We start from the raw sequence: 72089 nt of genomic DNA on the forward strand, positions 1-72089 counted from the left end.
AGTGAAAGCATATATGAGAATAGCTTACTAGAGATAAGTGGGGGTGAAAATTCAGTTTAGTGGGTCAAAAGGTAGAAGGAAGCAACTCTTAGGCCTACTGAGCTTTCAAATAAAACTGAAGAAGGATCAGTAGAAAAGTTTTTAAACAGAAAACAAGTACCCAAAACAGAGAGAAAACATAAAAGGCCAGAAAATAGCCAGGGCGTGAGGATGAAAGTTCAAAGAAGTAGAAAACCAAAGCCAACCTAAGACTTGATCCTGATAAGTGCTGAGCGTCTGCAACCCGCAGTGGGCCCGGACTCTGCAAGTTTGTTTACACATAACACCTCTATTGCAATTTTCATGCCTGAGTGCAAATTTTAACAATACTTAAATTCTTCTTTACATTGCAAAAAACTCTTAAACTCTCCAATCACCATTAAGTTTTACTATATGTCATGTCAATTCAACATATAGCCTTTATATTCAATTCTTTACTATCTTATCCAGATTAAATAATTAAAACAAGAAACAAAACAAAACACAGAAAAACCCCACAAACCATACTGTCACTGGGAACCCACTGGAGGAACAGAATTGTTATTAGAGGACAAAAAGTGCAAGATCTTTCAGCATTGGTTCTGTCATTAAGCATTCATCAATAGCAAGTGATAATATCTATCTATATGTTTTTATCTTACATGAAACTGTCACAGCTCACTACATTGTTTCTGTAGCTGTGGCACATACTATTTGTCCTTCATCTTTATTTTTTCTTCCAGTTACATTAGGTATGCACTCTCTGAATCAGTCCACAGAACAAGTTACAGTTAATACTATGCTACAAAATACACCTCAAGCAAAGTTCTAAGCTTAACCTTGTTCTTTGCCTGGCTGATAATACATGTCGTTTTATTCAATGATAGAAATTAAAGAAATAGCATAAAAGGTAAAGCCAAATACTTAACTGTATTGTTGGGCACAGCTAGTGTACCTGTCTCTATTACTTGAAATAGTATGTTCCAAATAAAGATATTCTTTTGGTTATGATCACTTTTACAGTTTGGGAAATGCTAGTACCTACCTGCTGAAATCAAGGTCCTTCTCTTCATAACAACTTTATTTACAAAGGTTTTTCTTCTTGGTTTATTAAATATGAATTGACTTTGAAAGCCTGTGATTTTTTTTTGAATCCAAGAAAGGGAGAAAGAAACCTGAGCAGAGAAAGGAAGTGGTTCTCAACCAAAATTAATTAAGGTCATTTGTTCCATGGGGAAATAGAGTGACATTCTTCATTATCTTACCCCCAAAGTAGCTAATCTGAGTCACCACTGGGAACAAGTCTAAGCTATAAAATCTAAAAATCCGCTTTCAGTTTTATTTTTGTTTTTTATTTTATGACAGTGCTTTGCACAAGATAACAATAAGCAATTCTGTTTGCTAGAACTGCCCTGACTCCTTCCCAATTGCACTGACCTGAATCTACTGACACCATTGAAAAGATGATCGTAGTAGGTCAGCAGAACTCAGGGTCCCATCAGTAATACTGCTGCATGGCAACACATAGTTAATATCTATACTTTACTATAATAATCTAAACCTCACTATATCCACTCACAAAGTAGGATGATTTAACAGAACTAAAGTGAATACTTCTCATGTTCTTAGTCATGTTTTTTATAAAGAAAACATTGTTGATCAGGGAATTACCTATTATATACTAATTTACCTATCTTCTGAGCAATCAGTGATGAGCTTTCTTGGCTCTTGGTTTTGTATATTAAAAAGGCCATTTTTGCACTTATTAGACCTCTAGTGACAATAGGTATATGTAAGCACAAAAGGAGAATAAACTATTTTTTCTAACACACAGTGAAGATAAAGGTCATTATTGCCTTTGTGTTTTCTCAGACACGGATGTGCCCGAGTTGCTAAAATGTCAAGTTGAGTACTTGTTGTGGTTTAAACCCAACTGGTAACAAAGCACCACACAGCCGCTTGCTCACTCCTCCTCCCCAGCCACGGTGGGATGAAGAGAAAATATAAAGAAAGGCTCGTGGGTCAAGAAAAGGACAGGGAGGGATCACTCACCACTTATGGTCATGGGGAAAAGACAGGCTCCACTTGGGGAAGAAACAAAATCAATTTAATTTACTACAAATCAAAACAAAACAAGGATATTAAGAAGTAAAACCAAACCTTAGAACACCTTCCCCCCACCCCTCCCTCCTTCCCGCCTCAAGCCCACTCTCGGCTCTCTCTGCCTCCTCCCCACAGCGGCGCAGGGGAACAGGGGATGGGGGTTGGGGTCAGCTCCCCACACCTTGTCTCTGCCGCTCCTTCCTTCCTCTTCAGGGGGAGGAGGACTCCTCACCCGTCCCCTGCTCCACTTTGGGGTCCCTCCCACGGGAGACAGTCCTTCACCAACTTCTCCAACATGAGTCTTTCCCATGGGCTGCAGTTCATGAACTTCTCCAGCGTGGGACCTTTCCACAGGCCACAGATCATCAGTCACAGGCTGCTCCAGCATGGGCTTTCCCATGGAGTCATGGCCGTCTTGGGGGGCATCCCACTGCTCTGGCATAGGGTCCTCCCCAGGCTGCAGGTGGGCATCTGCTCCCCCGCTCCCCTCCATGGGCTGGGGGGGACAGCCTGCTGTCCCACCACGGGCTGCAGGGGCATCCCCTCCTCCGGCGCACCTCCTCCCCTCCTTCCTCACTGACCTCGGTACCTGCAGAGGGGTTCCTCTCACATTCCATTCCCCCACTCACTGCAGGTTCCCCTTCTTAAATCTGTTGTCCCAGAGGCACTACCACTGTCACTGATGGGCTCGGCCTGGGCCAGAGGTGGGTCCAGCTTGGAAGCTTCTAGGAGCTTCTCACAGGAGCCAGCCCTGCGGCCCCCGCCCCTGCTACCAAAAAACCCGCAGCACACAAACACATAACAGTACTGAATCAGATCTCAAAGGAATCAAACTTCTAAAAATATTTTGTGTTTTCAGAACACCATTAAAGAATATTCTGAGTTAGAATAAAGCTGAAGATGATTTACAGTCAGAGGGAAAAAATTGATTTAGCTAGGTACTACAGAAGGCTTGGTAGCTGGCCTATCAAAGGACCTTTGAGATGCATGAAGGATGATACAGCTCATAGCAAGGCAGTGAAGAGAACATGGAAGGTAGAAATCAATGTATAAAGTTGAAGACCTGCTGCTTATTTTAACTGATTACAGTATAGGAGACAGAAGTTGAGGAACATATAGATCTGCTTCTCAGCTCAGCAGCTCAGTGTCAGAATTTCTCATGTACCCTTGCTCAGTAGCTATGATAGGAGAAAAGATATCCCCTTGTAACAGATTGTAATGCTAAAATATATTCAGCTTTATAAAGTGCTGGTAAAATGTGGTACATCTAGGCTTTTTATACAAGTTTGTGTTCGGATACAAATATCAAGTGCTTTGTAATGTCAGACCTGAAGCCATAATTTAATTCTTCAAGTATTTCATGCTGTAAAACATAGCATTACTTAAAAATAAAAGTAATATTTTTTCAATGGACAAGAGAATGAACTTTGTGTGGCTCCCCAACTATAGTTCTCACTTTCTGTAGAATCTCATTGGGTGAAAAAGTGTACAAGAAAATAACTTAATGGTATTTGTACAGACATTTACAATGTTAATTTGATTTTTCTTATACATTTAATATGTACATGTGAATTATCAAGCAGTGTTTAATTTGATCAGGGAGTAGCAGCGGCTTTTATGTTGGCCCAGTGAGATCCATTCAGAGCTTTATATCCCTCAATAAAGTTTCTCTGAGTGTTATATTCCTCTTGTACTAAATATGTACAGTACATAAGCCCATCACCACAGCATAAGGCAACATGTAGTCCATGGCAGCACAGTAGTACAGCAGTACACAAGGAGTACATAGGAATACAATTCTTGCAAACTAGTCCTCACTGGGGTTATGGCTTTTTATTCCCAAGCTTGCAGAGATGGGCATGGGCTGACTGCACATAGGAAAATATGTGCAGTCATATACATTCTGCATACATACTTATGCAACCAAACATATATCTCTTGTATGCTACCGTGTATATTTTCATTAGCCTTCTATAGTGCTCTAATTTGTCAAAAGTTGAGTCATAATTTGGCATAATTTAAGCCAACTCTGTTAATTATCTGAGGTTGAATATTTTATGTCACAAAACTTGACAGCTACTACTTTCCTGACTGGCACAGCAAAACCACTCTGCTATAATCAGAGTGTGCTTTCCTGACAATATCTGAGGTGATAGCCCACACTCCATTGGAATAATTATGTTGCACCATTATTTGAGAATACAATCTCAAACTGCCACATCAAATACAATACAAATCAGTGTTATACCCCAATTAATTTCATAGTGAATTGTTATAACCCAATTAGTCTCCCACTCAGTTCCAGTGAAAGCATTAAGCCTCCCTCCACAATCTTCTACTGATTGCAGATGGGAATAGGAGAGTGTTTTCATTTTCCCTATTTATAATTCTCCTTCTTCCTCCCAGACCCTCACACCCCTCACTGCACACATCACCTTGACACACATGGACCATTCCCATCATTGGAACTTTGTTTGTTGTGCTACTGGAGTGAAGAGGGCAGTAAACAAAACCTGAAAGACCAGTTCATGCTTACCTCACCTCTAGGCATTTGTGCTGAAATGAAAAATATTTCCAAACAAGAACATGCTGTGATGCAGTATAAGGACAAAACAATCTTTTGGGGGCCCTCTATGCGCAGCTTGTGATGACGTCTCTAGAAACTCTGCATAGAAATGGCTGCAGAAGTGAAAATATTTTTATCTTGTACAGCTGTCCTGGTTTCGGCTGGGATAGAGTTAATTTTCTTTCTAGTAGCTGGTGTAGTGTTATGACCTGGATTAGTATGAGAAGAATGTTGATAACACACTGATATTTTCAGTTGTTGCTACATAGTGTCTATACTAAGTCAAGGATTTTTCAGCTTCTCATGCCCAGCCAGCAAGAAGGCTGGAGGGGCACAAGAAGTTGGGAGGGGCCGCAGCCAGGGCAGCTGACCCAAACTGGCCAAAGGAATATTCCATGCCCAGTATATAAGCTGGGGGCAATTGGCCTGGGGGGATTGCTGCTTGGGAACTAGCTGGGCATTGGTCGGCGAGTGGTGAGCAATTGCATTGCGCATCACTTGTTTTGTATATTCCAATCTTTTTAGTATTATTGTGATGTTATTATTGTTATTATTATAATTATTAGTTTCTTCCTTTCTGTTCTATTAAACTGTTCTTATCTCAACCCATGAGTTTTACCTTTTTGCTTCTGATTCTCTCCCCCATCCCACTGGGTGGGGGGGAAGTGAGCGAGCAGCTGCATGGTGCCTAGTTGCTGGCTGGGGTTAAACCATGACAGCAGCATAAAACTTGCATATTTTTCTAAAAAAGCACAATTTTAATTCTCAACCTAGAGTGATCTCTTTCACAAAATCTTTATTTAAAAAAAAATAACCAAACAGTTATTTTCTTCATTTCTTCTTTAGATGAGTACCTATTTAGAAAATTAAAAAAAAATATCAGAGAATGTCTGGAGTATGTCTAGAGAATATGTATTCCCAACTTTAGACAATGTCCACCCACTTTGTCCCTTCTAGGTGGCTCACTAAAAAGTCAAATATAAATGAAAAAAAAATAGTTCTATAACAGTAGAAGTTTTACTATTTAGGACTTTTGCTGGCAAAGACTGTTATGACCAACCACTTTTAAAAATCTAAGATTCAAGAATTATCCTTTTTTATGCTAAAAAACAGCATGCCTGATTTTTCTAACATGCTTCTTTTAGGAAAAAACACTTGGGATATAAATAGACTTGAGGTCTTCTCAAAGCTTGTTAACCTTCTTTGTCCCCTTTCTCCACCAAAAAATAATTAAATGGTAATATCATTATCATTTACAGTTTAATGAGATTGCTTAAATAATACAATATCACATAGTTACATGTGACAAAACTTGGACCACAATGGTACTGATTTTATGAGGAGACTGTTAGACATGATGTCATGGTTGTCAATCCAAGGAATCCTAATTGCTGGTTAAGCAATTGACATTTCTCTAGGGTCCCTTTCATTGTCGTTATGAGGAACCAACATAAACACAGCTGTGTAGAGTAGACATGTGCTGCTGTATGCACAACAGTCTGATGGTGCTGGATGGCAGAAAAAATGCTGAAATGTCTGAAAATAATCCAGGCATCCTATACACCATAAACAACTTCCCAGTATGTCTTGAAAGCCATAAGTCATGACTTGCATATATCCAATTTCTGATTTCTGGGGTAAATTACACTGCAACGTACTTAGAAATGAACACCTCAGGCTTATATTTTTTATTATTTCAGGATTTAGCAATTTATCTATTTAATAATGTGGGTGGATAATAATCTATCAGCAAGACACATACACCGAAGAGAGAGAAATTTAAAGGAGTAAAACATAACAAGAAACAAATATCCCACCACAAGAAGGGCAGAGGAGAAAGATGAGAAAAGACAAATGTGTATTAGTGTTTTTTCACTCTGTTCAAAAGTGAAAACAACATCTAATTCTTCATGATCAATTTCTGATTACTGTTTTCCTATCTGAACTAAAAGATTATCTCCAGTTAACAGATTATCTCCACAACAGATTATTCTTTCTTCATTTCGAAGATATGAAATTCCATGGCTCAAATATCATCTTTAAATTATTGTAAATCCATTTGAATATATGTATGGTGTATAATATCACCTAACACCTGTTTTTTTACTGGGTGTTTGCTGATATTCAGTTCTTGTAAGGAGGTATTAAAATAAAAATCTAAGAGAACACATACACACAAAGTCAAAACTTCAGAAAACACTATCCAAAAATTGCAAGCACTGAACTTGCAGTTCAGTTAGACTTGCAGTATTTTAAATAGTGGTTACTGCTGGATGTCCAAGCACATTAGCTTTAAAACCACAATTTCTGCCAAGTGAATGAGGAAAGAGGACAGCAGTACACAGACGATGGCATTTTCATTTTTTCTTATGATTCTACAGGGAGGTTCAGAATAGAATAGTTCTGGATGATCTTGAGTGCTCTAAACCTGCATGGTACCAGGTGATAACAGAAAAATAGATATTTTAAGTATTTTACTAATAAAACTACAGGAAATTGCTTAGCAAATGTCTTAATTGAAACTACATGTTTTTCACCCATTCTTTAAATTAATATGTCAAATATGTTGTCACTGTAATACATCCTGGTGATCACTTTTCAAAAACACATTCCATGTTCCTTACAGAGAGTTCAGAGGCTTTTTGAGGGAAAAAGGTCCACCAAAACTAAGTACTCCCCCCCCCCCCCCCGCCGACCCCAGCCACTTAAAATGTGATATGCAGATACAAATAATTCTCTGTTCACTGCCGGGAGGATTTGTGCAGCAAAGTGGCTGCAGTGGCTCTCTCCCACTAGGATAATCAGATTTTCTGTTCCAGTATAAAGGTGAAAGGAAAGGACTAATATGTCTGGAACTCAGACCTTTACAGAGCTCTTTTGGGTGGTATTTTCTTCCTATCAACACTGTATGATGTAGATGATAAGAAATCTGCACCACTTTGCAGTTCTTTGCTCCCTCTACACATTTTGGCAGAAGAAGGGAGCAGATAGATCTTTGTCTCCTAATCTCTTGGTTTCAAAAATGAGGATAAGTGATAGACTACAAAAAAAATGACCTAATATTCATGTAAATTCCATAACAAGTACTTACTGATTAATATATATTAAGGCTGTTACACCAAATGGAGAGCAGAGGGAAACAATTCATTGGACAATTGCTTCAGCTTCAGCCCTCTTAACCTGAAAGCTAATAAAAAAAGTAGAGCTGAAAGAAGAATTCTGAGAGCACACACACCCTTCTTACTGTTATATGATTTTGAAATTATTATTTTTCCACAGTTTTTGTCAGGATTTGAAGTAAATTTATTTACCACTTCCAATTCAAAATCTGAAAGACCTAAACTCCTTGTTCTCTACACAAATATCATATTATATATTCTTCTTAAACTAAGCCATTATTTTTCAGCTCGGTAAGAATTAAGGTAATTTATTAATATATATGAAAAAATATACATGCTATATAGGATTTTATTCAGGAAAATGTCTATTCATCAAGACGTGAAAAGATATACTTTAAGTTAAGCATATGTTCAATAGTTTTAGCTAAATGATTTAAGATCACTCTTACATGCCTTGCTGTAATAAAAGAGTCCATGGAAGCTATTAAGAGAGATTAACAATCTCTTTTTACTGCATATGCCTAACAATATATACAGCACATTTTCTTTAACCCAGTTTATATATCAGCAGAAGATCCATAAATGGCTTCTGAGGATTTTGGAGAAATCATGATATTGCTTCGATTGCCTATATCAATATTATACTGCTAGGAGGACTTCTTTTATATAACACATTTGTCACAATATTTAGTAATTACCAGTAAGAAATCAATTTTTTCTCATTACATACTGTAGCATAAACTGTTAATTGATAATGATTTATGATTTACTATTTTTGGCTTTAAGCAGATTCCAGATGAGGATATTTGTATGTTGTAAATCAAGATGAAACAGCCTTAATCAGAACTGCCCTCTAGAGTAAATGATATAATTAAGAGGAAAGCACAGCCTGGGAAGACAAAGAAAATTCTGGAATAAATTAACATCAGGGAAAAGGACATCAGGGAAAATCAGTGCTAAGTACAGATGTATGTTCACTGTCAACAGGGAACAGATACTTGTGATATTGTTTGTCTGATGTCTCAGTCCATTCACCATATCAATCTAAGAAAACACATGGAAGCTGTAGGAAATGTCAGTCTAAGCTGTTTGACGTGCATCCCAAGCTTACGTCTTAAAAATTCCCAAGTTTTTACCAGCTTGCATGTGCTTTTAAAACATTCCATTGTTTTCATTCCCTCTTCACTCTCCAAAGCCATCTCAGTCATGCCAGGGTTGCAGACTATTTAAGTATATCCCAAAACATATCTGTACACTCAGTTTCATGCATTTTGTCAGTGTGTAGTTTCAAACTGGATCTGTTTGTTTACCTAAGGAATGATTCATTTAATCTATCCTTGAATTGCACCCACCATGTAAACATTTATGTCTAAGCTGGTCACTTTTTTCTTTTAAAGGCATGAGTCTTCAGACCTTTTTTGGGGAGGAAATCTTAGTTTCAATGAGTTATACTCTAAACTTGCTTAAGCATTTCCTCCAATGAAATAAAGAATATCCCAACAACTAGCCCAGAGGCAAAGGTACTCTGCAGATAAGCACAGTGATCAGGTGAATTGTGCTTCCAATGGCTGTATCACTTGCTGAAAATTAATTTCAATAGGTTCTAAGTAGTAAGGTCTGAAGATACCACTGTGTTCATTTTAAAAAGTGCCCAGAATTCTCTGTCATCCAGTAAAAAGCAATTGGTATTTGCAGTCAATTTTGTGATATATACAGGTATTACTTTAGGGGCAGTATTGATATTACAGCTGTTCAAGGTATGATAGAAAAGACAAGTGGAAAAGAATTACTGTGACATGAGATCCACTGCCAGACCAGTATAAAACTGTCCTGGAATTTACATCTTCTGATTCATCATCCTTTTAGTATTCCCCAGTGAATATGTTTTCAGTATTTCCCTTGGTAGAAAAATCCAGCTGAGACAACCAGGAGGCAACATTGACAGATAGATGGCATAGTTACCATGAGGGTAAAAACTACTCAGTATAGACAAAACTTAGATTAAGATTTTAGATACTAATTTCCCAGAAAGCTAGGAGTTACTTGAGATTCAAGGTAGAAGCACAGTTAAAACAGAATAAATCACTGAATTTTGAGAAGTCAACAAAACAGATACTGATTTAACCCAGAATAAATATAATAAACTGAGGTGACAAGAGATTTCTTCATATGTGAGCTTCAAAACAACGTGGCATGTTGACATTCATGTTTGTCTTTCACACTGTTTGGTTTCCAAGAAACACCTTGGAAGGGAACGCTTTATGAGATCACTCATAACAGGGATTGAGGCACTCTTTATAGTAACATCTCCACAGACTGTCATTCATAACTGTTGCTGAAATAGAAAACTGCTGCCACTGGGAGGCTTTCGATACTGTTTGTGTTCATCCATATCTCCTGTACGATGAAGCAACAATGCAACTGAGTTATGAAACTTTGCGTTCATGTATTCCTCCTGCCCCACCCCATTACATGTTTTTTTCTTCCTTAGCCAGTGGAACTTCTGGTGGCAGTCATAAGTTTTTAAGAGCTTTTGTCAGCCAGAAGGATTAATGGACAGCAGAATAATAATTAGATTTCATTTCTGTTTTCTCTTTAGATATACAAATGTGAGTTTATAATCATAAGGTCATAATAGCACAGTATGAGAGAATGGTTGAGGTTGGAAGTGAGCTCTGGAGGTCACCTGGTTCATCCCCTCTGCTCAAGCAGGGCCACCTACAGCCAGTTGCCCAGAACCACATCCAGACATCTTTTGAATATCTCCAAGGAGGGAGACTCCACAAGCTCTTTAGGCAACCTGTGTCAATGCTCAGTCAGACTCACAGTTAGAAAGTTTCTCCTTATGTTCAGACTGAGCTTTCTGTGTTTCAGTTTGTGCCCATTGCCTCTTGTCCTGTCACTGAGCACTGGTGAAAAGAGCCTGGCTGAGTTCTTTCTGTACTCTCCCTTCAGGTATTTATATACATTGATGGGATCCCCCTCTGAGCCTTCTCTTCAGGCTAACAGTCCCAACTCTCTTAGCCACTCCTCGTATGTGAGATGGTCCAGATCCTTAACCATTTTAGTGGCCCTTCAAAGGACTCTCTCCAGTATGTCTGTGTCTCTCTTGCACTGAAGAACCGAGAACTGGACACAGTACTCCAAGCGTGGCCTCACCAGTGCTGAATAGAGTGGAAGGATCACCTCCCTCAACCTGATGGCAATACTCCTCTTTAAACAGCCTGGGAAGGACACTGTTATCCTTCTTTGTCACAAGGACATGTTGCTGGCTTGTGTCCACCAGGACCACCAAAACTTTTTCTGCAAAGCTGATAACATGGTAAATTAGATTTTTGATAAAGGAACATGTATAATGATGGGGAAGTATTGACAAATGGTGACAATATGCTTTGGAAAGTAATTACCTTATATTTTCTTTCTCTCGGTGGGCCTAGTCCAGAATGCATTTATGTATGTAAATGTGGGATGCTACTCTGAATCATGCCATAAAGGATCTTTTCCTTCTCCACAGATTTTGATGAGAATTTTTGCAGATTATCTTCTCAAGGCCTATGGGCCTGGTTTTAGAGATTAATTCAATTGCACTTCAGTATGTTCCTGATGTGCTGTTGGCCCATACTGGACTACATATAGGGCTACTGAAAAATTGAGAACAGAGAAAAGACTTTCAAGAAATTGTTTGACCTTTTCCTGTGGTTCTAGCTGGCTTTTTGAATCTACTGCTCTTAGCAAAACAATAAACCCCTCTATTAACCTTAAAGAATAGTCTCCACTAGATTTAGTTAAGAAGGGTGTCTGTATTTCAGAAACATTTCCAGATGTTTAGAGAATTCCATTTTACTGACTTAGGCTAGAAGGTAACTTGCAAGTTTTCTTTGCACAGTACTTGTTTAAGTGAAACACAGAAAGAGTTTGTTTAAAGCAAATGATTCCACATGCTATGCAAGATGAACATGCCAATGTATATCAGAGCTCAACTTTCAGTAAAAATATTTTTCCTAATCTTAGCTTAGATTGCTTAGTCTTTTAAGACTGCAGGCAGCCCCTGGAGTATTATCCTTCTTAAGACCCTGCAAAGTAATGGTGTTGATCATTAGTTTTTCCAATCATTTACTGCTTTCATTGGTGAAAAAAATGGGCAGTGGTCTTCAGAGCTTTAGATGGTGTCCACCTGATGAAGAAACACACAGAAACCAGCCAGGACCATGAGACCATTAAGTTTTTGCAGTAAGAAGAGTTAAATAACAGACCCAAGTGAAAACCAAAAAGGGCATGCAGAGTGGCTGGATGTGACTGACATACACATGAAACAAAAAGAAGGAATTAAACTGTAAAAAGGAAGAAGGGAAGAACTGTGTTTGGTGAGGTGGTGAATCTGTAAGGTTGTCTATGCTGTATAATGCATGCCACCCTAGAAAGAAAGTTGAAAATAATTAGCACCGCTTCTGTACAAGGCTAATTAGCTGACAGGCGCTCAGGAGTTCATGTGTTGCTGGGGTACTGCAATGCCTGTATAGTTATTTTGTTTCCAAACCTACAGCTAATCCATTCAGCACGAGCTCCAGTGTCACTGCAGGGCCCTGTAACTGTTTCCAAAGTCTTTTTAGCTGGTTACATACCAGAGATTGCTGAACAGGTCTGTGGTTTCAAAAGTCACGTTAGAGGAGTAAGGGCCAAGCTGTGCAAGGTTGAACAGATGGAAAGAGCAGAAGCTGGTGATGTCTCTTGAGAACTACATCAGAATTTTCTCCACAACAAATGATCGCCTTATGTTTCTTGGTCTTGTAATGCAATTTAACAGCCTTTGATGTGTTTAACAGGTTTGTATTCTAACCCTTCATGGAATATTTCTTGTAAGTATTTATAATTTTTTTCACAGGTTAAAAGCAAAGAAAATGGTGTGGGAGGATATGTTGCTTATATTATTAGAGATATGTTTTGTAATTATAACTTGATAATTATGAAACATGAATAACAACTAAATGCATTTACATTTAATTACAATATAATTTAAAGTCTTCCCCAATGAGAAAAATCCCCCTTCAAAGCAAGGAAGTAGCATAATCTGAAAAATTTCTAAAAATGTTTTATCCACAAAGAGAAAACCTTCAGGAATGCTATTAGCATCTCAGTATGATGCCCATTATACTAATAAGTGCATCATTCAGAAAGCCTTGATAAAGGGGTTACTTTCCATAGATTGGACAGCCTAAGTACACACAGAGCATGTAATTAATTCAAAGATGGGAGGGTATATTTATTAAGTTTGGGGGTTTTTTTCACTCTAATAATAAAGATTATGCTTAATTAGGGTTATTGGATGAAGTAATTATTTTTAGCTATTTTGTGTTATACATTTAGAGGCACATTCAAAAGCTGAATGTGTTACATTAGGTAAATAAGTTGATAGTGGAACAAAATATTCAGTTAATATAAAGAATAACCAATTTTTAAAAGTCAAAATGTAGTGAAATATGCTGGAAGCAGGAGTCATTTAATACAAAGTACCTCTCTCACTTTTCAACATTTTTTTCTACAAATAAAAAAGTATTTTTTCCAACTGTATCACTTAAGCAAAAGAAAGTAAATGGTTTTGGCTATGTTGATGAAAGCAGAAAATCCTATCTAAAACCTCTGACTATGTGCATGCAGTTCAATAACCTATATAGCTCTTAAATCAAAAATCCAGTTGAATATCTAACAATCCCAAGCATGCATAGAGATGATCATCTGTAGATTTAGCACTAATATGTAGTGCAAGAGCTTCCAGATAAAAATGTGATCCCATCCCTCTGCAATTCCAAGGGGTAAGATTTTAAAATTTTAAGTAGACAAATCAAGAAAGAAATTCATTGCTCAAATTAGTAATGATTCCTACATGAGAAAATTTTGAAAGCTATAAACACAAAATGGTTCAAACAACTTAACTGCAGATGAAAGACACAGTCTAAAGGAGTGCTGAATAAATCAAACCTATGCTGAGGTAACAAGAAGTGAGGAGAAACAATCACTGATGTATTCCTGTCTTCCAGAAACACCACCCACCAACATGAAGAATGTGGTCTCTTAAAGAAACCTAAGACAGGGCCACAAAATGAACAGTAGAGAGAAGATTAATCTATAATGCCTCTTAAACCAAATAAGCCCATTCAGGTTCAAACAGCAAATTCATAACCGCACCCCTCATAAATATGGACAGATGTCTTAACACACTTTACTAGAATCTCACTTCAGAGGTTACACTAATACACAAAGGCAAGGACCTTACCCTGCAGCCAACCTGCTAGTTGAATGTTATGTCTTAAAAAGTTTAAAGCTCTGTATGAAAAACTTGTTAATGCTAAGCAGCAAATGAAGTACCTAGGTAGTCATGAGGGAAAAGGAATTACTGTGATACACGTAATTCATAGTCCTAATTCTCTTTACCTCAGTCTTAAGCCCCATATGTAATTAGTATCCTTAAGGAACATCTGTTCTTTCTCTCTTCCACAGCACTGATTAAATACAGACTAAAATCAATACACAGTAAACAACATTCCTAACCAGAAGGCATTATCCATCAGGTAAATATCATCACAGCATCATCAGGCTTTGGTCAGAGACTATTTCCTTGTTTGAGATCCATGTAGTGATAATGCAGAGTTAATTTTGTGTGTATTATTAGTTTTACTCCTCAAAATCTTTTGTGATAGTCTCTTTAGTTGCACTTCTTTTTTTCCTGCTTTGCCTCTACACTGACAATGACAGTATTGTTATTGCTTTAATGCATTAGGAACAAAGTTTGGGGGGGGTTTGGGTGTTGGCACGCACAAAAAAAACCTTCCAAAAAACCAAGACAAACAAGACGTAAGATAAATCCCAAGCATTTTGACAAAGCTCTGTGTGTATTTCTCATTAAGACTGCAGGAGAGATACCAAAAAGGCTCCTCTTATTAGTTATACAGCTTCCTATTTTCTTTATGAGACACTATAAATGGCACACTAGATACTTCCCACAGTGGACTAAGTTGCCAAACACAAACCAAAGCTGTAATCATCTCCAGGTTGTCAAGGTGCTGAGGTGTACTTGTATTAATATATGTTTTCTGTAAAGTGCTACTAAAATATTAAGTTGCTATATCTATCTTCAGCATATTGGTTTCTGCTTCACTAAAAATAATGTGTTAAAGTTGATTGAATGTCCCGATAACTGGGACAAGCTCAGGCATATCCAAAGGCTGCTAAAGGAGCTGGCAGATGTCAGCAAGGGAAATTCTGATTATATATAAGGAAGAAAAATGTCACCATGTGAATGTTATAAACCAGGAACAGGTTTCCCAGAGAAGCTGTGGAATCTCCATCCTTGGAGATACATGGCACTTGACTGGACATGACCCTGAGGAACCTGCTCTAACATCAAAACTGACCCTGCTCTAACTGGAGGGTTGTACCAGACAACCCCCCAAGGTTCCTACTACCCAAATGTTTCTGTGATTCTAAAATGTTTCCACCACATCTATTAGCCTTGTCACCTGCCTGTGCACAAAACTTTGGAGTTTTGCAAAGAAAATTATATGATTCAAGAGACCAGATCTGGTTACAGGACAGGACCATGTGGCAGGGATGATTGGTTCCATCTACTTGGATTCCACCCATGAGGCCTTGTAGTCCTCCATCCTCCTCCTCCTCCTCTTTCTTTGTTCAGAGCCTATACAGATTAATCAAACCAAATCAGAAACTCATCACAATTCCTGTAAACTCACTTTGGAATTCCTTGCTCATTCTATTCTCTACATCAACGTTTGTCTCACTTGTGCTGCAAAGCAAATTTAGAAAACTTTTTCTAAATTTGTGTTTAATGTAAATAATTTGAAAATTTAGTCTTCAAAAAAATTTGTGTATAATTGCTTTAAGCTGTTTATTTTTTTAATTAAAATTCTTGTATAGAAATTAAAACAAAAAAGAAATTTCTATGAAAAACTTCAGCATACAGTTTACTAGCAGCCTGTAAGCACCATTGCTTAAAATTTTTACATCCCTACCAACAATCTCTTAACTATGAAATGTTATTTTTAGATGTTTGTATCATTATAGAAAATAACACCCAAATTATATAATAATTTGCTGAATTATGAACAAACATTACTCTGAGAACTTTATCCTCTCTTCCATAATAAATTGTTCTTAAGAAAATAGAAAACTATTTCCTAAGGTAATGCTTAGTGTGTCATTTAGTGATTATCTAATATCATATAGCTTTCAGTAACTTATAAATCAATGTGAAATTATGACATATAAGAGAACTTTATATGCAAATAAATTTACTGTGCTCACTTTTTTATCCTGTCTCTGCACAACAAAAGCTGCCATTTTTGACACAGCTCAGAAATTGCATTAGCTCTGGGAGTTCATATTGAAATATGCTTTTCACATCTACTGAGGTAAAATTGCTCAGATTTCAAATATTTTTGATGGAATACTTCATAAGTGAAGCATGGACTCCCTGAGGGATTATGCCACTAATTCCATTTAATTAAATTGATTAAATTAAAGTAAATGGTGGTCTAACCTCAAAAAGAAAATATATTTCAATTATGAAAAATGTTGTCATTCATTTTGCTATATTGCATGTACAGCACATAATGTCTTAAATATGAGATTCTAGCTTTTCTAACAAGTTTTTTGTTATACAAGATTTAAGGTGATCCTGAACATTTGAAAAACTTCACTATGTTTGAATGTATTACCTTAAAAATACCAGAGTCTCATGCTCCTACCTTCTGGTTACAGCTATATATAAGAGTTGAAGCTGAGACAGTGGGCATGTAAAGATGTCTTTAAAAAAATGCTACAATTCTGTATAGTTGCTGTATATGTGTTTAGCCAAGGAAAAACCTGTCAGAGTTCCTCTGCTATGACCATGACCAATAAGAATCTTATCTGGGGAAGTACTACACAATCCCTCAAGGAATATAATGTCAACAAACTCAATATGATACATCTAGGTCACACGCTAGGATAAAAGGAAAATATTTGAAGACAACTGGTCGAGATCCTATAGCCCATGTATCATTTCCTCTGTTTTGGAAAGGCTTGGTTTGCCTGTATTTCATCCAATAGTCACTTTGAAATAGCTACAAGCCCAGGAACTTTTTTTTTTAATGATATTGTGACTTTTACCCAAAGGAAAATATACAAGGTTGATACCAAAGCACGGGCTGATAGGCTAGAAGGGCAAAACAGAATCACATAATTATTGAGGTTGGAAGGGATCTCTTGAGATCAAGCAGGGTCAGCCAAAGCAGGTTACCCAGGATTGTGTCCAGTCAGGTTTTGAATATTGCCATAGATGGCAACTCCACAGCCGCTCTGAGCAACCTGTTCCAGTGTTTGATCACCCTTGCAAGTAAAAAAGTATTTTCTTGCATTCACATGGAATTTCATGTGTTTCAATTTGTAGCCGTTGCCTCTTGTCCTGTCACTGGATATTGCTAAGTAGAGTACAGGTCCTTCTTCTTCATTCCTTCCCATCAGGTATTTATACACATTGGCAAGATCACGCTGAGCCTTTGCTGCTTCAGGCTGGAATCCCATCTCTCTCAGTCTCCCCTCATATGAAAGATGTTGCAATCCCTTAATAATCCTAGTGACCCTGTGCTGACCCCATTCTAGCTGCCCAGAGAAGTTGTGGATGCCCCCTCCCTGGAAGTGTTCAAGGCCAGGTGGGATGAGGCTTTGAGCAACCTGATCTGGTGGAAGATATCTCTGCCCATGACAGGAGGGTTGGAAATAGATGATCTTTAAGGTCCCTTCCAATCCAAACCGTTCTATGATTCTATGGTTCTATGATTCTAGTAACTCCATGTACTGGGGAGCCTGGACACAATACTCCAGATGTGGCCTGACCAGTGCTGAGCAGGGGGAAGGATCACCTCCCTCTACCTGCTGTCAACACTCTGACTAATGCAGACCAGGAGGCTGTTGGCCTTCTTTGATGCAAGGGCACATTGCTGGCTCAAGGTAAACTTGGACCCCGAGGTCCTTCTCTGCAGACCTGTTTTCCAGCCAATCAGCCCCCAGAATGTATTAGGGCCTGAGGTTATTTTGCCACCAGTGCAGGACATAGCATTTCTCCTGGATGAACTTAATGAGATTCCTCTCTGTCCAATTCTCCAGTTTGTCCAAGTCCTTCTGAAAGGCAGCACAATGCTCTGGTGTATCAGCCACACCTCCCAGTTTTGTGTCATCTGCAAACTTGCTGAGGCTTCACTCTGTCTCAGGGTCCAGGTCATTAATGAAGACATTAGGTAGTATTGGCCCTAGTATTGACCCCGGGGTACACCACTAGGGACTTCCCTCCATTTGGACTTTGTGCCACTGATCACAGCTCTTTGGACCTGACCGCTCAGCCAATTTTTGCTCCATATTATTGTCCACTTATCTAACTCATAGTTTGTCAACTTGTCTATGAGGTTGTTATGGGAAAAGGTGGCAAAATTCTTACTAAAGTTGAGGTGAACAATATCCACTGCTCTCCTCTCATCCATCAAGCTAGTCACCTCATTGTAGGCTATCAGGTTGGTCAGGCATGATTTCCCTTTTATAAATCCCTTCTGACTGCTCCCAATCCCATTCTTGTCCTTCATGCTTTTCTGGAGGTTTTTCTCCATCACCTTCCTAGGGATTGAGGCGAGGCTGACCAATCTGTAGTTCCCTGAATCATTCTTCTTGCCCATCTTGAAGATATGAGTGACATTTGTTCTCTTCCAGTCTTCAGGAACTTCCCCTAGTTGCCATGACCTTTCAAAGATAATTGAGAATGGCCTTGCAGTGACATCAGCCAACTCCCTTAGCATTTGTGGGTGCAACCTATCAGTCCCTATGGATTTATGTACATCCAGCTTGTTTAAATGCTCCCTGACCTGTTTCTCTTCCATCAAGGGTAAGTCTTCCTTGCTTCAGACTTTCCTTTTGGTCTCAGAGACCCGGCATTTCTGAAAACTGGTCTTGCTTGTAAAGATTGAGGCAAAGAATGCACTGAGTACTTTGGCCTCCATTTCATTTGTCAGCAGTCCCCTGCCCCATTCAGCAGCAGGCCCACATTTTCCCTGATCATCTTCTGCTGTTTAAGTAACTGATGAATCCCTTCCGCTTACCTTTCACATCCCTTGCCAAATTCAACTCCAAGCTTGCCTTGGCTTTGCTAACCTCATCCCTGAAGGACTGGAAAACATTTCTATTTTCCTCCTGGGTCACCTGCCCCTGCTTCCTCCTCTTGTACACTGCATTTTATGTCTGAGTTGAGTTAGGAGCTCCTTGCTCATCCATGAAGGCCACCTCCTACCTTTGATTTTCTGCTCATTGGGATGGAACTTGCTTGAGCCTGAGGGAAGTGATCTTAAAGCATCAACCAGTTTTCCTGGATCCTTCTTCTCTTCAGGGCCATATCCCTTGGGATTCTTCTGAGTAGATCTCCGAAAAGGTTGAATTCTGCTTTCATGAAGTCCAGGGCTGTGGTCCTACATTTTTCCCTGTTTAGCATTTCTGCTATATGGATTTCACCATCTTGTCAGAGGAGAAAGTTTTGGATAGGTTTATGTTTTATAATTTTACACACATTTTTGTTATTCTATTGCAATATTCATCTATTAACAGCAGAATCAGCATAACTGCAGTAGAACTCTTTGCTATTTCTTTAAAATTTTCCTTATCTTAAAGTTGTTTTTTTGAAAAGCAGAAGTGTTTGTCACATGGATTACTTCCAGTTTTCGGGACAGAACCATCTTCCACTCCAAAGTGCTATACTGACAATTAGGAAAGTGAAAAGATTCCTTTTTTTTTTTTATTCCCTCCTCCCTTTTGCCTATCAAGGATAACACTCCTTAAGTTTATTTTCTTGTCTCAGAGGATTACTAAACAGAAAAAAAAAAAAAAAGTCAAAGAAAGACATACTCAAGAAATTTTGAAAACAAAACATTATTAATGGATTTCTGTGCTCTCACAGTCTATATGCAACATTGTGAGTCCCTTTAGCGCCCTGTTGAAAACATCCACTGTAAAGGTAGTTAGCAGGCTTCATGGTGAGGAAGAATATAACCCTAATTCTTCAGTTTCAGACTTCAGCTGCATATTAAAAAAAAAATCAAGTTTATGTTTTTATCAGCTTGCCTTTACATCATTAATAATTAAACATGAATAATAATAATAATAATAAAAAGCATGTCTTGCATTCAAAACTAATGTGCACATTTGTAAAGAAAAAAAAGAAAAAAGAAAAGTTCTCTTAAAAGGAAAATTTTCTTTAAAAAAGCTTTAAAATAAGATTACAGTCAGAATATATTTTAAAGAGCATCTGAAAATCAGTATGAACAGTTTCCCTTGAAAAATAAAACCTAGTTAATAGAGCACTCTTCATACATTCTTTCAAGCAATACATTAGAAAATATTGATTTATAATATTATTAAATTGGAGGTAAATCAAATAATATAACTGCTTGTTAAAAATCAATTTTTATAGATTTGCTTAGGCTGGGACTTTGGGTTTTTTTCTGCTCCAAATTTTATGTCAAAATAAAATGCTGTATTTAGGATTAGTGCAACCTCACCTTGAGTACTGTGTGCAGTTCTAGCCCCCACAGTTTAAGAAGGATGTTAAGGTACTTGAATGCATTCAGAGGAAGGCAACAAAGCTGGTGAAAGGGCTGGAAGGAATGTCCTATGAAGACTGGCTGAGGACTTTGGGTTTGTCTAGTTTAGAGAAAAAGAGGCTGAGGGGTGACCTGTTTGCTCTCTACAGCTTCCTGAGGAGGGGAAGTGGAGAGGGAGGTGCTGAGCTCTTCCCCTGGGTATCCAGTAATAGGACGCATGTGAATGGTTCAAAGCTGCTTCAGGGGAGATTCAGACCTGACATGAGCAAACGTGTTTACCAAGAGGGTCGTCAAACCCTGGAACAGGTTTCCTGGAGAGATGGTTGATGCCCCATTACTGTCAGTGTTTAAGAGGCATTTGGACAATGCCCTTAATAATATGCTTGAACTTTTGGTCAGCCCTGAAGTGGTCAGGCAGTTCGACTAGGTGATTGTTGTAAGTCCCTTCCAACTGCAAACATTGTATTCTTTTCTGTTCTATTCTATTCTGTTCTAGTCTATTCTAAATATTGAGCTCTACTTTCAGATGTCAGCAGTGAACTTTCCACTGATCTCATCAGGAGTTTGATAGAAGAATAATGACTTTATTTCATAAACCAAGTAGAAGGGTTGAAGAAAATGAATAAAAATCTCATACGTCATATTTTTCTTTTTTTTAAAATTCTGTTCTATTTTGATTTGAAATAATAAGAAAAAATCCTCTTTCATCATATATCTTACATATAGCAAGAAAAATATATAAAGAAAAACTAGAAATGTGAAAAGAGGTAAAGACAATAATACTTATAAAGCAAACTTCCTACATGAAACAAACTTTGATTTAGTTGAACACCAAACTTCATGAAAAAAATATGTCAAAAAGAAATCTAAGGAAATTCAGACATAAAGTATAAGACATTAAACAGCAGAATGACCACTGACTAGAGCTAGGAGTTTTTTTCCATAAAATTTCTCTTCCTGAATATACAAATCTTTAAGGTAAGGGCAAACAAAGAAAAGCTGCTCCAGTTACTGAATTATGACATATGTAAGAAGGAAAGAAAGAAGGAAGGAAGGAAGGAAGGAAAGAAAGAAAGAAAGGCTTTCTTTCTGTATGTTTCACCTGTGCTACAGAGGATACAATATTCAGCAACCCTCTATGAACATGTATTTTAAGCTATTTCTGTCGATCTGAAATGACCTTTGGCTTTCATGCTTTCTGCTCCTCCTAGAAGACAAACAATTCTCCTTATTTTAATGCCTCCAAGAGTAAGGCTGATTCCAAAAATGACTGATTTTGAACTATTAAAAAAAAATTTTAAAAAGATCATGAAGAAATAGTTATTGAACAGTAATGGTAAAAATGACACAAAGCTGTAATTTAACAATTTCTTTCCCAAATTAATGCATAACAACTCAGGTGACAAGCTTGTTTTCTGGCACATATTTCACTGTGTGGACATCTGGAGTCCAACAGTTATTTGACTGTGTTTTTGAATGGCAATCTACATTTGGAAACCAAATTAACAATTTCAAGCTTACTTGAAATAGGTTCAGAGCTGTAAATTTTTAGTATCAACCATTGATCCTACACTGACATCTAGAAGAATAACCTTTGCTAAGCTAGAGCTACATGATGTATATTCTCCACTCAGTGCTTCCTCTAGGATCCCTAGTATTCAATAAACTGAGCTGAAGAACTGTCAACATTTTGTTTCTCATTTGGCCCTCTTTTAGAGCAAATTCATTTTTTCTGTATTAAATCATTCAGAACAACATAAAGGATATGATCTAAGAGATATGTGATACAACAGTGTATGGTTGAAGCACCTCCAAGCCTAAAATCTCCAAGTCTACAGCTCAGAAGGTTTCAGAAGGTTTTTTTGAATGATTTGTTTGACCTGGATCATTCCAGGCTGAGGGAGGTGGGCCTCTTCAGCCTTGAGAGGACAAAGCTCAGGGAAACCTTATCACTGCCTACAACTGCCTGACCAGAGGATACAGAGAAGATGGAGCCAGATGCTCTTCAGAGGTACACAGTAATAGGATGAGAGGTAACAAACATGAGCTGGAATATGGGAAAATATGATTACATATAAGCAATAAACATTTTCTATCATGAGGTAAAAACATTCATAGAAAAGTGTTTCCTTCAAGAAAAAAATATGGGGGGGGAGGGTGGTTAAAATAAGTAAAGAAAGAATGCTTTTCATTTAAATAGAAAATTTTTACACACCTTATATTTTCATAGCAAAAGTGTCATCTTTCTTTTTAATCTATTACTGTGCATAAGAGTGAATAGTGTGATTTAAAATTCACTTAACATGCCTTTTGCACTCCTGACAACTGATGCACATACAATATTAGAAAAAAATCTGGAAATGTAGCAGGCATGTACTGACATAATAACTTCTACCAGGCAGGCTGAGATAGGAGATAGCTGGTAATCAAACCTATCAGAATAGCAGATGCAGAGGTTTGGACTGATAAGACTGCAGCCAGTTAATGTGGTGCAAGATGGAGGGGAGAGGACAGACAGCCAAAGGCAGGCAGCTACTGAGTACAGAGGAGGACAGATTTATTGGGTCAGAGATGCTGAGATGCTATCCTGCTCAGGACATGATCAGAGTAAACATTGTCTCAGCCTACCTGGAATACCAGTAAATCTGTAAACTACCTAAAGAGTGCAAGTAACCTTACTAGGTGATTACTATTTTTTCTAGTGGATGACCACTAAACAGAATGTTATGTAAATATACAGCACATTTTCTGAACGTAAAAGTTAGCCTCCTATCCATTTTCCTTCTCCTCCTCCTGTGAGATTGTTGATTGCTTAAACTCATAAACATGTTCAGGTTTATTTTGATTTTAACTTTTTAGACCCAAAGATGCCTGAGGCGATATTGGAGTTAGTTTTATAAAACTTCAGTAATATTTGGAAGGAAAGGTTTCCTCAGTAAGCTATTAATATTCCTTTTATCATAGCAGGGAAATAATTAAAAAAAAAAAAAAAAAAAAAAGGAGGATAGAAGCTACAAGAATTTATGAAAGAATGGAAAGTTGCCCAGCAATTTATTAAGTATAAGTTGCCTTTTCAAATAGGATAACAACAAATATGCCTTTATCAAGCAGGTTAACATGCACACATAAAGGACTTAGGTTTAATCATTTTGTAGGAAAACACTGTGTATTGAGAAAGGGAAAAGTTTGAAAGGAAAATGTATTAATTGGGCAGAATAAGTAAATTCAATTTATAGGGAGTTGTAGAATAGATATTTCCAGCGCCGTGGTAGTGATCTTGTAGAGCAGTTGGAAGGTCTTTTGAGATGAGTGCCTGAAATGGTTAGATGCTTCTTTTCTTAGAAAGCTTCATACTTCAACAAACAGAAAATACAATAATTTACAATGTGTTTATGGTTGTCTGCATGTCTATTGCCTAATTCATATCCATGAAATTTCTGAATGAAGTGAACATCAGTTATCCTTCTTTTAAAATTATAATTACAGTAATTAAAATCTCAAACAAGAGGATATTCACTTTGCTCTTACAGAATGAAAGTTTAATATGATTTGAATCCCTCAAAACCACCAATCTATAAGCCTCCGGGCTGACCTTACATTTTTTTAAGAGCATGATTTTGTGATTTTCTTCAATAAATTCATAATTTGTGTAAATATTGCAGATAGAGACGCAAAACTGGGATCAATTGTCTGTGAGAGTTATGAAAGAGACCACTAAAGTGCAAAGTTACAGAAAAAGCCAGAAAAATCCTTTATAGCCTGTATTTTAAACAATAACGTCACGTTGTATTGTGTGTTCCTGGTGGTTCAGTATGTCTGGACTACATTTTAAACAGAACTACTTGTCTCATATCAAATGCTAGAATTGTTTCATAAAATGTGTTCTTCCATTTACAGCATTTTTAAAATACAAATGCAGATGTATTTTGCTGTTTTACTCCTGATCACTTCTGACTTACTATGGTTAAGTTATCAGTAGTTTCTAGATAGGCACAGAAAAGCTATATAGAATTACTGCCCTATATCTATACACACGCAAAGAATATATGTACACATATAAAATACTAAGAAAAAAAACCATTCAAAGCGTGTAATAGTCTCACGCTATGGTAATCAAATCATAGACACCTAAGGCTTTAAAACTTAAACTGGATTAAGCCAGGAAAACAGAAGCCCACCTTTGCTCTACAAATAGCAGAATAAAAACATATGAAAGGCAAATACCTTTTGAAGTTCAAGCTTAGACCCTACACAGTGATACAGGGAAGGATTGCAGCTTGCGTTATTGGCTCCTTTTCCATTAGAAAAGTTTAAAAAAAATCAAACAGAATATTTGTAGCTTTTTCCTCTCTCTACAGTAAATTTTATCTCTCTGAGACAAGAATAGACATGCTGGCTCTTTTGTGTTTTGAGTTTTAAGTTTGTGCCAGAAGTGCCACTGGAATCAGCTTCTCACATTAGAGATAAAATAAATTCTCTGAAGAGCTGAGCATGTCAAAATAGATGGAAAAAAAGTCTTTTGCTGTGTGTTCAAATAATAGATGGAGCATACATAAATAACACTCAAGAACAGTCCCAGTGCTTCTTACATCTAAATTAAGTTTTCTAGTGACAGACTGGACTTCTGAAAAGTAGTATGTCTTAGATTGGACAAAGGGAAAGCATTAAGATCTACAAACATTAGAATTCTTATTTAAATGACAAGTTTTTTGTGCTGAATAAAAAGGCAAATACTGACGAGAAAAAGGTCAACAAATATACTGAACTGCAGTTGCCATGGGAACCAGCAATGTCTTTTACCTATGATTAGGTACTGAGATAAATCAGATGCATGTTTGTATATGTATACTTGTGTGAGGAAGGTTATTTAGCTTGAAGAAATACATTTCTGAGACATAGAAAAAAAAATGTTGTTTCATATTCCATTTACAGACATGCTTTTATTCAGAATTGTCCACCCTCAAAACTGGGTCAGCAATTTAGCTGCTGCAGTAAAATAATTTTGGTTTGGGAAAATCAACAGCTGTTTTTCTCCAAAGTCAGATGACTCAGCAGAGAAAAATTTCTTAGCAAATAATTTAACTTTAAAAAATGAACTAGCTCTATTTAAAAACTGAATCTATAAGTGCTTACTGAGGATTATGTATACACACTTGGCCTCAAATGTCTTCAGGTCCTTAGCTATTGTATGTCACAGAATCACAGATTCATTTAGGTTATAAAAGACCTGTAAGATCATTGAGTCCAACCATAAACCTAGCACTGCCAAATTCACCACTAAACCATGTCCCTAAGTGTCACATCTACACATCTTTTAAATACCTCCAGAGATGGTGACTTAACCACTTCCCTGGGCAGCCTGTTCCAGTCCTTGACAACCTTTTCAGTGAAGAAATTTTTCCTAATTTCCAATCTAAACCTCCCCTGGCACAACTTGAGGCCGTTTCCTTTTGTCCTATTGCTTGTTACCTGGGATTGCTACCTGGGAGAAGAGACTGACACCTACCTCACTACAACAACCTTTCAGGTAGTTGTAGAGAGTGATAAAGTCTCCCCTCAGCCCCCTTTTCTCCAGGCTAAACAAGCCCAGTTCCCTCAGCCATTCCTCCTAAGACTTGTGCTCTAGACCCTTCACCAGCTTCGTTGCCCTCCTCTGAACACGCTCCAGCACCTCAAGGTCTTTCTTGTAGTGAGGGGCCCAAAACTGAACACAGTATTCGAGGTGCGGCCTCACCAGTGCCAAGTACAGGGGGATGTTCACTTCCCTTATCCTGCTGGCCTCACGATTTCTGATACAAGCCAGGATGCTACTGGCTGCCTCGGCCACCTGGGCACACAGTTGGCTCATATTCAGCCAGCTCTTGACCAACACCCCCAGGTCTTTTTCCGCTGGGCAGCTTTCCAGCCACTCTTCCCCAAGCCTGTAGCATTGCCTGGGGTCATTGTGACCCAAGTGAAGGACATGGCACTTAGCCTTGATGAATCTCATACAATTGGCTTTGGCCCATCAATCCAGCCTGTCTGGATCCCTCTGTAGAGCCTTCCTACCCTCAAGCAGATCAACACTCCCACCCAACTTGGCGTTGCCTGCAAACTTACTGAGGGTGCACTTGATCTCCTTGCCCAGATCATTGATAAAGATATTAAAAAGAACTGGCCCCAAAACTGAGCCCTGAGGAACACCACTTGTGACGAGCTACCAACTGGATTTAACTCTATTCACCACAACTCTTTGGGCCCAGCCATCCAGCCAGTTTTTTACCCAGTGAAGAGTATACCCATCCAAGCCATGAGCAGCCTGTTTCTCCAGGAGAATGCTGTGGGAAATGGTGTCAAAGGCTTTACTAAAGTCCAGGTAAACAACATCCACAGCCTTTCCCTCATCCACTAAGTGGGTCATCTTGTCATAGAAGGAGATCAGGTTAGTCAAGCAGGACCTGCCTTTCATAAACCCATGCTGACTGGGCCTGATCACTTGGTTGTCCTATACGTGCCGCATGATGGTGCTCAGGATGATCTGCTCCATAACCTTTCCCTGCACCGAGGTCAGACTGATGGGTCTGTAGTTCCCTGGATACTCCTTCTAGCCCTTCTTGTAGATGGGCGTCACATTTGCTAACCTCCAGCCAACTGGGACCTCCCAGTTAGCTAGGACTGCTGATAAATGATGGAAAGTGTCTTGGTGAGCACTTCCATCAGCTCCCTCAGTACCCTTGGGTGGATCCCATCCAGCTCCATAGACTTGTGTGTGTCTAAGTGGTGTAGCAGTTCACTAACCATTTCCCCTTGCATTACGGGGGCTTCATTCTGCTCCCTGTCCCCATCTTCCAGCTCAGAGAGCTGGGTACCCTGAGAACAACTGGTCTTAGTATTAAAGACTGAGGCAAAGGCGGCATTAAGTACCTCAGCCTTTTCCTCAGCCTTTGTCACTATGCTTCCCTCCCATCCAATAAAGGATGGAGATTCTCCTTAACCCTCCTTTTGTTGCTAATGTACTTATAGAATAATTTTTTATTGTCCTTTAAAGCAGTAACCAGTTTAAGTCCTAGATCTTGGAATACACATTTTATTGATAATATGACTACACAATTAAAAGTTAGAAACATACTTTTATCAGTCTACTCCTTTGGTACACATTCTCAAAAGTGCTATACAAGCTCTGATAACTCATTATCTGATGAATTTGTCTGATAAAGCAAGGGACATTTTAGACTAACATAAAAACAACAGCAGCAAAAACCATGAATCTCATGACAAACATTTATCTAAAATAAGTATTTTACAGTAGAGTACATGGCATACAGCTTCTTTCTTGTTGCTGTAAAAACATTTTTGTTTAAAATCAGATAAGCAAAACATATCATTAAACTGTGGTCAAACTGCAAGTTACCTGGGTGTGTGACAGACCTCCCTCTTGTGAGCTAGCTTGTGCCAGCCCCACTCACAGATTCTCTGCATCATGTTGCTGGCACAAGAGCCTCACTGCTGCCATTAAATGAGTCATTTTATTATTTTTCCATTTTGCAGCTACCAGCATGCTCTTCATACTGAAAGTGGAAAGGAAGCACAGACACTTTCTATTTCTTCAGTTCTGTGCCCCTGAAGAACTACGCTTTGCCAGGGGAAATTTCTACCAAATAGCTAATACTGTAACCACAGTAAGCTGCAAAGAGCCACCTGTATGGACTCAGACAGAGTAACGTAAAATCTAAATTTGAAAATATTTCTTCAGTTCTGTTCCACAACAGAATTATACATTATTGCATTAGAAGTGACATTTTTTTCTTTAAAAAAATCATATCTAGGTTTTCATTTTACATTGGACACAGCAACTTGTTTGTATATGTGTTCACTGTTGCTTATTTTTCAGTTCTGCAAGAATTTAAGAACTGCCAATTTAGTGAGTATGTCATAGGAAGTGATTTTGCTATTGCCAATAATGTTCTTCAGTGGTGAATTCCCCAGCCCACAGAGCCATCCTGGTTTGGATCACAGCCTACTGGAAATGTTAAAAACTGATGGCCCACAAGACGGTTGACAGTGGTAACGGCTCTACAGAAAGGTGTAATACTGAAGTTGTAGAGCATATTAAAAAAATTATTATGGTATCTTCCCAATAAGAGACATATTACTGATTGCACTGTTGATCCTATTCTGCTGTTTAACAAGGTGATAAATCTCAGTTAGCAGTTATAGGAAACCTCAGAATCTTGAAATAGTATTCAGTGCATGGCTGGTTCTATCAGAGTCAGAATGAGAGTATTTCTTTCTTGGATCATTTGTTATAGATCACCAATTTTATAAATTAAAAAAATAATCTATACTAAATGAGAGAAAAAGGTACTTTCAAAGTAATGACACTTTCTAGGAGAGAACTTCTTTAGCTTTTTCATCAAATATAGCTTATTCAAAATCAAGATCACTGTGCCTTTGTATGCATTAAAAATAATCAATGAATCCTCCTACTTCTATAGGTACACCAGTGACAGATGAATCATAGAATCATAGAATTGTTTAGATTGGAAAAGACCTTTAAGATCATCAAGTCCAACCTTTAACCTAGCACTGCCAAGTCCACCACTAAACCATGTCCCTGAGCACCACATCTACACGTCGTTTAAATACCTCTAGGGATGGTGACTCAACCACTTCCCTGGGCAGCCTGTTCCAGTCCTTGACAACCTTTTCCATGAAGAAATTTTTCCTAATTTCCAACCTAAACCTCCCCTGGCAGCTGATCTGATGATCATCTGAATATCAGGCGATCTGATGATCATCCGAATATCAGATAATCATCCAAATATCAGATGATCCGATATTAAGTCAATTTTATAATCCAGTTTTTGCTTTTTATCTTATTATTTCAAGGATAGTTTCATGACTTTTAACATCGCTCTAATGCCCATATTTGCAGGTGACAGAATTTCCATTACAGTTGTAACTTATGATACCATTTTCTTTTCTTCAGATTTTGGCACAAGAAAATTGCAGTCAGTCACTTAAATCTATTATGAAATGGGCTTTTATAATAATGAAATAAGAATTTGAAATGAAAAGCAAGGCAAAAAAACCTATAGAGCAGGTACAAGTCTAAAAGTTGCTTTCAGTATACTATTATCTACGTTTGAGAAGTAAGATGGACTTGTGAGTAAGATAGCATGTGAGGAAACAGAAAACCTGGACAGTATTAAACCCTAGAATTATCTGAAAATTCCATTCTTCTGCCACTGAAACTTTCCCTTTCCCCCTCTACCGAGGTATATTCCTTTATGAGAGCACACAGGAGGAGCCCAGCTATGGACAATTAGAACCACCTTTTTATTGTTAGTGCTCGCTTGTTTCCTAGATTTCTTCCAGTGTGGCAGAGTTCACTGTGGAAAGTGCTAGGTTTTGCCTGACCAGTTTGAGAAACACCACAATGGTACTAGTCTATACGGAGCCTAAAATAATTTCTTTCAAGGCCTCAGATGGATTAATTTTCATTCTGAACATCTAGTCAGCCTGGATACACCTATTTATCTTCTAGATTGTGGATATTCTATGAAGTAAAATTTATTTCTTGTTCTAGTAGAATGAAAGCTGATACACCGAAGGAAAGGAACATATAAATAATTGTTTTCTGATGTGTTAACAATTAGATCTTATTTACTAATTAAATTCACTTAGTAATTATACATCAATTTTAGTCCGCATTTTACCAACATAGAAATATTTTCATCAGTTACAAGAAACTGGAGAATAGTTTACCTGATTTAGTTCAGATTTAAATGTGAAAATTGAGTGAGTGAATGGTCAACTTTCAAAAAATACAACTGGTATCAAGAAATCTTGTTTATTTTAATTTATTTCAAGAATTACTGTGTGTATTTTAGTTTAATAAAACAGAGAGATAGAAAATAGAAAATAACTTTTTCAAACAGACTGCTTCAATCCAGCCTCAGTTTCCTTTACATCTTTTCTGTATCCTTTGAAGGGTTTGATGTCAGTTGTTTTTCATGTGCTGCATATTAAAGTTAGCCATTATAAAAAATACTTCCTATTCAGCAAAATAATTATACAAAAATAAGTTCATTTTACTCAGTACATGTGGAAGTTGCAAATACTAGAATTAAGAGATATAACAGTTTGGGTAAAACTGAACACTACTGTATGACATTATAGTACAAATGCTTAGAAAATCCTAACTCCTATCTCCTTTGAGATGATTTTTTGCTTCTCTCTGTAACACATGTGAGACAACTATGAGAGTCTTTGATAGACCAGCATCAGGAGACCTTTGCCTCCAGGGAGCTAACACAAGTCAAACTTAAGCCTAAGCAGTTTTCTGAAAAGTAGGATTTATAAATCTTGGATTCCTGTACAAGGCAAAAGAAGTCAGACTAGACGTCAACAAATTGGGGTCCTCAACAGAGCAAGGAGGTTAATCATTATTAGAACTATGACTTTATTAATAATGTTAGTAATCATTCAAGACTATTCAGGCCAGCATGAAAGAGACTGTCTAGACTTTCAACAGCAGAATGATACCCACCTATTTTGTCTTTAAAAACTCACTTTGTCTCACCTTACTGTTCTTGGAGACCCCACAAATTTCTAAAAAACAAGTAAGATATTGAAATCAAAGAAAAAACTTACACTTGCTTGTGACAAAGATCATTGTTGTGGTTTAACCCCAGCTGGTAACTACGCACCACGCAACTGCTCACCCACTCCCCAAACCCAGTGGGATGGGGAAGAGAATTGGGAAAAAAAGTAAAACTCATGGGTTGAGAAAAGAACAGTTTAACAGAACAGAAAGGAAGAAACTAATAATGATAATAACAACAATAATAATAGACAGTAATAATAATAAAAGGATTGGAATATACAAAACAAGTGATGCACAATGCAATTGCTCAACACTCGCCGACTGATGTCCAGTTAGTTCCCGAGTAGCAATCCCCCCCAGGCCAGCTCCCCCCAGTTTATATTCTGGACATGACGTCACATGCTATGGAATACCTGTTTGGCCAGTCTGCATCAGCTGTCCTGGCTGTGTCCCCTACCAACTTCTTGTGCCCCTCCAGCCTTCTTGCTGGCTGGGCATCAGAAGCTGAAAAATCCTTGATTTAGTCTAAACACTACTTAGCAACAACTGAAAACATCAGTGTGTGATCAACATCATACTAATCCAGGACATAACACTATACCAGCTACCAGAAAGAAAATTAACTCTACCCCAGCTGAAACCAGGACAATCATGAAGATCAAAGAGGAAACCACATGGCCAAGAACTATGTCTATTTCTGTTCCACAGCTCTTAAAAAGTTGCTCATTTGTTACTCTCTGCTTATCAGAAATCTCTTCAGTGAAGTGATGAGCAAGTAGACTGTTAAAGGTACAATCTTTTAAAATATTCTAAAAAGTCTTCGCAAATGGTATAATACAACTAACAGAGTTTTAAAATAATTTCTTCAACTACAAGTGGAGATAAATTCCGTGTAAAGTATCAGAGATGAATAAATGGTGAATTGGAACATGGGATGTACAGACAGTACTTGAAAGGCTGCTTTCAAAAAGGAAATGAAAAAACTACAGAGATATTTCTGCTGGTGGTATATTAAGCAAATATAGGAAATAAGTAAATGTGCATATATTTACATTGTTGTCCTCTAGTCTATGTCCCTATAACACAAATCAACTAGTGTTGTATACATATGGACCTGTAAGGTTTATTTGCTCTATTTTTAAAGCAGTAGGCCATTGTTTTACATGACACAGTTTGGGAAAACCACAAATTTCTTCTACTTTTAATGTGTTAGGCATCATTTAATAACATCCAATTCCTGTAAGATTAGTTAATTCAGCTGAAGAAATTAGAAAACTTTCATTATTTTACTTCAGAATTTGTAACTAAATTGGTTTCTAGAGCAATTTCTCTTGCATTCAAAACTTTTTTTAAGGTTGGCTTAATAAAAACATACAATCAGCATTTGTTCAAGATAAATGAATCAAAATTTTTAATACTTTGCTTGCTTTAATGTCTGTAAGCATTCAAATTATCATGTTATTGAAATATTATAATACATTATTTGGTACCCAAATAATGTAACCTAAAGCAATGATTTCCTGGCACAAACTATTTTTTGGTTACTTTGGCTGCTGTAAACACAACAAGAATGTTTACCAGTCCCACTGAGAGTTTTAAATCCCCGCAGTATTTTTATGGATAAAGAATTACTGATACATTAATAGTATCACAAATACTGACTCTTAGTAAAAATGAAACACATTATATATTTCCTACATGACAGAGAAGGTAAGAAGGAGGAATCAGAAAGGAGAAATGTCAAAGCTATCCTTTCTGTTTATCTTCCACTATTTACCTCATGGCATTAACAAAATAAATCTGTTACTGAAGTTCCATATGACAGATTCTAACAATGGGACACACGCAGACTTCCATAACCCATTCTGTATTTTTTTACCCTACAAAAAAATCTTGTCTTATGCTTTATTACAGGCTATTAAAAAGCAGAATACAGAGTATCTGAAATTACAATGACTATTTTAGGAATGTAAAAACAAGCCCATAAGATGTTCTAATTCACCAGTCCTGAAATATTGTAATATAAATAACCTGTTCCTCCATCTCCAAAGTTGACCAGAATTCTAATATCAAATGAAACTCATCTACCACGTGTACATCACTAGAGATTTGCTTGTTCCTTTTATGATGATTTTTCAATAGCTAAAGAGACTTATATATTCAAGATCTAGATAGTCTGACAATGAAAACATACTACAGTAGCATGCTAGAATTGTTAGCATACATATTAACTTTATAAATATGCTAGCTTTTAAATCCTCCATCTCTATTTATTCTGATAGGATCTATATTACACTTCTAAGACAAGGGAGAGTTTTCTTTAAACAATAAAAATGTTATGAATTGCTCAGACAACATTCCGGTGACTTCAGATTCAAATAGCATTTATGTGTGTGAAACTTATTACACTCCCTCTGAACAGATATGTATAATAGTAGATTGGGTGGAATTCACAATAGAAATATAATAAAAGAAAAAATGAAAGAAATGAAACAAATCAAATGAAAATGCTAATTATTTCTGTCTCATTCAAAATTATTTTTATTTTGTCCCTTTCTCTGCTCCCGTATAATTAGTAATACAAATTCTAAGAGAGAAGAAAAGATAACCTGAATATGTTCTAGCAATTTCTTTAATTTTCCAAAGAGAAATTTGTAAAGGTGATCTGAATAAAACTATTCATTACTTGCTCAAAATAACGTTTCTAGTAATCTGAAAATCAAAGTGTCACTACATAGCAGTCAAAGGTGTGACTTTAGTTGTCCAGTTATCTGAAGTTAGCTTTTGTCTAAAGAGTTTGTTAGTGAATGGCAGCGTACCTTCAGCTCCATGGAAATCAGTTGGGCCACCTGAATATTCACTGTTGGATCTTGCAGCATGGAATAAATTTGTCTGATGTGTGCTAAATCCAGCCACTCTTACTACTACAGCTACATACTCTAGTCTTCTCAGTTTATTTTTCTGTTTTCAACATTCAAATTTTAAATGCATGTTTTTAAAATTTGGATGTATTTTGAACTTTCAGATCTTCAGAGATTATAAATTGAGTGAGAATAGTATATTACCTCAGTTAATAAAAAAGATAGGAACTCAATAAATTGTCTCTCTTCTTACACCTCCTATAGGAACTGAAACCTGACTATAATATATGTATCATTTTCACTAAATTACTTTGGAGTACTAAGTGCTCCTGACCAGATTCCCCATTTTCCTCTGAGATCCGTGGGTGGCATTGCAAAACGTCTAAAGAGGAAAGGGGAAAGAGGTGCTAACCTCTCACCTTCAACTAAGAATTTTTCCTTAGGGGAAAAACTGATCACTACAGAATGAACATTGATTTGTTCAGCTGCTGCCATCTGCCTTTGCTTCCCTCTAACATCTAAGTCATTATGCAGGAAATATTTGCCAGTTTTCATTTTCTCTGAAATTTTTACCATGGCTACCATTCTTAGTAGTAGTAGGAGTCTGGCATAATGCCTGAAGCTGGACAGAAAAAGGAAAATTCTGCTTCATAGAGGATTTTGCTATTTTGGAATTTTGTGGTTTTTTAAACAATAAAATTATAAAGGATTACACAGATGGCATTCTAGTGACTTCAGATGCAAATAGTATTGGCATATGTGAAACATTACATTCTCTCTGAACACACATGTATGATAGTTGATCTGATAGAATTCAGAAAGGAAAATTTTAGTAAAAAAAAAAACTAGAGAAAGGAAAGAAGATAAAATAAAAATACTAAATATTTTTTAGAAGAATTGTTTCTTAGAATTATTACTTAGATGTAAAATCAGAACTAATTTTTCCTAAAAGGAAGTGAGTTCTTAGTTAGAGGGACTTGTGCTTTTTGCTGAACTTCTCCATAAAATATTTGCTTTCCACAATCTGTCTAAATCTTTATCAGAATGTTTACAAATCTCTTTAGAATAATGGTGTTTTAAACATAATAAAATAAACCTTGACATTGCTTAATTTACTGGCTAAGTACATGGAAAAGACAAAGGCAATGATGTAACCCCCTTGTCAAAAGACCTTAAACAAAAAAAAATGGTCCTCCTTCTTGGTAATTTGCTTCTATTTGAAGTTGATTCCTCACCTCTACATGTTCTCACCACTGTACTCATTGTTTATGCTATACCAGTGATAGAAAATGTGAAGAAAATTAGAAGTCAGTGTCTGAAAACACTGTAAGAAGTTACAGACATAATAATGTGTAGTAGTAGTTTTGGCTGGAAAAGATTTGTTTTCTAACTTCAACAAAACCCCTGATAAATTTATCCTTTGGGAAAGTTTCCTGAAATCCATTTTGGACCTCTAAAAAGTATCCATATTGCCTCTCTTTCTGATGTTGCCACAAAGACCTTGCAGGAAATTGGAACCAAATAAATTATAAACAGTTTCTACCATTGCAACACAAAAGCTACAAAATGCAATAAGGAAGTTGATCCCCCCAAAAGCAAAAAAAATCTAACCTCTTAATGACTGAAAGTCAAACATCATTCAGTGCTTTATTCAACAGACACAACTGTTATTCACTAAACTGATCTTTACAAGAAGCTTGTTTAGTTACTTACATCACAAATTGCTCACTTAGCAACTAGCTGGTTTATGCCATGCCTGTAGTGCAAGCCTCATCCATACCAAATCAAATGAATTCTACTAGCTTTGTATGAATAAGAGAAGAAAGATCATTACTAATATCTCTGTTGAACAAAAAGTTCCTGTTTGATCTCACTTCTTTTTGAACATGCTGTAATCTACTTGTGAGATTGAACTGCAGAGAAAAATTTGTAGAAACCAATCATCTGTAATTCTTCTGCACTGGATTAGTTGAAAGATGTAGTCTTTAAACACTTCAGATGGCGACTGCTGTTGCATTTCTTCATAGAGGAATGATTTACTAAATACAACACAGTGGGCAAGAGCTTTTTTTTTTTTCCCTTCCTGTATTTTTAAGAAAATGTGATATCTCTGTTAAAGCAACAATGTAAACAGTGAATATGTTACTGATTTGACTCCGACCAGCATGGGCTAATACACTCACAGAGGTTTGAAGGATTAGCTTCCTACTGTATTGTGGGATCCAGCAGTATCTAATCACCACTGGTCTCTGTACTAGCCTCAGTACCCTGTCATTTTTTCAGCAATTATATTTACCATCTACTCCAACCGGGCTGTTATGCTACCTGTAACAGGCTCTGCACAAGCTTTGAAGAGCTCTGACACATCTCTGATTGCCAGCAAGTGCATTTGTAATGAGTTCTCTGGCACTCCTGGCAGCCACAGTCATGCTGAGAGACAGGTAGACTGCTTATTGCCCAAAAAGCACCCCTCTCAACCAGCCCTTTCAATTGCTCTGCGTGGCCCTGACAGCACTACATTTCCTACTGACTGACTCTGAAGTTGGGTGTTCTCAAGTGGTTTCTAGCTAAGACTCCTGACGTGAATAGCAGATCAAAAGCTGGAAAGTTTATAACTCATGAGCTATCAAGAATAAGTGCAATATTCAAAAGCAACCAAGGAGGTAACGATGTTCAGCCTTAACTTGCCAAACAGAAATGACAGTCACGCTTTCATGCTTGGATTCTTCTTCTTTCATTTTCATTTTGCTTCATATTTTCAAAAAGCCAAGGACAGTATGAAAAGTGGCAAAAAGTTAGTTAATATTTATACTTCTCTTCAAAATCTGTCCCTTTTAATAGAACACACTGGGTAAAACAAAAAATTAAAATGCAAGAAGTCACTGTTTCTTCAAACAATGTACTTTGAAAGTGTACATTTGGACAAACTATTCCATTATCCATCGCAGATTTTAGCAAATCTACAACTCCCCTGGTTGCTCCATCCTGTAGAAAGATTTGGGGGCAGGGGGAAGCATATATATGTATATATATTGATTGACTAGTCCTGCCAACCATTATTAACATATTCACTCTACAAGCAAATTTCAGATTTCTGAAGTTATGCTACTTCAGAAACTACAGGAACTGGTATTTTATATTTGTCTACTTGTAGGAAACTGTATAGAAAAATTATACTTTGAGTGCATGAACATTCAGGATACATAAAAATGAGTAAGTATGCTTTTTGCCTTGTATTTGTGTTTTAATTGAGAATCAAAGCCAGACTGGGAAAACATATCATTGTTTATACAACCACTCAGCTTGACAGGGCAGATGGAGAATTGGGCTAAAAATAGAAAGCACTGGAAAGCAGTTCTTACTGGGTGAATTTCAAATACAGAGATAAGTTAGTGGTGTGTGCAACCACATAACACACAGAGGGCCACTGGCTAACAAATACACAGCTTGAACAGGAAAATTTAATGGCAACCTTCAAACAAGTGGAAGTGATAAAAAAGGAATGACAGTCTGCAGGGCTTGATTTCTTGCTGAGTAAATCTTCAATATACATCAGTAAAGATGTAGTTTATATGAATCATCTCTTAAACACCTCATTTTTTTCCTAAGTGGCAAAGTAAAAATATTTAGAAAGGGAAAGGATAAATACTAAATACTTGAAATACAAAAAAATCTCTTGTTACTTATGGAATTTTTGTTCCAGTCATATGCCTGGTGAACTGTTCCTTCTTTTGTTCAGTTAATGAGGCATCCCAGAGGTTTCTGTACAGAAGAACTGAATTTGGGCACTCAATGTTTTGCTCTGCAACTGTCTACACCTTTTTCAGGAAATTCACTCTGAAATAATATGAATTGAAATAATCAAAGCTTGGAGATGACAGACACAGGCTCATTTTAGCCTGAAAGCAAACTGTGAAGGCAAGCACTTCACAGACAGATAGTGGGTATTTTTCAAGGAACTCTACTCCACACCTAAACTCACCACATGCCACAAATTACTTCCCAACACCCTTCAACACAGTTTAAACCGACCTTAAAATTCATAACAAAAGCCACATCTCCAGCATTTCTGAGGAAGGTGAAGGTCATCCTAATGCCCTAGATTTCTGAAATATCAGGAAACATTACTAATTGCAAAGTATCTGCCACTTTGGCTATAAACCAAAGTGACAATCTGTCAAAAGAGAGTATGGAGAATGTAAATTTTTTTGTGTTTTATAGATATTACATAGATAGAGACATACAAAGGTATACACACACACACACACACACCCTTAACTAACATCTCTTACAGCCTATGTAGTTGCTCACTTTCCAGGTTTTGACTTCATGTAACCACTCCCAAGTCTAAGATTACATTGACAGAGAGCTATCAAGCTGTCTGGAGGGGTTTTTTGCCCACGTTTCAGTGTGTAGTTGAATAGATATTAAAAGAGATTGGCAAAAGGTAGTCTAAGGAAGATAATAATGAAAATCCTGAAATAGCTGTTAACTCATAAGAGGAAGAGCCTGCTTGTAGGTAGACAGAGAAAGCCTTTAGATTGTTACAGCAGTGGTTGTCTGTGCATTACAGCAGGTGATATGAAATCTGAAAAAGGAGGATCAAATTCTCTGATGGTTGACAAATAGAATAGAAAGGTGTAGGTTTTCTCCTAATTTACTGGCAAACTATTGAATACATTAAAAAAAAAGTCAATTATCTGGCATCACCAGTGACCATTTGTATGTTTATAGGAAATACATAACAATACAAAATTTCATTATTTGCTTGACCTAAAAATTCCCTTTTGCCTCAGTCAGCTTCAGCTTACTTCCTGTCTGTCAGATAATTGCTTAAAAAGGCCACCACTAGTAACATGCTGTCAAGTCACAAGCTCCCACCTATCTGGTCAGATGTGAAGATACAGGAGTCCTCACAACAGAACAGAACAAAATCTGAAAGTAACAGGGGCTCCTTACTATTAAAAATACTAAACAATTGTATTCAGAATATTAAAAAGAATTAAGTATATAATGCATGGATGATGAAATGTGTTACAACTTTTTGTGACCTTCCCTTAGAGAAACTACATAGTCAGTTCTTTCCACCTTCTTACCTACCTTTGCTCTGTTGTCTTTTCAGGCAGAAGTGAACATTCAAACATTATAACCAAAGCAGGCAGGCATATCATTACTGCCACATCAGTTCATTATGTGAATAGAAACATTTCTTCTAGATAATTTGGGTAATAATAATTATTAAATCAGTCCAGAAATAAAGTGAATTTTCCAAATTAAGCAGGTACATAGGCTACAACAAAACTGTTGTTTCAAAGCTATTTCAGTGTGGACTACATGTCTTTTGAATAAATGGGCTATAAATAATTTTCTTAAAAATTGTCCATACATGTGAGCAGAATCTGATAAAAACTGTATTTAACAAAAATATATTAAAAATTTATAGTCAATAAAGTTTAAAAAGCTAAGAGGGCACATTAAATCCAAAAGTTAAAAATACATAACTAATAAAAAGATTATAGAAATGTTCAGGGTTATAACAATGAAAAAGATATTAGGTGTATTAGCTGTTATTCTTTTGGATAGAAAACACTTGGGAATACCTTGGATTCCGAAAATTATTTTTCAGAGCTTGTTGTTTCATAACCGTGGTTTATAAGAATGTTGTACCTTCACTGAATCATTTCAGGCACACTCAGAATATAAGCACACTTACAAGGCAAACTCTGTATTTCTAGTAGTATTTCATTAAGAAAACTGTTAAACCAATAGCAAGAAAGAACAATGACCCCTTCATTGGAATACTATTAGAAAACACTGAGGGAATTTAATTCAAGTATATCATGTGTCACTGGAATTTAAGATTTGATTCTGGCTCTTATTTAAATTCGTGTTTTATGTTTACTGTGTAGATAATAATGCTATGTTAATAAATTTTGAAGACAACAACAAATTATACTTTTGTGTCCTGAAAATGAGTAGTCAGTTCTTACAGGTATTTTAAAGAATATGAATCATTTTACTGTGCTTGAACCAATCATCATTACCATTTCTCTGTTTCTTGCAATAACTAATTTTGCATTTTATAAGTTGTCTACATAGTGTGAAGTTTGCACAGTGTGAAATGTGCAGAGGGGAGGCAGCATTCCAGGGGTTCAATAGGATGGGAATGAGGAAGATAATTGTCTTTGAAGGTCTGCCAGAGCAGACTGCTCTTCCCAAGAAAGCTTTTACAGAGAAAAAACAAACCCTAACGTTTCTGTTATACAAACAAATAAGATTGAAAAAGGTTGCATGTAATTGACAGAGCAAGCCAAGGATGCTTCTATCACAAGAAGTACTATATTTCACAAAAGAAAAAAGTCTAAAAATCATCAAATAAAGAATGCAGACTGCCACAGACCTGTAAACAGGTGTTTTCCATGCTCAATCCACAGCCCACCTGAGCTTTCTAAAATCTGCCAAAAACCCCTGTATATATTGAAATAACTGCGGGGTATTTTTAAATAGTAATTTATTTGCAGAAAAATACAAATGTCATTGTCCAAAAATTTGGAGCAAACATGGCAAAAAGGTGTTTTCAGAAAGGAAAATGAAAGGTGAAACTTTTAATTTTGGCATTTTAAAAGTGAATTGCTCTGATTTTTTTTTCCCCCCTTAAATAGCTAAAAAGACATTTGCAGGAGAAAAAAAACATGAATATGAAAAAAGTTTCCATTTCAAAAGCACAAGACTTTTCACAGGGAATTGCATGTATTTTTTCCGGAGTAAAAAATCTTTAGTCTTGTTTGATCAAAAAAATTATTATTCTCAATAAACCCCTACCAGAATATTAAGCCTAAACCATAATTAATAGTGTAGAAGCAATGGTAATCACTGTGTAGGAAGAAAATATCAGATAAACAACTTTTCAAAAAATTAATTAAAAAGTCCATGCAGAAGACCAAAGTATAACAAAGATATAATAGAGCACTACATGGAAATTTACATAGATATGTTACCTCTCACCCCCCCATCCCCCGTAGTTCTGAGGTATTTAAAATGTCTCATAGAAGATTTTGCTTTGACTGATGCAGAGGACAAACTGCCAGGAAGACGCGAGGTAGGTGCCAACTGAAACAGCTTCATCTGTGAGTAAAGGGTTCTGGAAGTGGTGGCTTAGGGTTGCAGAAAGATGGTGATGACTGCCACAGGTACACAAGAAGACTGCTGGACTTGCCACTACAGAAGGAAAATAATCTTGCTAACTTTTGATGCCAGCTGAATCCTTTACCAGCAAAGCATTGCTCAAAATAGCCAGAAAAGATGGCAGAGATAGGGGGTGCAGGGAGCAGGTTTATTGCTCTCAAATACTGACACTAATTAACTCCTCCCATAGCTCAAAAATACAATTTGCATTTCAATAATTTTATCTTCTTTCTCCTCCTGTCAGTATTTTCCATACCTGGTTACAAGAAATTTAATGTTAATGGCCATTTTTAATGTACTATATTAGACAATAGCAGTGCCAGAAACATTATTCAAGACCCTGCTAACAAAACAGTCAGTGGTTGTAGAGTAGTTTGAAATGTTGTGCAGACTGTCTTTAAATTCATAGAAAGCATCACTTCATTGTTAAGCTTTACCTTATAATTTTAATGGCTTTCCAGACAAGATTCTAGCTTAATTCAGACTCAAAAGTAAGTCTGCCATTTCTGTCTTCATTACATGATATAACTAAAATGGAAAACAGAAAAAAAGTAAAAGGAAGGTTTCAAAGCTTTTCAGTGTTTCATTGAAAAAAGGAAGTTCTTACAATTGCTTCATCTCCTTTGACTGCCACAGTTTAGATATTTATCTTTCAAATCTTTGACACAGCACACAGTGAATAAAAGCTATAAAGCAGCCTTCAGCTTAAGACCTATGTTTTAAAATGCCATTTATTATATCGAACCCTTCACTAAAGAACTGTATGATACCTGCTGGTTAAGAACTTCAACAGCCTCTCCCCTACTTTCATCCATCCTTTCAGAGTGACTGTACCATCCCTGGTCTCCAGGGTCTTTACTAGTTTCTACCATCTTTCTAGATGGTACCTAGATCAAGATACTAATTTTATAGCCCAAATACCTTTTTCTGTGGACTATTGCTGAGTGAAAAACTTCATCTCTTCTGTAGTAACAAAGATATACTGAAATATGTAACCCAAGATGCACTTTATTTCAACAGGAGGAAACTGACAGAATACTGGTAATTTTTGGTAAGATAGCCTCAGGTCAGAATACACTTTCCTCTTTGATCTTAGTATACAGACATTTTGACCAGTGAAGTATCCACAAAAGTGGATGAGTAATTTCTCTCTCAGACTTTTGAAAGAGGCAATTTAGGAAGACATTGAAAACCTAAACTTACTGAATATCTTTGTGTCCTACTGTTTAAATGCTAAAAGGAAAACTGTATTTCTGAGTCAAAATGAGTGAAAAGAGAGCAAAAGTCAACAGAGACCCTCTTAAGAGTACTATACTCAGAAAACAGAACATAATTTTCTTCCTTTTTCATTGCAGCACAAAGGACAGAAAATGCAACAGAAGATTATATTTGCATATAGAGGTGGTAGAAAACTTGAACTGAAAACTAGTAGAAGGAGTATACTATGGGTTAATTCTAATGATGAAATTATTCATGAATCTGGATTTAACAGTCTGGATAAGGAACAGAGTAGAAAATAGATGCTAGAACACTTTCTGAAATAAGGACATCTACATGACATTTTCAGTGTGTGTGACATTTGAGTTTACACCATTGGAAACCTCCTCTCTTGCAAATGTTTCTGTTCTCCAGACTTAAACTTCACCTTCTGCTGCTGATTTTTTTCCCTTTCTCTGCATTGTAAAAGGCAGGGGCTGAAAAGAAAAGGATGCGATTAAGATTTAGTGATCTTTTGAAAGATGATATTGAGCATTCTGGAAGAAGCAGAAAGAATGGGGGAAACAGAGATTCAGGGGAGAGGGATGAAGTGGGGGAGAAGTTGAATACGGTGACAAAGACAGAGTCATGATGTGAGTGGAACAACAAAATTATGTATATGAAACAAGAAGGTGGGAAGAAGGGAAGCATAGTTGAAGATTACTGGGGTGGGCAGAAGGTAGACTCTGAATGACAAGAAAGGAGATGCTTTGTTTAAACAGCAGAACAGCAGACATGAAGCAGAGAGAACAGTGTAGGATCAAAACTGTCAACAAATGGAAGAGAGAATGAGTGGAGTAGGGAGATGGAGAGAAAAAAGAAGGATCACAGATTTGCAAAGGCAGAAAAATATTGTAACAAAAACAACAAGCAAGTGAGAAATGGGCAAGACAGAAACTACATGCATTCGTTTTTATGCCCAAACCCTAGTGAACTGAATGTATGTTACTACAAATAGAACTGACTAACATTATCTCAGAGATTATTGGTGCTGAGATAAAGGTCTGTTGTCTTCCAGATTCAGACAGGAGCCTTTGCTGCCTGGAAGTAAGCATGCAGCCCACCTGCAGCCTTGAGAGCTAAAATGTGACAGAGCAGAAAGGGCCTTGATTCAAAGTTTATGGTTTATTTGTATTCCCTTTGACATGTCTTTTCAAGAAAATAATAGCCTGCTACATAGACCAATTCTAAGAGGTTTATTTCTATAAAACAAATACATTGACTTTATTGACCACACTATCCCAGGCACTTTACAATGATGCAGGAATGTAAAGCTGTAAACCTGTGTTAAGCAGTCAGGTTTACAACTTTTCTAGCAGACAGGTAGCTCAGAACAGGTGGTATATAACAGGAAATTTCTTCTTTTCTATGTGCTTCTCTAGCCTAACACCTATTCAAGTGTGTCAGGCAAAACATAAATCAACTCTGTATAAAATGCAAAGCCTGAAACTCCATGTCTTTTTACCTGAAATTACCCACATTACTTTAAGGCTGACCTTGTGAGATGAACAGCGTCATGAAGAAAACAGGGTTCATCTCATCCTGTGGTGAAGTACTGTGCAGATACGTGAGACTTTGACTATGTCTGCTCAGCTCTGATTTAGTAGAGGATGCTGGTATGTGCTGAGAAAACAAACCAAGCATGGATGATTGTTTTAGAGACAGTTTACACAAAAGCTCTGGCCTACATCTGCCCTGCTCTAAGACATTAGATGCACACAAGAAAGAAAGAGAGAAGCACAGCTGAATTTTTAACAGGTTTCTTATCCTTGTGACACATTTGAGGGGCAAGGTGGGGGAGGGGGAGCAGGAGGTAATAGTACCCCAGGTAATAACTACTAATTGGCTTTAGATATGGAGCAAGTCAAAGAGATTGGCCTAGGGTGATGTGACCAGTGATATCAACCATATAAGTTAGAAAGCAATAGTGAAGATGATAGCATTGGGGGGGGGAATATCCACATCCAGGGGCCTGAGCCTTTGGAGGGATGCCAGTGCATAGGGGCTGGGCCACCAGGCAGAGCCTGGCACTCCAAGGGGCAGCAGTGAGTGCCCCCTTTCCTTGGGTCCACAGCATAAGTTGCAGCTGGACCACAGAGGACCACACCAGTGTGAGTGTATACTCAATACAGGACATGCAAGCATGTTGCAAAATAGAAATTGCCTACTACCTGGTGTATCCATCCCTCTTCATAACACCATTAAAAACATTATGTCTTTGACTGGTATGGCTCTGGTCTTGTGGCTAGCTCACCCTAAGTCTCCCATGTCATATCTATATTTGAAAAAAATGTTCAAAGAACAGGTGAAAAACAACAGAGAAACCCCGATGCCTTGCTTTATTATGACAATTTTAAACTCTATAAAATGCAGTAGATTGCTATACTTTAAATATATACTTGTAATAAAAATACATTTTACCACAGCAGTGTGCACAAGCCTTTTCCATCACATCAGGGAATATGTTATTTGCTGCACCAAGATTAGTTATTTGATACTGAACTCAACTAGTTTGATGTCAAGCCTCTTTGATCCATGCAACTCCTATTTACAGAAGTGCCCAGAAGTAACAAAATCAGCTTCAAAAGTAATTTCAGAATAATTTTCCAAACAAAGTAAAATAAAAAAGATTATAAAGGGCAAGCTTGGTCTGAAAGGTAATTATTCACCAAAGTCTCTTAGAGTGAGATAAGTTTCTTCTACATTAATAGGCTGCATGCAGCAGTGGCAAAGGGTAGAGGGAGAGATTTTATTGTTGTTATTTTTTAAGGCATAAACGGTGAAACCTGACTTCAGAAAAATTTGAGATGACTCTTAGTTGCAGTGTCTGCTATAGAAAGCTTGAAAAAAGGTGACAAAGTATTAATGATAATCCAAGATTATCATCTTTCAGGAAGATATACTGTGACCACAACTGGCAAATGTGTCTCAGAGGTGGTTCTTTGTAGCTTCAAGTCAAAAAAGAGCATACAAAACACTTCACTAATAATATCCCCCCAATACATTTACTGCAACATCCCAGTGTTCTGTTCTGCATCATCACAACCATCTGGCAATAAAAAATTGACCAGGTGTTACAGGAAATAGCTGGCATGCAATTACATTGAATAATACAATCTTAAATAGGGTTAACAACAAGAAGAAAATTATAAAATTAGGAAGAAAACACCACAGAGATTTAAGGCTGTATGACTTTTTTTCCTAGAAAGACTTGAGGAATTTAGGGGAAAACAAAACAAAACAAAACGAAAAACCATCTTGCGCAAAAGAAATTTTGCCATATTAGAAGGAATAGACAGACTTTGGAACCAAACAGAAAAGAAGCAAAAACTGGTAATATCTGATTTATCAAGACTTTAAGTGCTTGAACTGTTGTGACAATAGCCTCCCACATATGTCCTAGGCTACAACAAACAGCACTTCTGAAAGATAACCCATTTTTTAAATTTAGGAACACAGCTGTGCAAAGATGTTTCTTAGGACTCTCAAACCATGCTAAGACTGAACTGGGTTTAAAAATGAGCGTCACCTACTTTTCAGTTTGGGTATTCATTAATTCTAAATGAAAAAGTACATCTGTAACATTTTATGAACATGAAGTTTCTCTTCATGTGAAGAAATAAATAATGCATAAATATCACTGCTACTAATATAATCATTCCTTATGAACAAAGAGAGTGTACAGATAGTAGAATATGAGCAACATAATCTGTCCAAACATACATAGTCATTATAGACAGGTCAAAGTCATTTTCAGTATAGCTGGAGCTTGCAATGATTCAGCTGAGAGGTATGTTAGTATTCAGCATAATTTCCACACTCAGTGAACAGTGCATTGCCTAAAAATAATCTAATAATTACAAAAACAGCAGTGCCCACCTTCTGTTTATTTAATTTCACTAAATAAAGGGAATGGTAAAAGTCTATATGCATCTCGCAGCTGGAATATTTACCTCATTACTGAAAGCCTACTAAAATTCTAAATTTTAATATGGGTTATTGCAATATTTTTCCAAATGCTTCACTGATATACTTTTTGCTAAAGAACTCCCAGTGCATAATACTATTTACAGTCCTGTTCATCCTCTGCCAGTATATTGAAGTCTGTGTCAAAGGCCATTCTTGAGACCTCCATTTTAATCTGCAATTGATGAAACCAAACCACATGTATTAGTACATAGCTCTTCATAAATGGAATGACTATAGTACTTGGGAACACGTACACAAGAGTCTGATGATATCAGACCAGCATTTGACTTGAAGCAGGTAAGGATCTTAGGATATTTTTATGGCAATCTGTGGTGAATGATTTACACATATCATTCTTTCAAAACTTACAAGAAAAGATCAGTTAGTGATAAGAAATGAATGGATAAGAATCTACACATACAAAGAAAAGGGAGATTGTTATTATTTTTAACATATCCTAGTCAGTTTAGTGTGAGGAGATACAAGTTTGATCGTCATTGCAAAGAAAGCCCACTGTTTAGGCCCAATGATTCTAAAAATTAGTAAATCCAGAAAAAAAAAACCAACCTAATAATACTCTAAAAAAGTATGGAAGTTTTTATATCATTGCAATTTAAAGTCTTTTATTACTAGACAATCCTTCCACTAACAAAAATGATGTGATTTCAGGAAACAAGAGTATGACAGAAGTTTTGGTGATATATATTAATAACTGTTATTAGATTAGGATTAGATCAGAAGTGATTAGGTAAACATACCAAATTAGTGATATGCAGTCTTTTTCTCTGTGTAATTAGACAATACAACCAATAATGAGGTCACAGAGCATTGCCATATTCCATAATATATGAATTCAATAGCAGATAAAAGTAGAACACAGAAATTCCACAACCACTTTCCAAATAAACACTATATGTTTCCTATATAAAACACAACAGCTCAAGCTGTTGGATACAGAGATCTACATGGATCTACCATGCTTCAAATCTTTAGCTAGTATCAGGTGTTTACAGATTATCTGGAACTATAGTACAAAGTGAAAAAGAGGGTACTGAGAAGAAGGTGAGTTGCCAGAAGCTTCCGAAGAAGAGCTGGTAAGCATGATGTCTGAGGAGATGGGCAGAGATGCTCAGCCAAAGGAAGGCACAATCAGAAGGAAGGTGTCTTCTGTCTGTAGACTGAGGGTAGCTGCATAATTATGGTTTTTGTTTTGAAGTTATAATTTTCCAAATTTTTGATATTCCTTTTCACAATTCTTACTGCACAGGGAGGGATAGAATTGCATGTTCTAACACAGCTGGAATAAAGGATTGCAGCTGCCTACTGCCAGGACTGGGAAACCTGGTTAGTACCATTCTCAACCGCTGTAGTAGTAAGGACAAGTAGACCTCTGTGTGTGTGTGTATTAGAGTGTATGATTTATTTGAAGATAAAAAAAACTCAAAACACCCTAATCAGGAGATAATACAGGCTCATGATGTTATTTATCAGGAGCTGATAGGTATCTGAAAGGATCTTCATCAAACCTTTCAGCCAAATTCAGACATACAGATTTAAGTGACAACAAAAATAATACAAAGAGGGGCGAGTTTATTAGCCATTAGTTTTGTCTAGTTCCTCTACAAGTACAGTTTATCTGAATGACAGTGTATAGAATCTTATAATGATGGAAAATCAATTTAAATTGTTGACTGATGATTTGTCCTCAACATTTTAATCTAATTCAAGAACCCCAAATATTACTGAACAGAGATTCAGTTTGCTAAAATGGTTTAATCTACTTTCCATTCATGTTTTGTATTAGACATTATATACAAATGCTGATATGAAATTATAATTAAAAAATGTCTTGTGGATGAAGGAAGTCACAAAAGTGATGCATATCCTTCATCTGCTTTCAGAGGTAAACCATTATAAAAGATTTATCCCTTGATAAACAAAATACTTCAGCCTCCAGCAGCACTAAAACCAGAACATATGGGGTGTTTATTAATTAATGAAGTAGAGCTTACCATTTCCAGCAACAGTCATACAAACACAAAATAATTTTGTTTATCCTGAATTTCTAATTACTTTAGAACCATAATTCAATTAGTATTATTAGTTCTCCAGCACTATGCTTGACATTAAGACAAACTTAAAAAGCCATAGTAAATTTAAGTTAATAATTTGGTGCAATTGCTACTAACATAGTTATTCTCTGTGGTTGACCTTTGGGTTATCACATTTTAAATTTGAATTCTCATGAAATTAAAAAGCAGAATAGATCTATAATGTGCTATTTATTCAACTGTATGTATTCATTAGATCCTACCAAATGCAAAATACAACTGTATCAAATATATATTTCACAAATTCATATTGCAATAGTACATATTCCTCTGCTGTAAATCCTCAGGTTACACCAACACTAGTTTTTAACTTTTAATATGTCTTTTTTATTATCCATTAAGGTTTCAATTATTTTTATTACAGTTGCATAGATATAATTTGAATTAACTTCAGGCAATATAACCTCACAGTGTTTTTGACTGAAATATCAACTTTGCCAAGCATCTGCATAAGAACTTGGGGATATTGAATCTTCCAGAAGTGAAAGAAAATTGAAAGGCACTGAAAATTAAAAGGTTTCTTCAGTGAATATTCTGGCCTACACTTACTCGGTCATGAAGTTTAAAGGTTCAGCAAGTAGCTGAAAATGAAAGATCCTACTTTAATCCTGAAAACTTCCCATCCTACTATAGTTAACCTTCCATGATTCTGCATAGCTTCACTGAATACAGAACTATTGTGATATTGGGCTTTTCTAGGACACTTACAACACAAAAATGTTTAACGCTCCTGGAGCTAAGAGCCCTATTTTGAAAAAGGGCTTGAAGACAGGATCCAGTCCAAAACTTGACTTCTAAATACTTTGCTCTTTGAGTTGAAATCCCCACTATTAACTTGTGGCACAATATATAGATGCAATTAAGTGCATCAAAGTCAGGTTTACAACAGTCAGTGTAGTAAGTAGAGAAGTTACTTACGGAAGCAAATAGGAATCCCTAAATAGACAGGCATGATTACACAGTTTGGCTCCCGTGGAAACTTAAGCACCTGCATCCGTACAGCAAGAAGAACCCCTACTAATGCTTTTCTTGAAAAAGGCACCAAGAGCATCTCCATTTTATGAACTGAATGCAGGACAGGGAACCTCCAGGCTGATATTGATGGGCGTTAACTTCATTTGATCTAAAAGCAGGCTTGCAACTACAGGTTCACACTACTGTTGTTCATTACAGCTACATTAACTTTATATGGGAACTAACAAATCATGACTTTGCCTCTGCATTGCACTTCTGGTGCGTGGGACTGACTTACGAATAGCCTGCTTGCATAGATCTGTACTCGCACTGTTGAGGTAAGGGCTAAGCTGCCCTTTAAAAGTTCTGACCTACAGTGACAGTGGTGGGACTGGCTTTGACACAATTTTCAGAAACATTTTTTAACTTCAGATTCAAATCCCACTGGAGATCATAGAATAGTTTTGTTTGGAATGGACCTTTAAAGATCACCCAGTCCAACCCCCTGCCATGCCTGATCTTCCACTAAATGAGGTTGCTCAGAGCCCTGTCCAACCTGGCTGTGAAGACTGTCAATGATGGGGCATTCACAATTCCTCCAGGCAACCTGTTCCAGTGTCTCACTACCCTCATCATAAAAAAAATTTCTTCCTTATATCTGATGTAAATCCACCCTCTTTTAGTTTAAAACCATTACCCCTTGTCCTATCAGTACAGACCCTCATAAAAAGTCTCTATCTTCCTTATAAGTCCACTTTATATATTGAAAGGCTGCAATAAGGTCTCCACAGAGCCTTCTTTTCTCTAGGCTGAACACCACCAACTCTCTCAGCCTTTCTTTATAGGAGAGGTGTTCCAGCCCTCTGATCATTTTTGTGGCCCTCCTCTGGACCCACTCTAAGAGGTCCGCATCTTTCTTGTGCTGGAGACCCCAGAGCGAGAAGCAGTACCCCAGGTGAGGTCTTATGAGAGTGGAATAGAGGGAGAGAATCACCTCCCTTGACATGCTGGCCACACTTGTTTTTATGCAACCCAGGATACGATTGTCCTTCTGGGCTGCAAGTGCACATTGCCAGCTCATGTTCAATTTTTTGTCCACTAGTATCCCTAAGTCCTTCTCTTCAGGGCTTCTCTCAATCCATTAATCCCCCAGTGTGTACTGATACAGGTGACTGCCCTGACCCAGGTGCAGGACCTTACACTTGACCTTGTTGAACTTCATGAGGTTTGCATGGGCCCACTTCTCAAGCCTGTCAAGGTACATCTGTATAGCATCCTGTCCCTCTACCATATCAACTGCACCACTTGTCTTGGTGCTGAGATGTATAGTCATTTTCCAGACGCATGCTTTCTCCTTTCCTTAGTTCACCAATTGTTAGTTTTACAAACCTTTTCTTAAGCTCAACATTGTGTATTTTTTCCTATCCAAAATATTTTTCCTTATTTTCATTGAAATCTTGCTAAAATGACTTTCCTTCAAATAGAATCCATCAGTGCAGAAACACTGATATAAAAACAGAAAAAAAAAAGAATGTACTTTGTTGGCAGGGAGGATTTTTGTAACAGCAACAAGTAGAGAAGATAGAAGGATCAAAACAATAGCTAATGAACAGCCAATGATACATAAAAAATACAATATTACCTTTCAAAACCCACATTAGTTATGGCATTTGCTATGTATTACAATGATAATATAAGGTTTAATTTTTTGTTATGCCCTAGTCTGACACGCACTTTTTGAAATCTGCATTATTTCTTCCAGTGATGAAATTTGGTCCTGCCTTTGCCTGTTTTTTTTTTATTTAAAAAAAAAAAAAAAAAAAAAAAAAAAAAGCTGTAGGCTTAGTAGAAAAGTAAATAATCCTTATGAAAAAAATGTTTATTTAAATTAGTGCAAACACCTCTGCACAGTACAAGCTATTAATTTTATGTTAACATATTTGTAAGTAGTTTTTAAGTTCTGGTATATTCAGCAATTATATTAGGATCATATCAGGGAAATTAAATCATATCAAGAAAGCAACTTCTGTGAAGTTGAGATTTATCATTATTTAAGTGGGTCTATATCCTTGATACAGAGGTGTTTGAGGAGTATTTGGATAAGCATACAGAAGTTTAGCTACCAGGCATACTAAAGAAACTGTTGAACTAGCTTCAAGTAGATCTGGTAAGAAATTTTTCAGTAAAACATAGTTTCAAGGTAAAAGAAGCCAGGTCAGAGACCAAAATTTTGAGTTTTGGTTATTACCAGTTCAGCAAACTTTTACAAATTGCAGAGCAGATTGCTCATGGAGTGCCCAACTTCTGGTGCTGGAAATTAGATGTCCCTACAGGTTCTTCGAACCTTGACACAGTGCCTTATTTCATTGTATCTATTGAAATATCTATTGACCAAACAGCTACAAATTGAGAGTGACCATTTATCAAATGAACTGGGGATATGATACCAGTATAGACTTATGTTAAAACTTCCATGAGGGTTTTTTCTTCATGAGAAAAGACATTACATCTAGGTGTCTATGTGTAGACTTAGTTACAATCCATTGCTATAGTTTACCCTAAAAATCTGTCCCAGGAACTCAAGCATAGAAAAGGGTTATGGATGTATGCTCAGTTGTTTCCAGTAGTTAGCCTGGGTCTGGTGTGGCTGCAACCATGTTGAACCCAGCAAGCCATGCTAGTCCCAAATGTCTGAGACTACTGTTCCCAGACTTCTTGGTTCTTGGAAATATGCAGAAGCACTGCACAATGACTAAACAGATAAACAACTTCTGAACCTGGGCTACCCCAAAATCATAAATTTGAGTTCTTGTTATGCTTCAAATGATCCAATAAATTCTGCAAAGCTCTATCTTGAGCTCCACCACATCATTCCTAGAGCAATATCTGGCATGCCTACGTAATTTTCTGCATCTCCAATAGCCCATTACAAGATCCACTTTTACTGAAGAAGACGGTAGTCATTGTGATTTACTTCCCACCTGCCTGAGATAATAAGTAACCTGGAAAGGTGTCAAACTGGGGACTGTAGCAAACAGATGCTAAAATGACTACCATGGAGACAAAGATTAAAGTCTCAATGGAACAAAACTGAGAACAGCTAAATGCACTGCATTCCTCAGTATATCCCATACTACCTCTCATCAGTTTTCCCATTGCTGGGCATATGCTGCTACCCATGTTGCCAGAGATAATGGAGAACTTATTGTGCTGTGGCAGCAGCCAAATACCTGGCTAACAGTAAAAGTGCCCAATCATATGGAAATTAGTTATTACTGTGCAGTATTCAAAATGTCACCCAAGGCACAGAAGGGAAGTGATGATGTGGCCTCAATTGTGTCTCATGCAGTAAGACCCTCTACCTATTAAATATGAAATAGCAATCTCCAGGATCAACTGAAGTGTTTATGAATGTCTGCATTTCTAAACACAAAGATAAAAAGCTCAAGCCAAACTAGCAATTAGGTGTCTCACCAGGTTGCTATATTTGCACATCAGTGATCGTTAAGATTCACACTTTCGCGCAACAGATCAAAGTCACTGGGACAGAGCCTCATGAGCAGAACATTACTGTTAACCTCACCTCTGAGGATCTGGCCAATTAGTTTTTTACTGGGACAACTAATGGAATTTAAATGTAAGAATTTTTCAGCCTTAAAATAATAGAAGTCACTGAGATTACTCCATTTTAATTGAAATGTCCTTAACTTAATAAAAATTTTAAAACCATGTAATAATAGTTAACAAAAATACTTTATACTCTTCATTACAATTCTTATAGAAAAGTGGGGGAGAGTTGTGCTTCTCCTTTCCAAAATTTGCTTTCTTCCTTCAGTCTCTGAAAAACCAGCAATTTAAAGGCAACTGGAGCCATATTTTAATCCCTTTTTCCAAACCCAAAAACATCACGAACCCTACACTTCTAACAAAACCATGAATTCAGTGTTACAGCAACTGCCACTAATCCTGAGGGCAAGGTCCAACAACTGGGGGATGGCTGTCATGCTGGCAGCCAGGATTTCTGACACTTTATCACCTCTCCAGCCACTTGTTCCTGTTCCCCCACTCTCTAATGCCTTTCTGATTTGCTAGTACTGCTGCTGGAGGTAACTGCAAGATCATGCCAACAGGCTGATCCAAAGGGAAAATAAAACTAAACGGACAGTTTAAAAGATCTTGTTACAGTTGTTTGTGTTGTTCATGGTAATACCCAACTACTTAATCACAAAGAGGTCCCAGATTTCAGAAAATAATATATTTTTCTCATGAAGGTGCAGTCTATGTTTTTTGTGTGTAGATAGTTGAATACCTTTAAATTGAAAGAGATGAAAATTTCACGATAACACTCTCTTAACAGTCGTGAAAAAGTTTGCATGCCATTGCCAAAAATCCTTCAGAGTAACAGTAAAGAATATATAGAATTAAAGCATCAAAGTTTAGCTACACACTTCTACTTTACTTTGTACCTCAATAAGGAGGTTTTGCTTATCCTTTACCTAGCAAATTAAAATACTAAACATTCTGCTTTCCCAATAAACCTTAATTCCATACTTTATAATCTAAGGCTAGTCTTTGATACAGCCTGTAGCATTATACTTCATTTATTAATTTAATTTAATTTTGCAGCTTTTTTCCAGAAACTTTCCAAACCTATGTTGCCAGAGTAAATGCCTCTCATTTTAAAGCTCACTTAGAAAAAGGTACACACATATGCCTTTTAAATAGCTGTAAAAGATAATAATCTTTACTAAATTATCAACTAAAATTCTCAATTCCAGCTCATGATGGGACAGAAGTGCTGGGACAGAAGTGGTGGTACAGAAAGATGGGAGGCCAGATAGACAGTTACATCAACAACTCTAAGAAAATAAAGAGCTCAGTATTTTAGAGTCACTACTTTTTGGTTCAGATTACAGGATGGAACTTTCATGCAAAGAGAATCCAATGCAATCCCTGCACTTACTTTCTTCTTCCATTCCGATAAAGACTTCTTAAAATACATGAGTACATAGTGCTATCCTTACACCAAAGTGCTGCAAGTGTTAAGTCTTAACAGCTTAAAACGCATCATTATCACACCACTGTAAAAGCACAAAGTATAAAAATACAGTCATAGGAAGGAAACTTTGGTTATGGAATTCTGATTCCAGTAAAGGTTATTAACTAGAAAAAAAGCTAGTACTGGTACTCTATGACCTCTTTGCAAAGTCAGAAAAACAACATAGGACTTCATTCACTTTTACAAGATCTTCTAGGCCAACTCTGAAATAACTAGAGATTATAAAAAACACCTTTTCTTCCCTCACTAAAAAATAGTAAGCTATTTCTTCAAAATTCTCTTTTCCTTCTGATTTTTATTTTTGAAGTAAATTATTTTCATCTTCTATAGTGAAAAGTAAGGAAAAATAGATTTAATGGATAAAAAGCAAAATCCACAACCAAAATAAAAAGTTTTTTTCTACCTCAAACCAGAGAGATGTTTTGGGGTTTCTCCCCCCATCACTTTAAAATAACGTTTTCAAAAGATTACCATTTTCTCCCCTCCTTCAAAATAATTTTAAACTGCTTCCTTTTTAAGGTTCTGCTGAAGGATGAAAAAGTGTATCTCCAAAATGTGTTATTTTACACAGATAATTTTACTTGTGTTAAAATAAAACCCAAATGTAGGTTAAAACCAAACCAAACCAAACCAAACCAATCAGGTCTAGGAATTCTTCATCTACTCACTAGTCAATGAAAAAATAAAGTTAGGAGTATACAGATACACATTTGCCAAAATTTATCAAGAGGCTTCAGGATTTGTCTCATCAATGCAACCTAATTTTGCAACTTTCAAAAAGGGAGAAGAAAGACCAAAAGGCATTACCTAATTTATTTTATAACATATTTTCAGATGAATTAAAAAAAAGTTCAGGGGTTAGCTCTTACTTATTAGAACACAGAAAGTTAGAAAGACTGAATACAAATTTAACAGGAGATGCTTTCTTTATTAATGTCTGCTAAAATATGATATGTATCTAAAAAGCACATGATCCACAGAGCTAAAATTGCATTCCATAACATATTTAGGTACTCCAAAGACAATGCTGGACAAAGAGGTCAGTTCAAGCTAGCATCAAACATTTTTTGACTTCACCACAAGATATTGCTTGAATGCTTCATAAGCTGTTGTGTACCCTAACTCTAAAACGAATGTGTGCAAATGTATGACTAGTATAAGCACGCATACCTACACAAATTATTGAGGCTCTTGCAACTCCAAAAGTTGTATTCCCCCACTTCATTGAGACAGCTCTAGCTTAGCACAATGCCAGTCTAACCAGTCTCCTGGCAGCATATATACTGAGATTTTCTGTGACAAACAACATAGCAAAAACATCTGAAACATTTTTCTTACCTTTACTACTATCAGCTTCCAAAATTGTTTTGTAAGAGAGGATTTATGCATTGATAATCAACATATATTTTCTTATTTATCCTAGAATTTATTTATTTTTTAAGTCAGAAAACCTAGAGATGCAATTGCTGAATTACAACCTAAAGGTTATCCACAGTTTCAGACCCCAGGAACCACATAAGGACCAGAGTAGGACAGCAGAGTATGTACTGTCTTGGTAGCATGCACTAACTAATAACTACTTCCTTAGCAGTGACATAAATATTTCACCCAAACTGGTCTCCTTTGAATCTGTCCACTATCAGTCTCCCCACTCAAATCTTTCTTCACAAATCCACCGTAGCAGACTGCCTCTGTTTATCACATTGCCACTAAGCACTTTTCTGGTAAGAGGCATCTTGTGTCTTATGTCTCAGCCTTTCTTTAGTTCCCTTCTCTGATTACACTGAGATATGGAAGTTTGTGTTGACTGGATACTGGTTAACTCAGTACCCAGAGGTGGGACAGTATGTTCATGCCATGCATTATAACCCACAGCTGCTGTAATCACATATAGCAGAATTCAGTCTGTTTCACTGCCGTTAGGTTTTGCTTCATTACAAAATAATGGATGTAAATTCTCAACACTAATTTAGCAGCTGAGTTAAACCATGTCCTGACATCCTAAAACTGCAGCTCCATAATATCATAATGAATAACACTGAAAATACATGTATTTTTAAGTAATTCATTTACTTTGTGATGGCTGTGTTGCTTTAAGAAAGCTCAGGGTGTAAAGCCTTTCTTTTCTTCCATTACTATAAGAAGTCACAACTTCATACTATATTACTTTCCAATGCATGAAAAACTTGATCCAAACCTGTGATTACTTCTTCCATAATGAATTCCTGACATTTTTTTAAGGGCTTATTAAAAGTGAGCTGCATCACTTCAGAAGTACCGGTGGTCTTAACCAGGGATTGTAAATCTGCTGCAACAAGCAAAGAAATTACACCTGGAGTCACATTTGCAATATTTACCTCCTAAATTACTGCTAACAATCATTCATCTATTAAGAAACAAAAATAATTTCCCCTGCTCTGTAGCAACATCTGAAGTAAAACTTTATTGTTTTCCTGTAATTTTTCAGTATTACACTTAAAACTTTAAGAAAGTTATCAAATGTAAATTATGAGCAAGTAAACCATTTGCTATGATTGTTTATACTAAACTATGAATACGGGGAATGATACAAAGATTTCAGGAACTGCAGGCATTATTACTTTGTGTCTTTGCATTCATTTCAGTACCAATCCTAATCTCAATTTTCTAGTGTACTTTTCACTTTGACAAAACGATATGAAGTATTTTTTTAACAGTTTGAAAAAAACCCAAAACAACACAGCCAGCTTTTCATACAAATGCTTCAGAGGACATATGAGGAAAATAATTTTTTTTTAATACACAAAATTCTTTCACCACTGTTATTTTCTAAGTCTAATCATAGCAATTTTCAGTACTAGACGTTACTCTCAGCTCTGATATACAACCTTCAGTTTTCACAAAAAAAGATTTTACAACATTGTACCTAATAAATATGGTCTGGTCAATCTGAAACACACTAAAAGTTCTTAGTTATCTTGTCTTCTGTACCACACACATAGAGAAAGAAAAAAATAACTGGTACTTTCTGTACACCGATTCTGTTGGCTCAAAACATGAACCTGAAGCCTCACTTGCTAATCTTTAATACTGTCACATCCAACACCTACTCAGAACTTTTAATTTCAAGAAGAAGATTGCTGTAATTAAAATATCATGAACACGGGTTGTTCCCACCAGTTGCAAGCTCTTTGCTTGATAAGGGCTCTTCTTATCATTACTATTTGGCACCTACCACAGCAGATATAAAATCATCACAATTTTTAACACTTAATTAAGCACTGTTTAATCAGGTGGTATTAGTCATAGCGGTCCCTGCTAAAAATAAAAAGGGAGTGAGAGATTTATGATAATAGTGTTCCAATTAAGCCTCAGTTACTGCTTTTTGCTATCACTCACTGGACTAAGTCAGCAGACATCCCTGGGAGACATCCCAATAAAGCAGCTAGTCTAATTAAGTGGAATATGGTATATATTGTATTATATGATAATGAGAAGATTAAATATTGGCTCTCTGCATACTAGCTTTTCTGATGAATAGTGATTCACTGAGGTTATGTTTGCTGAGGTCATGGCAGGACCAGTCTTTCTATCTCATTGTAATGAAAAGCAGTATAGATGTTTTCCTACAATGTAGTTTCTGACATTTTCCCCTAATAATAGTCATAAAATCATGATGCATGAATGAAATGGAACCAATGTCTGACAGATTTGCCAGAAGTTGGACAAAGTATAAACAATAATGTGGTTAATAATAATAATAATAATAATAATAATAAAAGACTATCAAAAAATGCAAGCCATGCAGAAAATAAGGAGCCATGAAACCACAGACCAGAATTTACTTTCAAACAACTAGAGAGAAGGCTGCTATGAAAGAAAAATTGCTTGAAGAAACACCAGGAATTTGGAATCAAAGACAAATGATGTACAATATAAAGACATTTAACAAAATAAAGTACTTTAGAGCTGTGAAGGACACATGTAGGCTATATGACGGGTGATGACAGTGCATGAAACTTTGTAGTGTCAGATGACGCTAAGTTATAATGATCTTAATACATATCTTGATATATTTTAAATTATTTAATAAAATCTATCATTATTAAAACTACTCATTAATAATATACTATAGTGTTAAAAAAATATGTAGAGTCAAAATTATCCTTTCACATTCAAAAAAAGCCATCAGTTTGAGTCACAGTAGTTTTGCATTCTTAAAAGTATAATTCTTGGTGTAGGACTGCAAACCAAAGAGCTCTTAAAATTTCTGCTGCTACTATTAGCAGAAGTGCAGTTCTTCTTAGGGATCATTGTGCTTGTTTACAAGATCAGAAATACAATGCTAGCAAAAATTTGAGGTGCACTGAAATTTTCTATAAAGGTCACACATTAAAAAACACACAATATAATTATATTGTATTTGAAATTATTGCTTCTCTAACTCAATAGTTTCCAGTGGAAGAAAATACATTTTCAATTAAAAGATTTTTTGAATTAAAAGAACTTTTAGTTTTCTACAATAAGTTGTTTATGCAACAATAAATGTACTAAAAATAAGAACTTTTCATTGAAAGTAAAGATGTGATAAATTAAAAGAGCATTGTTGTGTATCCTTAGTAATGCTTTATGGCAAAATACCTTATGGGAAAGTGTCATAAAACTCTGAATTATGACAGTAAATGCAAGGTCTCTCTTCATATTTTATTTCTAAAAGCAGAGAAAGTGAATCCTGATAGGAAACAGTTACAGAGCTTCTTCCATAGATGAGAACAGGAACATAAGATACTTGATCCACAGGTGGTATGGAATGCTCTGGCAAAATTCTGCATTAAGATTTTTCTTTTTTTTCACAACTTGACATTTTTTCTGAAAATAAGCTTTTATATCCAATTTCAGTAAAAAGGTGTCACTTCAAAAAAAGTACTATCTATCTTGACTGGAAAAAACATACATACCAGCACTAAACATAACTTTATTTTTATTACATAAGGTTTTTTTAAGAGTAGAGACATTAAATGCTTCCTGAAGTCAAGTTTAACTACTGTTACATTCCAAATTGAAGATCAATCCCAAGTTAACATAAAAGTATCAAGTACAAGTGCAAACTACAAAAGGTATTTTTAATTTGATAATATATAAATTATACTATAAATTGTAAATAAATGTATATGAAAGCATCCATTCTTCATAATGTGAAAATTAATTGCTGAGGTAAATTTCAAATATCATTAGCATCATTATCATAGAAAACCAATACTGGACCTGTTTTATTTTATCTGTCTTTCATTTGAAGTAAACAGTCAGGGTGACTAAGCCACAGCTAATAATATACGCACAGTATGAAACAAACTTAATAATGTACAGTAAATGTTGTACTGTATGATCACAGTATCACAAGGACAGGATGTATACTACATAGAAGAAAATCAGATACATATATTTTAACATCTGAAAAACATAAATCATACAGTGAAGAATGATTGGAACAAGCTGCTTCAGAACAGGTGTAAGTGATTTCTCATTAATTTCTATGATGATAACATATCCAAGATTAATCTCTCTATACTTTTAAAGAATGAGGTATATCATTATGAAGATACTTGTTTAGTTGACCTTATCTACATTTTGGAACACATAGGTTTATGTATTCAGCTCCCAAACACTATATTGAATAGAAGAGACTACAGTTCCAGATGTTAAACAATATATCTTCTTAAGATGTGTTGAAATTTATATGCTACCGAGGAAAAAAAGGTGATTTTCTAAAAGGCCTGTATGTATTAATTTATAATGAAAGAGGGAGTAAAGACAAGAGTATGCATTCCTAAGTCTAAGACATAGTCATTCATAATTAAATCAGCTGAGACAACGTCACTGTATTCATATGAGGATAATCTTTACAGTAGATGTACCAAATTTTAAACAGGATACATCTAATTTAATCAGCAGGATATAATGTTATCAGTTAATGTTTGTTCCTAAACCTATTATTAATTGAATAAAATTTACTGGTTATTTAGAATTCAGCTATTTTCTTCTGACAGGATTTAGGACAAAGCTATATATACCTATTTCTGTAATGAAGTGAGCCTGGGGTACAATTTAATATGAATTTAAATGAGCATGGAGGGAAGGATGTTTAGCATACACAAAAAGACAGCTGATCTTTCTCATTACAAGTGAAATAATATTTCATTTTTATACAGAACAAGCAGAAATCTACCTTTATAAGATCAATGTAGAAAGCTTTGTCTTTTACAACAGTACTCTTTGTGGAACTCCATTACTGCTGGCAATAACATTGTGGGTTGGCCGGAACTTGCAGCTTCAGAAAGACTAATAATTTCAAAGAAAGGTGATTTTTCTAATACATACTTTAATTTTCCCCCCCAAAATGCTAGTACACTCTCTAACTCTCTTAATATCTTAACAAAAGGCAATTGCATCTTGAATTATTAAATAAACACTGAATTCTCACAAAAACCATGGAATTTAATTTATCTCCATTATGGTTTAACCCCAGCCAGCAGCTAAGCACCACCCAGCTGCTCGCTCACTCTACCCCGTGGTGGGATGGAGGAGGGAATCAGAAGAGTGAAAGTGAAAAAACTTGTGGGTTGAGATAGACAGTTTGATAGGTAAAGCAAAAGCCACGCACACAAGCAAAGCAAACCAAGGAATTCATTCACTGCTCCCCATGGGCAGGCAGGTGTTCAGTCATCTCCAGGAAAGCAGGGCTCCATCACGCGTAACGGTTACTTGGGAAGACAAATGCCATCACTCTGAACACACCCCTTTCTTTCTTCTTCCCCCATGCTTGAGCATGACGTCACATGGTATGGAATATCCCTTGGGTCATCTGGGGTCAGCTGTCCCAGCTGCGTCGCCTCCCAACTTCTTGTGCAGCCCCAGCCTACTCGCTGGTGGGGTGGGGTGAGAAGCAGAAAAGGTGTTGACTTTGTGTAAGGACTGCTCAGCAGTAATGAAAACATCCCTGTGTTATCAACACTGTTTTCATCAAAAATCTAGAACGTAGCCCAATACTAGCTACTATGAAGAAAATTAACTCTATCCCAGCAAAAACCAGCATAATCTCTAATTTATAATACAGATATATCTGCTAGTCTTGCTTGGCCTAACAAGACTTTGGCCCCATAAAATAAAAGCAAATACTGATAAGCCTAAGCATATAATCTCAGTGGGAAACAAAAAAAAGACAAAAATATTTTAAATTACTGAGGCTGATTCATGCCATAGACTAGAGATTCAAAGTAATTTTTAAAAATGGAGCATGTAGTCTAATTATTACACACCTGAGTTGTCAAACTGCGATATCTGAGCCCTTGAGTAGTTCAGCATCAGAAGACAAGAGCAGTAATGAGTGGCACTGATTAGCTAAAGCATCTGACAGAAAAGGATCAGTTTAGACTAAAATAGTCTTCCATTTCTAGAAAATATGCAAACATGACTCTCCACGCAAAGACTTTGGAAGAAAGAAAAAGAAAAGCATTTAAGAAGCATAAGGAGCAATCATACTTGGCTGATGCTGTTTTTCATTTTTGCTCTATTATAAATACTGTAAGCAAATAATATTAAAAGTTTAAGCTCAAAAAGAGAAGGAATTATTATTTTCAAAAACTATACAATGTCCTTGGCTTTTTCTTTTAGAATACATTAAGAATTTTTAGGAGTCTAATATTAAAAAAAAATATATATTTTTACCAAAATGCATGACAACATGATCTTTGTGTGCAGTAGAGCTGCCATATATTTTATTCAGAGATTAATTTGCAGCAAATTTATAAACAAGCTATATTTTCCAGCTGTATGCATTCAGAAACAGCTCTAATTCAAGCTCCAGTTTCATGTCTGGTCCAAACCAACAGATAAAGTAGCTACATTCAACTTTGAATATTACATAACCTAAAATTATAGCACTCAGCAAATTTCAGAACTTTATACACAGAAGTGTGCCGATACTAATATTTGCCTTCCACATACTGACTTTAAAACTTAATCTGTAACTCTAAAACTAGGGTTCCATTTTGACATTTTGCCAGCTACTTACTGAAGTACTGAGATGAATGATGTATTTGGCACTATCTACACTTCTGCAGGTCTACCAGCAAAACTCTTTTAGAACTTTAGAAATAAGAACATTTAAATCTTGTCAATTCCAAGATTAACTCCCAGGTCTTATAATTATCCTCAAAATATAACAACATGGCATGCATTTAAAAGGAGTCAAAGTTTCCATGAAGGACTCATTATAAACTGTCTATATGATAACATGGTAATTAAAATTGTAGAAGAGACATTAAAGTGCAGAAAAACGTCCTTGTAGTAGCCACTATATCAAGACTAAAAAAAATGCTGTCAGTGCAGTCTGGATGAGCAGACTGGCTGGCTAAGGAAGATAACTTCTCGCAATAGCTGATGCAAGGGGTTTCCGCTTGACCAAGGTGCTTGAGAGTTTTCTGAAACAGTGAAAGGCTGAGTGAATACATCTAGCTGCAAATAGGGCAGACGTATCATTCTGGTTTCCATTCACTGACTTCAATTTTGTTTTCCTTTCAGGTCATAAGAAAATCAGAGGTGACAATCTCAATTACATATATTCAAGAAAGTCTTAAGACAACATAATAAAAAATGTAGCTGAGGAAATAGCATTTAGATTTGGATCTGAACTGAATATATGGCATGTTTCAGGTTCAGAATAGGGCCACATGTATTCCTGTGTAGGCACCAAATTTTTGAGTACTCTTTCATGAAAAAGTATCGATATTTCCAATAGCAACAACTCCACTGTTTTCTGGATAACCATCCCCATACATTTCCTGAGGGATAAAAATTGTGTCAAAAAACTCATATCAAAAATTAAACTGCTACAGGTCAAATTTTCTCAGACTGAGCTATCTGAAGAATTTACACATCATTAAGGAAGAACAGTTAACCTGTATTAAAAAGGCATTTTAAACTAGTGCTTGAAAGAACAGAAAATAATAAACAGTTTTCCTACTTCTTCAATTACTGATAATCTTTCAAGGGTTTAAGACTATTTTATTAGATACAACTGATCAATGCATACTGGTATCTTCATAGCACTTGTTATTTAAAGTGGTTTAACAGACAAATAGATTTAATTTATGTGTACAGCTGGGAGTTTTCTGATTCTAACACAAATGATGCTTTTGGATGTGGAAAGAAGAAAGTGAAATTAATGTAGTTGTACTCCATGGTTTTTACTAGAGTTTATAAACCAAAATTTTTTATTCTGAGAGATGAGAAAAATCCATGCTTGAAATGAAAACTTCTATTTGCTTTTTGAAACAATCCATGTCCTTGTTAGAGCTGAGCTCTTTATTAATAGGGGTAAGTTTATTTTGGAAATAAAGTGTAGCGTTGCTACATATCAAGGTGCCATGATTAGATCACTGGTCGGCCCGGACCAGGGAAGAGACAGATAACACACATGGTGTGAGCGCCAACTCCGTCTTTTATTGTGCAGTTAATTCCTTTTATACTAACAACGGTAGGTGGGATTACTGATACGTCATAGGGAGGCGACGACTAGCCTTCTACCTTTCCGTGACATCGCGAGATCTTCCGAATGCCGTACCCTACATCTCCCCCTCCTCATGTCCAACTAGCTCCAATTGGTTACACACACTATTCACACATTATTCATGCACTGTCCACGCGTCCAGTTGCACTTAATGATTGGTTGTATCAACACTGTACACAGCATAAACATAAAATATAATTGGTTATACTAACTAAAACATATGAGACTTATCTCAGTCTAATTGGTCAAGATAAACTGCCGAATTGAGGTTGTTTGTGCCAAGTTCTCTTTATCGTGGAATGTGCACCTGTGTTTTTCTAATTGGTATCTTTCTTATTTTTGTCTTCTTGTTTATTCTGTTCAAGGCCTTCTAAAGGCGTCTGGAATGCTCTTGTGACCGTTAGCTAAATATGCTCCCACAACAATTCCCCCTCCCTTTTTCTATTAAAAGAGCTTTAACAGATCTAGTCACCACTATCCGCGAACTCAGCTCAGCAATCGGTAGGTGCCAGCTTTACGTGGGCGTCCCCACAGAGGCAACGATGGCCTTGCCGTACACCAGCCCGATGCTCTTCGGAAAATCCCTGTATTTGTACATTTGCAGAGGAACGGATTTCAGCACACGTGGCCAGCGGGTGCTAAAATTCGCCTCAGTTGAAACATAGGGAGCCTATGGCGCATGTGGTCGCTGGCCAGGCGTGCCGCACGAGTCATAGCCATCCTGTCTATTGGTTCACGGGCTTTGTGATGTGGTTGCAGTGCACAGAGAATCTTGACCTGTTATGTCGGCTAAGGTGACCTACAAGATCTATGAACACAATTAATTAAACACAGTAAAAGCAACATTATACCTAATAAAATACACAAGAATAAAAGAAACCCCGATTTTTAACAAAGATACAAACCAACTCCTAAGTCCCCATCCCGCAGCTAAATGCTCTAAGCCGAAATGACAGTTTGGTTAATTGCGATAAAGCTCTTGCAGCTCCTTCTTGCCTCTGCAGTTCTGTTATCTTGTTTATTAATTGCTCCACTGTCAGAAATTCGTAGCAGATACCCAAGACGTCACAAGCCAGGAAAGGATAACAGCAATCTGTAAAGAAAAACACTCAAACGCTACGAGGTTAGGGCAGGACGAACCATACGACTAGGGACCCATTTCAGTAGCCCTTCAGGCGTCTGTACACAGGCGTACCCCCGCCCGAGGCAACGCAGCTCAAATGGTCCGTCTCATTGGCGTGTCTGGGGATCACGCACACGGACCAGTGGGTAGGGGCCTTTCTCTTCCGTAGTCGTAAAATGTCGTTGCGCCGCCGTCTGGTCCAGGTCCCCCCGAATTGTCTGATTTAATGAAGTTAACGCAGTTAACAGGAGACGCTGTGTACGGGGAACAGGTGAATTATCCCGTAAGCAGGAGGGCTCCGCCTGGTCCCCCTCCCTAAGACGATCTAGCAGGGTCTTTAAGGTTCGATGTGCTCGTTCTACAATGGCCTGGCCAGTGCTGTTATAAGGAATGCCATGTACAAGGGCTATACCCCCGGTTGCACAAAATCGTTTCACCTTTTCCGCAGTATAAGCTGCACCATTATCCGTCTTGATCTGTTGTGGAATCCCCAGTTGGGCTATGCAAGCACGCCAGTGTTGTACAACCGCCAAGCTATTCTGCTTCCTGTGCGCTGTAGCGAGAATATATTTACTATAGGTGTCTACGGTAACATGCAAATACTGTAGTGGCTTAAAGGGAGCATACACTGTAATATCTGTTTGCCAGATCTGATTCGGTCATAAGCCACAAGGGTTGACCCCGGCTTCCCAAAGAAGTCCTTGGGCATAATGGGGACAGGCTGCGACAATCTCTCTAGCTTCGGCACGGGAAATAACCGTTAGTGCCGCCAAACCTCGGGGACCCCAATGCAAGAGGTGGTGTAACATTATCGCGCGTGCCCTCGCTGGCGTGGTGTTATCATTACCGATAGCAGCTAACAACGCTCGTGCCGCGTGGTCGGCGCGGCTGTTCCCTTCGGCTAGCGGTCCAGGGAGACCAGAATGACTGGTGACATGAATAGGGAAAACAGGTCCACTACGCAACTGTAAGGCGTTCAACAGCATACTGGCTATCTCCGTAGAAGAAGCTAGGGCCCATTCCCCCGCAACTAAGAGCTTATACACATACAGTGAATCCATGACCACATTCAAGGGCTCAGTTGGCCAACGTAACAATGCCATGGTCACTGCTTTGGCTTCCAAAAACTGCACTGAGCGACTTGGCTCAGTATATACTATTTGATGCCATCCCCCATCTTCCTTCCAAACAAAGACAGCCTTGCTAGTCTTGGAGGACGCGTCAGTAAAGATTGTGCGGCCGTCATTAGGGTGTTTTGCCAATTGCTGTGCTGGGAGGATGGGTAACGCATGCAAGACCTCCCCACAGGGATGGACCTCATGTCCTGCTAGTGTCCCGGCAAACTCTGCCAACGCACCCTGTAAAACAGACACCTGCGGATAAACTAAATTCCATTGCGTTAGGGAGCAGGGCAAGACAATGCGGTCCGGGTCTTTGCCGATAAAGTGTTGACAAGCCCTCCGGCAACGCATGATCATGGCGGCTACCAACAGCGGCCAACTAATGATGGCTGTGTGCACTTTGCCCTGATGCAGCCACGCAAAAGGCCACTCCGGGCCCTCCGCAGTCTGCATCAACACACCATGGCAACTTTGCTTGGCCACAAAGAATCGCGCAACAACTGGGCGTGTGGGTTGAAACATTTGCAGGCCCCATTGCTGAGCCCGTTGGGCTATGTTTTCTAGCAATGCATGTTGTGCTGGTTGCAACACACGTGGCGCCTGCAAAGGTTCTCCTCCCCAGAGTAGTTGGTATAAGAGATTCAGTTCATCTTCAGCAATGGGAACGAAGTTCCTTAGCCACAATAGTTTGCCCACTAACTTTTTGGCATCATGTAAGGTATACACTTGGTCGGGGACTGTGAAACTCTGAGTGGTGATTGTGCGGGGGGTTAATTGAGTGCCTAGATAACTAACAGAAGGTCCTATTTGTGTTTTGTTGGGGGATATGTGTAGCCCATATTCACTTAGTTGCCGGACCATCTGATCATAGAGGCGCTGCAACACAGACTCGTCCCGATGGGACAGCAGAATGTCATCCATGTAATGTATAATGGTGGCCTCCGGGTGGTCTTCTCGCAGAGACCATAAGGCCTTACCTACCACGATTTGACAGAGAGTTGGAGAATTTTTCATGCCTTGAGGGAGCACTTTCCACTGATACCGCTGCATGGGTGCTTGATGGTTTCGTTCCGGGATTGAAAAGGCAAACCTTTCGCGATCTCCTGGGTACAAGGGAATACAGAAAAAACAATCTTTTATATCGATCACAATGACACCCTGTCCTTTCGGCACGATGGCCGGAAAGGGCAGTCCTGGCTGTAAAGCCCTCATGTGCTGCAAGCAGGCATTGACTGCTCGCAAGTCATGGAGGAGCCGCCACGCCCCTGATTTCTTTTTTATGACAAATACAGGAGTGTTCCAGGGACTGGTGGAAGGTTCAAGATGGTCCATTTGCACTTCCCTTTGCACCAATTCTACTACTGCCACCCGCTTCTCCTCAGTCATCGGCCACTGCTCCACCCACACCGGCCTGTCCGTAAGCCAGGTGAGCTTCAAGGGATGGCAGACGGCAGTGGCCTGCATTAAAAATCTGTGGAAAGGTGACATCCCCAAAGATGTAGGCAACAGCACCCAAGAATGGCTGTTGGGACCGTTGCCACCATCGGGTTGCACCACGCCACTCTATCAGAGTCTGCAGCAGTTGTAGGCTGAGCAAGAGTGATTTTCACTGGGGCCTTACTCATCCTCGACTCCTGTGCTCCCCCCACTCCTATCAATTGACCGTGTACTGTGGTGGGCCACTCTGGGGGCCAGACATGAACTGGAATCACGGTAACATCTGCTCCGGTGTCTAACAGGGCTAGCAGAGTAATGCGGGGTGGAAAAAGGGGTAATCCCACCTCTAGAACGATCACCCTTTCTGGACGGGTTTTCATGCCCATGGTCAATGCTATTTGAGCAGTAGGAGGAACTGTAGGAACCGTTCTCACATTGCCCTGTTCATGCCCCTCCCCTTCAGCAGTCAGTTCCATGGGAGCACTGTTTGATCCTGGGTTGTTGTCGCTGGGCCCTGTACAAAAACCGAAGGGGAGGGCCCGGCCCCCATCCCCCCCCTCGTACCATTTCCCGACATCGGTCCCCGTTGTGTTGCACACCCCAGAGCCCCCTGCTGATCTCGGTGTGGCATTCCCGAGCTCTGTGCCCGAGCTTGCCACATTTCCAGCAACGGAGTTTGCCCGCCCCCTTCTCCTGGGCCAACCCTCCGGGTTTGGTTACGCAATCCCTCGCTATATGGCCTCTACCCCCACATCGGTAACAGACGGCTGCCCCCGCCTGCAAAACTTGTTGCAAGGCCGCCACTACCGGATGTGCTTCTTGTTGTTGCTCTCTCTCCAGTACACGGCGTATCATGTTACCTAGCGATGAACCCTGGCAGATGAGAGAGAAGCGCTGCAGTCTGTGGGTTAGCTTGAGCCCTAGCACATTCAACCACAATCGCTTCTTTAGCCGTCTCCGGAAGGTTTGCCGCTTGCATAGCAAGCTGAAGCCGATCTAAAAAGGTAGTAAACCTCTCGGCAATCCCCTGCGGAACTTTCACCCAAGGGGGGTCCGCTCTATCCATGGCCGCGACACGCCTAAGTGTGGCCAAGGCAGTTGTTGCGACTGCCGTAAAGTCACGTCCGCGCATGCCCTGTGCCTGTGCCTGAGGCGTTGCAAACCGTCCCTCCCCCATAAGCTGCTCTATGGTCACCCCCGCCAGGTGATGACCAGGAGCCTGAGCGTTGGCCCGTATCTTAACTCATTGAGCCCGCCATTCCTCCTTGAACAGCAACAGCAATGGCGGGGGCAATACTCCCCTGATTAGCTGCATTACATCAAAAGGCACAACAGGTGTTGAGAGCAGACATTCAAACAAAGTGAGCACCTGCAAAGAATTCACTCCATGCACCTGCACAGTACTCGCGAGCTCCCGAACGGTTTTTATATCAAAAGTTGTCCACTCGTACCCTCCCCTCGGTGCTGCCTGAATAGGGAGAACGACTGGTTGACACTGAACCCCTGAGAGGCAACATTCTTTGGCCACTAGTTGCCAGTCTGTGCCCCTCTGGGTGTTCCCTTCCTGGCCATCCCCCGCCCCCGGTGTCGGTGGCATTAGCGGCACTGCACACTCCGCATTCTGTATAGCCCCATCAAGCCTCCACAACAAGCCCTGTAGTCTCTGCAAGGCGTCCTGCCCCCCCTCTGTCTGTACCGGTGGCGCAGGTTTCAGTGGCCTCCATACTGCATTATCCGCCTTCCCTTCGTCAGAACTATCGGAACCGACCTGAGGTGGCACCTCACGCCACCTCCGGAGGGACCCAGACGAGGGTTTAATCTGCTCCGGCAAGGGCGCAGGTGATGGCTCAGCAGGCGTAGGCTCGGGTAAAGGTTCAGGAGGCTCAGTCGGCTCTCGCGGCAAGGGTGTCTGATTTTCCGCACAGGGAGGCGCCTTCCCCCTCCCCCCCCGTATCTTTCAGCCCCCGCAGCCTTGCAATTATCTCCTCCGTGGGTGGCTGCTCCCCCCACTCTCTCAATTGGTGGTATAGATCACCCTTAACATGCATGCCTGCGACCCAGTCTAAAAGGCGTTCTTCCAAGTCTCTCCGAACCGCCCGCCGCAACTCCTCCCACGGATACTGTGGGGGGGGCGCATCAGGTCCCGCTGGTGCCACCTCTATAGGAAAAACCTCCGTCTCCGCCGCACCCTCTGTGCCCATGTCCGCAATTAAGGATGGACCACTCTGTGAACCCCGCTCCACGGTCGCCCACTCCGTTTGAGTCTGACTCACCGTCCCCGAGGGCACTGTCTCCCGCTGTTCCGGGGGCAGCTCTTTACTCACGGACACAGCAGCTCGCATCGCCAACAAGCACGCCGTAGTCTGCTGTGTCTCTGTAATCACCTTCTCTATCTTCCCCCAAGTCTCCAATCGTTTAGCAGCTCCGCGCTCACCCGCAAGCACGGATCATAGCAAGGACTCCCGAATATCTCCCCATTTTGGGGGGCTCAGAGCTTCTCTAGGAGACCCAATGTCTCCCCGGCGCGGCAACCATTGGATGCATTCGCCCGTGGGGCCCTTCTTAATTAAATCGAGGGGACCCACCTCATCAGCTAACGCCTTTAATACCTTAATCGCTTGCACAAGCTCCATCGTCGCCTGTGCGACCGATCACTTCAGGGTCACCACTATGTAGCGTTGCTACATATCAAGGCGCCGTGATTAGATCACTGGTCGGCCCGGACCAGGGAAGAGACAGATAACACACATGGTGTGAGCGCCAACTTCGTCTTTTATTGCGCAGTTAATTCCTTTTATACTAACAACGGTAGGTGGGATTACTGATACGTCATACGGAGGCGACGACTAGCCTTCTACCTTTCCTTGACATCGCGAGATCTTCCGAACGCCCTATCCTACAATAAAGAATTTGGGGTAAGATAACATTTTTTTAATAGCAGTTCAGTACTGATCTTTGTGATGATCCTATCTGGAGTTCAATACAGCATACCAAGGATGAAGTAATTTTTTTATGCATAGAAATAACTTGCTTTTAGTCAATGGCTCAGTAATATGGTTTGTGGTGATCATCTTGTTGTAAATAATAATTTTGCACTATTTGCAAGAAAAGAAAAAAAAAATCAGAGGATATATCTGCTTCAGTACTGATCCTTAAACATGGAAATGTACCTGCCTCCTTTAAAATTGTAGATTCAAGCTGTAAATATATTTTCAAACCATCATTAGCAAGTAATAATAGCAAGGTGATTTGAGTACCAAGACAGTGGATTTGATATTAAAATGTCTCATTTGAAAAGGTGTATCCTGCTTCATTACTGCACTAAATGAAGACTGTAAGATAGAAAATTAAAGTTGCCACAACCAGCATACTCTGCGGATCTGATGGGGGTTCATGAGAGTTCTCCTGCGTTGTAGGTTTTGCCATCTGAACCACAGAGATGCACTATTGTCTGTGTGAAGACCTCAGCTAGAAGCAGCCATGGACACTACCCAGGGAGCATGTGGAATTCATTTGTTGGAACAAATACACAGGCACAGAAATATCCTTTCAATGAAGGAGACTGAATCTGCTTGTGGATAAAATGAATTCTGGCTTTTCACTTTATACTAAAAACAACTAATATTAAAATGGACACAAAATGCAGCTACTAAGGTACCAGGAACAACAATAAAAAAAACCCATGCTGATCACATAGCATTTGTAAAAGACTGTAAGTATATGCTTGTATTTGACAAGTCCAATTGCGTATTTGCAATTTTGTAATTTTCACTTCTTCTAGTAACGATATTCAAAACCTATGATCTATTGTTATGCAGCGGAAATTGAACTAAAATAAAATTCATAATTTTTTTTAAGAGGTTGATAAAGTAGTATTATTTCACATCTCATTGCCAAGGTATTATAAGTAAAAATTCAGGAATTATTATTAAAGCATACTTGAAAAATATCTTCTCCCCTTCTTGTTTCAAGGCAGAGCAAAAATTAGTGTCCACACACTCAGAGACAATAACCTTATATTTTAAACTTTTGAATTAGGCTGTATTAGTATTAGATCACAAAATAGACATTGTAAAAAATAGAACTTATTTTGCATCATTTTTCCAGGCAACATAATACCTGTAATCAGAGCGACTTCTTTAGATATACTTGTTATTGATGTCTCTTCTTCTGAACCTTTATGTTTCAGAAAGTCAGTCAGTAGGATTACAGTAACAATTTAAGAATCCAGTCATAAACTTGTTAAGAGCACAAGTATAAATTAACAAGGTTAATAGTCTATTCTCTGGGTAGTGACTGACTGAAAAAATATAGAAGACACATTTTTTTACCAGTTAGCCTGGCTTTGGAAGAATTGATCTGCATTAGAAACATTGCTAGTTCAGTCATTTTTTTCCTGAAGAAACAGTAGTTCATTTGGATGCAGTTTGCACTCAGAATAA

The sequence above is a fragment of the Aquila chrysaetos genome, chromosome 7 (assembly GCF_900496995.4).
Source record: "Aquila chrysaetos chrysaetos chromosome 7, bAquChr1.4, whole genome shotgun sequence".
NCBI classification, from domain to species: domain Eukaryota; kingdom Metazoa; phylum Chordata; class Aves; order Accipitriformes; family Accipitridae; genus Aquila; species Aquila chrysaetos.